General features: G+C 30.5%; 5 protein-coding genes across 9 annotated transcripts; 3 read left to right on the top strand and 2 right to left on the bottom strand.

The window, feature by feature from the left end:
- Nucleotides 1-31,930: 31,930 nt before the first annotated feature.
- LOC130498748 (probable purine permease 11) lies at nucleotides 31,931-33,734 on the bottom strand. 2 transcript variants are annotated; one of them, XM_056992311.1, is made up of 2 exons: nucleotides 32,346-33,734; nucleotides 31,931-32,223 (listed from the first exon to the last, which is right to left on the bottom strand). In XM_056992311.1, the coding sequence occupies exons 1-2, from the start codon at nucleotides 33,328-33,330 to the stop codon at nucleotides 32,213-32,215; spliced, it is 996 nt and encodes a 331-aa protein (XP_056848291.1). In that variant the 5' UTR covers nucleotides 33,331-33,734; the 3' UTR covers nucleotides 31,931-32,212. The 2 variants fall into 2 exon arrangements, with proteins under 2 accessions (XP_056848291.1, XP_056848290.1); XM_056992310.1 differs by having other exon boundaries at nucleotides 31,931-33,221; nucleotides 33,437-33,720.
- Nucleotides 33,735-34,670: 936 nt separating this feature from the next.
- Nucleotides 34,671-35,939, bottom strand: LOC130498319 (photosystem II 22 kDa protein, chloroplastic-like). Its single transcript, XM_056991573.1, has 4 exons — nucleotides 35,660-35,939; nucleotides 35,462-35,575; nucleotides 35,131-35,374; nucleotides 34,671-35,043 (listed from the first exon to the last, which is right to left on the bottom strand). The coding sequence occupies exons 1-4, from the start codon at nucleotides 35,849-35,851 to the stop codon at nucleotides 34,796-34,798; spliced, it is 798 nt and encodes a 265-aa protein (XP_056847553.1). The 5' UTR covers nucleotides 35,852-35,939; the 3' UTR covers nucleotides 34,671-34,795.
- A 4,217-nt stretch (nucleotides 35,940-40,156) lies between these two features.
- LOC108821189 (uncharacterized) lies at nucleotides 40,157-41,604 on the top strand. Its single transcript, XM_018594236.2, has 2 exons — nucleotides 40,157-40,772; nucleotides 41,161-41,604. Exons 1-2 carry the CDS (start codon nucleotides 40,197-40,199, stop codon nucleotides 41,488-41,490), a joined length of 906 nt encoding a protein of 301 aa, XP_018449738.2. The 5' UTR covers nucleotides 40,157-40,196; the 3' UTR covers nucleotides 41,491-41,604.
- An 8,397-nt stretch (nucleotides 41,605-50,001) lies between these two features.
- Nucleotides 50,002-55,999, top strand: LOC108819307 (aldehyde dehydrogenase family 3 member H1). 3 transcript variants are annotated; one of them, XM_056991603.1, is made up of 11 exons: nucleotides 50,002-50,067; nucleotides 50,220-50,444; nucleotides 51,080-51,148; nucleotides 51,248-51,344; nucleotides 51,444-51,650; nucleotides 51,759-51,874; nucleotides 51,985-52,089; nucleotides 52,162-52,334; nucleotides 52,400-52,490; nucleotides 52,582-52,731; nucleotides 52,823-53,199. In XM_056991603.1, exons 2-11 carry the CDS (start codon nucleotides 50,238-50,240, stop codon nucleotides 53,054-53,056), a joined length of 1,449 nt encoding a protein of 482 aa, XP_056847583.1. In that variant the 5' UTR covers nucleotides 50,002-50,067; nucleotides 50,220-50,237; the 3' UTR covers nucleotides 53,057-53,199. The 3 variants fall into 3 exon arrangements, with proteins under 3 accessions (XP_056847583.1, XP_056847584.1, XP_018447819.2); XM_056991604.1 differs by lacking the exons at nucleotides 50,002-50,067; nucleotides 52,582-52,731; nucleotides 52,823-53,199 and adding exons at nucleotides 55,381-55,530; nucleotides 55,623-55,999 and having other exon boundaries at nucleotides 50,116-50,444; XM_018592317.2 differs by lacking the exon at nucleotides 50,002-50,067 and having other exon boundaries at nucleotides 50,120-50,444.
- A 6,515-nt stretch (nucleotides 56,000-62,514) lies between these two features.
- Nucleotides 62,515-64,794, top strand: LOC108819278 (cyclin-A1-1). 2 transcript variants are annotated; one of them, XM_018592281.2, is made up of 10 exons: nucleotides 62,515-62,769; nucleotides 62,857-63,064; nucleotides 63,142-63,278; nucleotides 63,363-63,455; nucleotides 63,555-63,688; nucleotides 63,770-63,845; nucleotides 63,926-64,002; nucleotides 64,101-64,314; nucleotides 64,399-64,533; nucleotides 64,627-64,794. In XM_018592281.2, the coding sequence occupies exons 1-10, from the start codon at nucleotides 62,596-62,598 to the stop codon at nucleotides 64,690-64,692; spliced, it is 1,314 nt and encodes a 437-aa protein (XP_018447783.1). In that variant the 5' UTR covers nucleotides 62,515-62,595; the 3' UTR covers nucleotides 64,693-64,794. The 2 variants fall into 2 exon arrangements, with proteins under 2 accessions (XP_018447783.1, XP_018447784.1); XM_018592282.2 differs by having other exon boundaries at nucleotides 62,516-62,769; nucleotides 64,101-64,284.
- The last annotated feature ends 3,911 nt before the right edge of the window (nucleotides 64,795-68,705 follow it).

The raw sequence follows: 68,705 nt of genomic DNA, 5'->3' as shown, positions 1-68,705 counted from the left end.
TAACTAACAATGCTTCTACGTCTCCTTCTCCTACGCTCAGCAACGACCAGATCACTCAACTTCTCCAGCTTCTTCAGTCATCTCGGACATCAATCTCGTCTGAGAAGTTATCGGGTAAAACTACACTAAAAGATGTTATCATAGATACTGGTGCTTCGCAGCACATGACATGAGACCTCTCTATCCTCACTGATGTTGTCGATATACAACTTCCTCTGTCCGCTTTCCTAACGGACGTTACTCTAAGGCGACAAAGAAGGGCAAACTTGTTCTTAGTCGTGACTATTATCTGACTGATGTTCTATACATTGAGGATTTTAACTGCATGTTAATATCAGTTTCCTGTCTACTTCGACAAACTGGTTGTATAGCCATCTTTACTGATACCTTATGTGTTTTGCAGGACCGTTTTACGAAGACCCTGATTGGAACGGGTGAAGAGTGTGAGGGAGTTTATTATTTTACTGGAGTCACGGTTGCAAGTGTTCATCGGACTGAGTACAAGAAGTCCTCTACCTCTGAACTATGGCATAGGCGACTTGGACATCCTTCTTTTAGAGTTTTGTCTTCTTTACATGTTTTAGATAAACTGGATTTTGATTCTAAGCAAGCCTCGAATTGTGAGATTTGTTTTCGCGCTAAACAAACGCGTCAAGTTTTTAATAATAGTTCACACAAAGCTTTTGAACCATTCTCTCTGATTCACTGTGATGTATGGGGACCCTACAGAACTACATCTTCGTGTGGTGCTAGATACTTCTTAACTATTGTAGACGACTACTCGCGAGCAGTATGGACATATCTGATGTTAGAAAAATCAGAGGTCTCGCAATTACTAAAAGACTTCATGGCCTTATGTGATCGACAGTTTGGAAAGAAAGTAAGAATCGTACGTTCAGATAATGGGTCAGAATTCATGACTCTCACCTCCTATTTCAAACAACACGGCATTCTCCACCAAACATCTTGCGTCGATACACCCCAACAGAATGGACGGGTTGAACGTAAGCATCGGCACATCTTAAACGTTGCTCGTGCGTGTCTATTTCAAGCACGACTTCCGGTCACATTCTGGGGAGAGAGCATTCTCACAGCTGCTCATCTAATCAATCGCACACCATCACAAGTTCTAAAAGGGAAGACGCCATACGAACTCCTATTTGGCACTAAACCGGATTATGACAAACTGCGAGTCTTTGGGTGCCTTTGTTACTCTCATCGCAAGGCACGTGATAAAGATAAATTCGGTGATCGGAGCAGGAAGTGTATCTTTGTTGGATATCCTTATGTTAAGAAAGCATGGAATCTGTATGATCTTGATACTCACGAGTTCTTCAGCAGCAGAGATGTAGCGTTTTCTGAGTCAAAGTTCTCTGGTGTACAGACTGATGAATATGTTACACCACCTACTAATCACTATGATCCTACTATCGATGACTGATTACTACCAGAAGTGAACTCAAGGGGGAGTTTGCTGCCTCAACCACCATCTCCTAATACTACATCTACTGATTGTCCTTCTACATCTGCAACTCCTCCTGCCTCGATACTTCATGTTGCAGTTACAGAAACTACACCTTCGTCTCCTACGTCTCCATCTCAGTCAGTGTCTTTACCCACACCAGAACAACCATCATCTCCACCTGCATCGTCTCCTGGCTTACCAGAGATTCTTGGTCGTGGTCACAGACACAAAACTCCATCTATTCTGCTTAAGGATTACGTGACTCACTCTGCTCAGCATGATAATAAACTCTCTCACGCCCTCTCCTCGCCTGATCTTGGTCCTCCACAAACGGTCTCAAGTATGACTCCAAACCCAATCTCTAGTTATGTTACTGACCGGATTTTTTCAGTCAAACATCAGGCATTTATGGCTTCCATTATACACGATGACGTTCCTAAGAGCTATCGTGAGGCTGCTAAACTAAAGATATGGGGAGATGCTATGCAGAAGGAGGTTACTGCTTTTGAGGATACTGATACATGGACTGTAACTACTCTGCCCCCGAGAAAGAAAGCTCTCGGTAATCAATGGTTATACTCTAACAAGTACAATGCGGATGGCACGTTGGAGCGACCAAAAGCACGCCTAGTTGTGCTCGGTAATCATCAGACAAAAGGTGAAGATTTCACTGAGACGTTTGCACATGTCGCTAAACTTGCTTCTGTCCGTTTCATACTCAAGCTAGCAGCAATTAAAAATTGGTTTGTTCATCAGATGGATGTTACTAATGCATTTTTACATGGAGACCTGGATGAAGAAATATATATGAAGCTTCCACAAGGCTTTGTGTGTTCTGATCCTACAAAAGTTTGTCGTCTCAAGAAGTTCTTATATGGTTTGCGCCAAGCTCCACGCTGCTGGTATTCTAAGCTCATAAGGCGCTTCTTGACTTCGGTTTTTCTCATGATTACACTGACCAGTCCCTGTTCTCTAAAGTACGAGGTTCGATTTGTTTACACATACTAGTATATGTTGATGACTTTGTGATTGCGTCAAATGATGCTACGGTAATGCAAGAGTTTAAAGACTATCTCAAGCAATGCTTTCGAATGAAGGATCTCGGCACATTGAAATATTTCTTGGGTCTTGAAGTTGCTAGGAATCAGACAGGGTTCTATGTGTCAGCGTAAGTACGCTCTTGATATTATTGCAGAGACTGGCCTACTAGGTGCTAAACCGGCTCCGGCACCTATGGAATTAAATCACAAGCTCGCTTTAGCTAAAGGACCACTTGCTAATGTGCAACAATACAGATGTCTGGTAGGGCGTTTGATTTATCTAACTAATACAAGACCTGATCTTGGATATGCTATCCACACGTTGTCTCAGTTTCTACAGAAGCCGTTGTTACCACATTGGGAAGCAGCCTTGCGAGTGGTTCGATATCTCAAAGGCAATCCGGGTCAGGGGATATTTCTCAAAGCTGACGACAACCTGCAACTAAGTGTTTACTGCGACTCAGATTGGTCATCTTGTCCTATCTCTAGACGGTCTCTAAGTTCCTACATTACTTTCATTGGGTCGTCTCCGGTTGCTTGGCAAACCAAGAAGCAAGATACAGTTTCTCTATCATCAGTTGAGGCGGAATACCGTGCCATGTCTGTTGCTCTCAAGGATCTTAAGTGGATGAAGGGTCTCCTCGAGTCGTTTGGCATTGCCCATCCTACACCTATGAAGCTCTATTGTGACAGTAAATCAGCTCTGTATATTGCTGCGAATCCAGTCTTTCATGAACGCACCAAGCATAATGAGCGAGACTGTCATCACGTCCGTGACGCACTCAAGTCTAAGCTTATCACTACTGAACATGTTACTTCACAAAATCAACTTGCGGATATTCTTACTAAATCATTACCAGGTCCAGCATTTGAGAGGTTCTTGTCCAAGTTGGGTGTTCTCAATCTCACACTGCCAATTTGAGGGGGAGTATTGGGATAACTACAAGATATATTTGAGATAACTACAAGTTAATATAGATAATGATGTTTAGTTTCCTAGTCCATATCGTAACAGGAAACGTAGGAAACGTTGATGTATAAATACAGAGCTTTGGTTGTGATAATAAATAGGTTGTTCATTCTATTCAATACTAAAACTATTTTCACTAATCAAATTACCATATATAGATTAATAAGTAAATAATAAATTTTTAAAATATTAAAATAGCTAAAAAAATAATAACAAAAAATTTAACTTTAAACTTCAAATCATAAATTCTAAAGCCTAAATCAAAACGCAAACTCTAAATCCAAATTTTAAATCCTAAATTTTAAATCAAAACTCTAAATCCTAAACCCAAATCTATACCCTATACCTAAATTATATACCCTAAATCCTAAATCTAAAATCAAATCATAAACTCTAAACCCAAACCGTAAACCCTAAACCTAAATTCTAAACCTAAATCATAAACTTTAATCTCAAACTGTGAACCACAAATCCAAACTCTATACCATAAAATTTTGGGTTTAGAGTCTAGATTTAGGTCTAGAGTATATATTTGGGTTTAGGGTTTAGGACTTAGGGTATATAATTTAGATCTAGGGTATAGGTTTGGGTTTAGGGTTTAGAGTTTATGATTCAGGTTTAAAATTTGAGTTTAGGGTTTGCATTAGATTTAGGGTTTAGAATTTATGATTTAAAGTTTAAGGTTAAAATTTTTGTTATTATTTACTTTTAGCTATTTTAATATTTTAAAAGCTTATTATTTATTTATTTTGTGTCATTAATCTATATATGGTAATTTGATTAGAATAAGGAATAGGTGAATTCTTAAGGTCATATAGGAGGGAACCTATGTATTGTTATATCATAAATCACAACGGAACAACATCTAAGAAACAATAAATTTATTGCGAAATTGACCCATTTGAATTTGAAGGCCCAACATTTGTATTATTTTGATGTTTAAATGTTTTACCGCCAGTAAAAGAGTGACTAATTGTTGAAGACATGCGTATTCATTAGTTTCTAACTAGTGTTTCGTGGCCCAAATAAACCAATGGAATCCAAAACACTTCAAAAGAAGTACATTCGGTTTATGTTTTACGCTCTTGAATTGTAAATTTCAATCCCGAAAGCAAAGAGAACTAAACCCAATTTTAAAATAGTTCAAAGAAAAAATTAAGTAACATACTTTATTATGGGCATGTGACTCAGTCTTAATGCGTTGTCGCTCACTTTTTATTAACAACAGCAATTACTCTCTCTCTCTCTCCCTCTCAAGTTTTTTTTTTTTTGCGATTTCACTGTCTGAAGTTAAAACCAAAGCTTTCTCACATTTTCCCTATAATAATCTCCTACTACCTACACTTTGTCGCTCTTGATTCACACTACTTAAACCTTCTAGGTCCCATACCATACTCACAAAATGCAATTTTCAAGAATTTCAATACTTAGACAACTGAGTAAAAAAGAAGGTTGGCGGTCGGCTTCTAAAAGGTGGACATCTAGAGAAAGTTCAACGGCCTTCACCGACGTAACATCGAGTATATCGAGTATAAGGGTAATTTCTAGGAAAAATATCTTCATTTTAATAAATTGTTTTTTAAAATTTTTTGAAAAAGAAATCTTTTTTCTTTTGCTAAACACAAAGTACATCAAATTCTTAAAATATTGATTGGATGATTATTAAGTTTTAATAACAAAAGCAGATAATTTAATTAAAAGTGTAGTAATGCACATTTGGGTTTAAATTTTTGTTTTTATAGAATGAGATGTGTTGAGCTACTTGTAATGCATGCGTGAGTGTTGTAGAACATGTTAAGGATATTGATATATTCTCCATTTAAGTCTCGTATCTCAATCTCTGTAATATAGGAAACTCTTGTTAATAGCTTAACCTAGTAGTTCATGTGCTCTAGTATATATATTCTCTCCCTTGTAATGTTAATATCATCGAAATCACATTCCTTACATGGTATCAAGAGCCTAATCGGTTACCCTATTTTTTTTTCTCGGTCGCAGCCGCAATTAAACACTTCTCTCTTCTTCTTCTCCAAGCTTCCGCCATGGCTGCCATTGCAGAAACTGTTGACACCACCAAAAGCTTGCTCAACATCAACATGGTGAATATCACCAAACTCACGCCAACAAACTTCATGACTTGGAATCTCCAAGTACATGCTCTCCTCGATGGTTACGACCTCGCAGGACATCTTGACGGTTCCACACCGGCGCCAGAACAAACCATCACCGTCGCTGATGAACTCGCTGTTAATCCGAGTTCACAAAATGGCGTCGTCAAGACCACCTCATTTACAGCGCCCTGATTGGTACTCTGTCTCCATCAATCCAAGCGATGCTGACCAACACCAAGACATCTCACGATGTATGGAAGTCTCTCAGCACCACCTACGCTACTCCGACTCGCGGCCACATCCAACAGCTCCGTCTCCAACTAAAGCAGTACACAAAAGGAGACAAAACCATTGATGACTACATGCACGGCCTCACTACCCGGTTCGATCAACTGGCTCTCCTTGGCAAGCCTCTAGATCATGAGGATAAGATCGAGTTCATTGTTGATGGCCTACCAGAGGAGTACAAGACAGTCACTGATCAAGTTGAAGGTCACGAGATCTCGCCATCAATCATCGAGATTCATGAGAAGCTCATCAACAAGGAAGCTAAGCTGCTTGCTCTTACGGCCTCGGCTCCCTCTGCTGCTCCTGCCAGTGCTCACATGGCAGCCTCTCGCCAGAAGAACCAACAATTCAATCACACGAGGGGTAATCACCAGCACTGGAACAACTACAGGCCCAACCAGAGCCCGCCTGCGGCCTACAAACAAGAACCTCGTCCATCCAAGGGGTACCAAGGCAAATGTCAGATATGCAGTACCTTTGGACACAGTGCAAGGAGGTGTCCCCAACTCGCATAACAATCCCCGAACACCTCTATGTTCAAAGCGTGGCAACCTCGAGCAAACATGGCTCTCACATCGCCAAACCCGACGAACGCGTGGCTGATGGACTCCGGAGCTACGCATCACCTAACGAGCGATCTTCACAACATGACGGTTCATGCTCCGTATCAAGGTGATGATGCAGTTCTGATTCGCATGTCCTCGACACGTTCAAAAAATTCAAGGCGCTAGTGGAGAATCATTTCCACACAAAAATCGACACCTTGTACTCTGACAATGGCGGCGAGTTCGTTGGCTTGTGTAATCTCCTAGCTGAAGCTGGAATCTCTCACCTCACACACCACCACACACACCCGAACACAATGAAATCTCTGAACGAAAGCACCGACATGTCGATGAAACTGGTATGACGATGCTCACTCATGCTGCGATGCCAAAATCCTACTGGACATACGCCTTCGCTACGGCTACGTACCTCATAAACAGAATACCTACACCAGTCATCGACATGGAGACACCATTTCACAAACTCTTTGGAACACAGCCGAACTACACCAAGCTAAGAGTCTTCGGCTGTCTCTGCTTCCCCTGGCCCAGACCCTACAACAAACACAAACTCGAAGATCGCTCAACCCCATGTGTCCTTCTCGGATACTCCACAACTTAGAGCGATTACCTTTGCTTACAGCCAGCAACTGGAAGGATCTACGTCTCGCGTCATGTTCGGTTCGATGAGACAAAGTACCCTTTCAACGAACTTACGAAGCCTACCAAAACACCAACACCAGAACCGGAACCCCAGCCTACATCACCACCAGTAACCACTATACCTCTTCCTACCCCCCAACCTAATCCACCTCAACTTACCCAACCTGAACCACCGCTCGTACAGCCTCAAACGGGATCCTCTAGCTCAGATTCTCACTTGCAGGTACATGAGAGTTCAACAGACTTGGGGAGAAATACACCGACGAATGCTGGTTCCGCGGCCTCAGCGACAAACTCCGCCTCTGTGTCGCCGACTCCACCGAACCAACCAGTACAGCAAGAACAAACGACTTCGTCCTCCTCGTCGTCGGCGTCAGAACCTTTGCCACCAGCGAATGAACACCCGATGCGAACAAGGCGCAAGAATCAAATCATCAAACCCAATCTGAAGTACAACTACTCTGCTGCCTTATCTGCCTCTGTTCCAGAAGAACCGCGTACTCTAGCTCAAGCTCTCCGCGACAAGAGATGGAGTGGCTCCATGTCAACAGAAATCGATGCTTTTGTCCGAAATGGTACCTATGATCTCGTTCCGCGACAACCTCAATACAATGTTATAGACTGCAGATGGCTCCATAAAAACAAATTTTACTCCAATGGAACTCATCGCTGCTGCAAGTCGAGACTGGTCGCCAAAGGCTACAAACAACAACATGGACGAGACTATACAGAAACCTTCAGCCCAGTAATCAAAGCGACAACGCTGCGTCTTGTTCTTGACATCGCTGCAAGTAACTCATGGCCTATACAGCAACTGGACGTCAACAATGCCTTCTTGTAAGGCACTCTTAATGAAGAATTCTATATAGAACAACCACTAGGGTTCATTGATCAAGACAACCCAACGCACTTGTGCCGTCTCAAAAAGGTTGTCTACGGTCTCAAACAAGCTCCTAGAGCTTGGTATAATGAACTACAGGACTTCCTTCTCAGCCTGGGCTTCGCAAACTCCTTGGCGGACACTTCCTTGTTTGTACTGGTTTTGTCTTGCTTACTAATCTATGTTGATGACATCTTGGTGACAGGGAACTCTCGAGAAGGCATTAGAACCATTCTCACACTGTTGGCGGACAGGTTCTCAGTCAAGGATGCTGAAGATCTCAACTACTTCCTCGGCATTGAGGCACATCGCACAGACCACAGACTACACTTGTGCCAGCGCAAATACATCCTTGATCTGCTTCACAAGTACGACATGTCTAATGCGAAGCCAGTCACGACTCCTATGGCGTCCTCACCAAAGCTCTCACTGACCACCGGCACGTCTCTATTGGATCCTACAAAGTATCGCCAACTCATCGGAAGCTTACAATATCTTCAGTTCACACGCTTAGACATCGCATTTGCAGTAAATCGACTGTCTCAGTATATGCATCGTCCAACGGAGGACCACTGGCAAGCAGCGAAACGAGTGCTCCGATACCTTGCAGGTACTTCCACTCATGGCATCTACTACAGCGCCAAAAATAAGCTCCTTCTACAAGCATATTCCGATGCTGACTGGGCTGGAGACGTTGATGACTTCGTCTCAACAAACGCTTACATCGTATACCTGGGAAAACATCCCATTTCATGGAGCTCCAAGAAACAAAATGGAGTGGTGCGCTCGTCTACGGAAGCTGAGTATAGAGCCGTCGCCAACACTGCTTCTGAGCTAGCCTGGATATGCAATGTTCTCACGGATCTTGGTGTTGCAGTTCCCACGGCTCCGTTTGTTTTCTGCGACAACATTAGTGCCACTTTCCTTTGTCCCAATCCTGTATTCCACTCACGGATGAAGCACATTGCACTTGACTATCATTTCGTTCGAGGACAAGTACAACGAGGAACTTTGCGCGTCTCACACGTCAACACAAGAGATCAGCTGGCAGGCACCTTGACAAAGCCATTGCCTCGTGCTCGCTTCCTTGAACTCAGAGACAAGATTGGAGTTGCTTCAGCCCTCCATCTTGAGGGAGCGTGTTAAGGATATATTCTCCATTTAAATCTCGTATCTCAATCTCTGTAATATAAGAAACTCTTGTTAATAGCTTAATCTAATATCTCATGTGCTCTAGTATATATACTCTCTCCCTTGTAATGTTAATATCATCAAAATCACATTCCTTACGGAACATATCTCTGCAAAGTTACTTATTGATTCCACTGGCTCCGCACCTTTTTCTTATTTTTAAAAGAAAATAGATGGGAAAAGTATTTTCATCATTTCCGATTGTAAGCTTTTTTTTTCAGTTAAAGATCCAACTTATTTATCTAGTTCACTAGATTTTGACCCGCCCTTTAAAGGGTGGATATATTTATTGTTTTATATTTTGTAGAAATTTAATTTTTAGATTTATGTATTTTTATGTAATCTTTTTGTATTTAATATAAAATTTTGATAATTATATTACCTATACACTTGCACCATATGCATTTTAGATATATGATTAAAAACAAATGCAAATATATAAATTAAATTTATAAAGAAAAAACAAAAATATATCATTTTCAGAATCTAGTAATCTATTTAAAACCCATTAAACTAAATGAATTTATATGAATATTTACTTTTAGTAAAACCCTTTATAAAATAAACAATTATATATAATAGAATATACCTACTTGTTTTCAGCCGATTATCCCAATAAAACCGAAGTTTTATGTATTTAGTTTTACATTATTCAAATTTATATATTTGTATATTATTTTTAGTTATGGATTTTAATTTAACACTAGATTCTGACCCGCACGCCCGTGCGGGTATATTTCTAACAAAATATATATATTTTTTAGTGTCAATATTAGAGTTGGACAAATAACCCGAGTCCAAAAAATTAAACCGATCCCGATCCAAAAATAAGTACCAAACCTGAATCGAAATTGATTAAATATCCAAATTATTCAAAATTCTTATATTTAGAGAACTTAAACTGAATCCGATCCGAACCAAAGTATTTCGGATATCCGAATTTATTTGAAATAGATTTATATATTTATATATATATATATATATATATATATATATTATTTTAGATCTAATGTATATAAAAACATCCAGAATATGTATGATACTTTTAAGTTGGTTTAAATAATTAAGATATATAATATTCAAATGTAAATATCTAAAATAGTTAAAATATACTCAAAACACCAAAATATATACATAAAATAATTATTGATTCTCTATCCAAATATTTAAATCAAACCAATCTATATGTTAAGTTTAGGTATTCTGACATGTGTTATTCAAATTTATATGTAATATATAATTTTGTTCATAGATTTTGAGAAATTTAAAGTATATAATGAAATAATATAAATGGTTATCCAAACCCGAACGAATCCGCAAAATCCGAATCGAATCTGAACCAAAATTTTAAAATATCCGAGTGGGACTCAAATCTTTGACTCCGAAAACCCAAACCCAAATAGACTCAAATCGAACCCGAATGAGAACTTGAACGCCAACTTTATATGTATTTTTCTTGTATATATATATTCAAAACATTTTTAATAATGAGTATTTGAAAATATTTTAGTAGAAATAATTTTTTGAATATATGTATATTTTGAATGAATTTTTGATATAAATCAATTTTAAATTATTAGTTTGATTTGATATATATATATATATATGTATAACGTTTAAATTTTGTTGTATGATTATTTTATATAAATGATATTTTTAGATAATTAGATTGACTCATTTTTGTATATTTTAAAGTTGGCACAAATATATAATTTCTCATAATATAATAGATTTTCAATTTTTCTTAATAACATAAATTCATTTTTTTTTCTTAATATACTGTTATTTATATTTCCAAACAACATTATGTCTCTTTTCATACTATTATTCATGTTTCAAATATATTTTTTTAAAACTGTTATTCATGTTTCTAAACAAACATTTTTTAAACTGTTATCCAAATTTTCAAACAAACATCTTTTTAAATTGTTTTTCATGTTTCCAAGTAAACATAATTTGTATTTCAGTTTTAATAATATAGGTTATTGACATATGTTTGTTTTGGCATTTAGGTTATTCATATGTTAATTTGGCAATGGATTATACAAACTCTTGTTCCAATTTCGTTTTAAAGATTTTATGTGTATATTAAGTTGGGTGGTTATGCGAAATATGAATATGAATCTAATTTTTTTGGTTAGAGATTAGGGATGAATAGATATGGTTACACATAAGACAATTAGGTTTAGCTATAGATAAATCCTCCTAAACCATAACATAGCCCATAAAATGTTGAAAAATATAACGTAATGGGCCTTGTTATTAATGTTTGCGTGAAATGCGAAATGTTAGTTTGAATAATTAAGCAAAACTTTGTGTTTAATTGCTAATGGCATTCTGTTGTAAATAATAAGAAAAAATAAGGGTTATTTCTCATTTGTACTTCACTTTTAATAGGATAGATACAAAAAATTTGAACCTAATCGGATCAAAAAGATATGACTCAAAAGTTACCAAAAAAAATTATAATACTCGAACAGAGTCTAATTTCAAAACTCAAGGATATAATATCTGAAAAATGATCCATACTTGAAATCGAATATTACTAATAATAATATGTAAATAACTCTTTTATGTGGTTTTAATTTTAGACATTACTAATAAATAATGAAAAAATAACTACATGTGTTCCCAAAAAAAATAACTATATAACATAGCTTTCAAAAATATTGTATTCTAAATTTATTAAATAGATACCTAAATTTGTTACTAACAAATAATGAAAAGTATAAGTATGTAGTTAGTATATTGTTACTAATTGACTTATAGATACCTAAATTTTGTATGCATTTTTCAAAAAATAAAATAAATTGTATGCGTTAGATTAGAATAGTGTCTGTGTCAATGAATTAATGTTGGCCTGAGTTTCACTGAGATAGCATGTTTCAAATAGGCGTTCGCTTTTTTCAAATGGGCTTTTGCTTCAAGTTAAAAAAAAAGTAATGCGGACAATTTGAAAAGTCACTTGTTTATTATTAGACAAAACGACTGTGTATTTATGCCAGTGGCAATAACTCGTAAATATTAAGGAAAATTTAGGGTTAAATACAAAATGTACTTCAATTTTAATAGATTAGATGATTTAAGTGAATACTCTAATTTGAACTAAATCCATAATTATCCTAACTGAATTCAAACTATTATTTATGAATATCCAAATAGGATTTAAATCTCTCATCTCAAAAACAAAAATCCGAATAATCTGAAATGAATCCGAGCGCTTAACCCAACATGTAGTCTATAATTTAAATAGAGTAATATAGGCTTATACCATCCAATTAATTGGATATTGTTAATTATTTTAAATTTATACTATTTAACTAAGCATTGATCACTTAACATTAAACGGCTATATAAGAAATAATAGTGGGGTATAACCATGTTCGGGATTGCGCTAGATATGACTACGCAATCACTTAACATTAAACGGTTTTATATAAAAAAGAGATAGTTTTGAAATTAAATCAGGGATTAGTTTTGAGTATTTTTTTTCTGATCAATATATCTGTATAAATCATTTAGTTACACAATTTTCAGAAGTGTTACGTAGCCTAGTGGAAACACCACGAGCACCAGTCCCTATATCCCGTGATCGATCAACGCCTAGCGCGTTTTTTTTTTTCTTTTCTCATTAATGGCATAAACGTAATTTTCTTTTCTTCTTCTCTACTCGAATTAGGTTTTGCAGAACAGTCTTACAGCCGCCATTGTTCTTCTTATCTAATCCGCCATTGATTCTTTTGTCTAAATCTTGCATATTTGACATATAATACCAGATTTTAACCTTTAAAAACCAAAAAAAAAAAAAATTGATGATTCTTATTTAGATAAACAGCCGTGGCTAACCATGAACGTATAAATTGATTGTCTGGGTGTTACTTTTTATATATCCTTTTCTTGTAAGTAACTTTGAATCTCTTATATGGTTTAAACACATGTAATTGTAGATTCATCGATGTTTGAAAATTATTAAAGGTTTCTGTAACAGCCATTAAAATCTGGGAATTATGTGTTTTCAATGTATTGGAAGATAGAGATTATAGAAGTAACTGCTCGTGTGAACTGATCCGTAGGAATAAATATAACTGATTGTATTATTGAATTTGGTTATAAAAAAATTGGTTTATTTATTAAAGTAGGTTATGTGGATGAATAATTATTAGACCAAACATATATCAATTGGTCATACTGCAAAATTAATAGAATAGATATCTAATGGTTAATAATGTTGGGATTGTGAAAGCCTATGTCCAACTCTATTTATCCGATTAGTACGATATTGTCCACTTTGGGCCTTAATGGCAAGCCCGCATGGATTTACTTTTGGTTTCCATCCCAAAAGGCCTCGTACTAATTAGAGTTGAACATCTCCTTATATATTAGATTTTCTTTTGTCTAATATCCAATGTATGACTTTGTTTGACATCTCACATTTTCCCCCTCAAACTAAGAACCACAACTCATCTCTTGTGTGTTTCCTAATCACAGAGCTTTTCTTAAAGAATGCTTCTCCCACAACATCACATGTTCCATGATCTTCTAACGTTTCTGCAACAGACCTTCTCTTTCTTCTTCTACCCATTCTTACTTAAAGGGTATTTTGGTCTTATTGCATCTCTTCGTCAAACCGCTCTGATACCAATTGGTGGGATTGTGAAAGCCTATGTCCAACTCTATTTATCCGATTAGTACGATATTGTCCCCTTTGGGCCTTAATGGCAAGCCCGCATGGATTTTACTTTTGGTTTCCATCCCAAAAGGCCTCGTACTAATTAGAGTTGAACATCTCCTTATATTAGACTTTCTTTTGTCTAATATCCAATGTGGGACTTTGTTTGACATCTCACGAATAAATGGTTATTATTAGTTTAAGTATAGATTGGTATAGTTGGTACTGGATAAACATAAACAGTTGTTACTTAAAAAGTATACGTACCCATTTAAAATATTTTAAATTGCATTTCAAAAGGAATTCTTCGAAAACATCAAACATGTAGTCATGTAGTTTTTCGTAACTTTTTATACTAAGAGCATTGTCGAGATATTTTCTAATATTATAATACGCCTTGCCTTAATCGTAATTATTCACCTAAAGATTCCTTGATATTTTTCTAGTTCTTTGGAGAACTTAAGAAGTGCTAGTATTAATCTCTGTTTTTGCATCAAGAAATGTAAAATAGTGGATTTGAGTCATTTGACAAAGATTCAATGATAATCATCTTTAAAAGGTGGAAGTGGAGGCGTTGGTGGTTCAAGGACCAAAGTTAGCAACTGTACTCAGCCAAGTGAAGAAACTTGAAGTCACTGTTCTTGTTTTGGGTCAGAAAAAATCTGCACCATTCATCTCCTGGTGCGTCATCTCAACCGTCAGATCTCTTTTCCTCACATCATGATAGTTTCGTTCTAATAATTACTTTCATTTTCTTGTCATTTTGTACGTACCTTATGTGGACCCAGTAGATCAGAGGAGCTCGTGAATCGATGCATCAACGGTGCAGATTGTTTGACGATTGGTGTGAGAAACAAAGCAACGGTGTTAGTGGCTATTTGATCAACACAGGATGGCAGAAGAATTTCTGGCTTTTGGCCTAATCACAGTCTCTAATCTTAGCAGCCATAGATTGGATCATTATCTTTAGTCTTACTGTGTATCTCTTTGCAGTCCCATGTGTTAACGTAAAGCTGTGTCTTGTAAGAAATTAAACAAAATATTTGTATCCCATTTGATCCATTCAATTTTATTTAGAACACTGATCCAATCTTAAATGTTTTACAATTTTCTTAACCATGCACGATGTGCACTAATAAAAATTTTAAATTTAAAATAATAATTTTATTTTAGATTTTATTATTTTTATTAATATTTTAATTGATCATAAAACTAAAACAAAATAAGATTTTTTTTTAAAAGTATATTAAGAATAGATATGTATTTTTTCCCGTCTGATAAAATTTCATTCCAAGAAAAATACATATTCTTACACAAATTGGCGGATAACAAGACATCCCCAGAAACAAGAACCTAAACAACAGGCAGCTAAAATCCACAATGGGATGACTTATAGATACAAAGCATAAGATCAAAACCGCAACAAAATCCAGAAATACAATGAACTACCACACAAGAGCTTGAACCAAATCAACTCAGCAGACTGGAGAAATAAACACAGGTCACTGATCGGAGTTTACCGCTGCTGCACATAGCTTGCCACAAGGTAACCGCTTCCTCTAACACCCACACCATGACTTATCGATGCTGCATATGCGAGCCAAACGATAACGTCCAAGAACCAAGAACATGGGACTTCATAACCCGCAAGAGGGACCACTACTCGATCCACCCTTCGTATAAGGATATGACGCAATTAAACATCCACTTACTCCAACATAGAAGCCCCACCACACCAACACGAAGCCTTACCAACCAAAACTCTCCGGAAACATACATGGACGAAAAAACGGACGGCAAGCGATCATTGTAACCAATACCTCTAGAATAAAGACTGCTAAATCAAATTTCAAACTCCAAGCATAGAGACATAGAAACCTTTAATTGAGCGGAACCATAGGACAAACAACTACAACATTCACTAAATAAGGTTCCATTTCCTAACCAAACTATTGGTCACTTCAGGCCAACAGCGAAAAGGAATGGTAGATCTGAGATCTGAAAATCGATCTATACCCATCTCAAAAAACCGACTCCTCCTTGAACCACTTCTTCGCAAACCTCGAGGCTCCAGACGCAGCTGAGACGTAACCGGTGATGAGCCCTTCGAAAACAGAGTCTCCACCAGTTAGACCCTCTATACCAGAGTCTGCGATATGTCGGGAAGGAAGCGAGTGGCCGTGAAGAAGCAAAAGGGAAGCTAGAGGAAAGAAGAACGGACGCTTCCGGCAACGGTTGCGCTCACGCGCTCGCCGGAGCCGGAGCAATACAGAGCCTGAAAGTCGCCTTCGAGGGGATAAGGTGGCGAGAAAAAAATCCACTCTCACTAGATATATGCAATGTATATATGTATATTTAAAATTATAATTTTACATATACTTTTATCTATTTATTTTGGATAAAATATATAAGTCAACTTGTATAAAATTAATAAAAAGCTGATATAAAATTTTTATAATTATCAAAAAGTAAAACTAAATCATATTTATAGAAATTTTTAAATATATAAAATAAATTAATAATATTAGGATTTAAAATTATAAAAATTCATTAAAATTTTTAAAAGATTTTGAAAATCTTTTTAGTAATCCCCTAGACTATATTTGAGAAGTGATTTTGCCACATGTCATTTCTATAATCACTTTCAGAAAAATAATATGACATGGCTACTAAAATTGATGACATGGTTTATAGATTAATATGACATGGACAATTACATTTAATGTTAATTTATATATTTGGTAAACTTTTTAAAATATGATAACAATTCATATATTACATTTATTGTTGATTTATATTTTGGAATTATTTTTAGAATATGGTAATAACACATAAATCACCATTAAAATAAATATATTCAGCTTTGGGCATCTAAATTTCGAAATATCATTTAATTATTTATTTTAAAATTATAAAATTTTCAAAAAAATGTATACAATTTTTTACAAAATTATAAAATTAAATCGTAAATCATTAGTTTCTTATATATATCTACAAATTTTATAAGTATTGTTTAATTTATACTAGATTTTGACCCGCCCTTTGAAGGGCGGGTATATTTTTTGTTTTTAGTTATTTTTTAAAATTCAATTTTATATTTGTGTTTTTTATAATTATATTTGTGTATGCATTTAAAAAAAAATTATTAGTAAGATATTTTGATAAATGAATTGAACTTATGATGTTACATAACTATAGATTTATATCCAGTGTTTTGAAACTCGATCCAGACCCGCGGTTGAACTGGTAAACCGGTGTTCCGGTTTGAGTTTTCAGAAAAGTCAATAACTAATAATCCGGTAAACCCCATGAAAACCCGCTAAAACCTAGAATTTGACAACCAGTTGAACCATTAGTTGAATCAATATATAAATTTTGATATTTTTTATTTATTTTTAGCTATATTATTAGAATTGTTTTGTATTCTAATTAGAAAGCTAGATTTTTAATTTTTATAGTAAAAAAAATATGATATAATTTTGTGGTTTATGGATCTATTAACGAAACTAATTGTTTTGATTTAGTTTAGTGTATTTTTGTTATCGATGATTTATTATAATTTTATGATGATCCATGTTATTTAAATATGTTGTAAAACATAATAAAAGAAAATCCACAAAAAACCTGCATAATTGGTTGGTACGAAAAAATAATTTATATTATTTCATGGTAAATAAACTTAAGAAATATATTTCCATCGGGGGGTTTAATATATATTTCTGTTTGAATAGAATATATATTCAGAAACATTTAAAATTTATTACGATATTATTTTTAAGTTTCAGATAAATGTAGTTATATATTAAGTTAAGAAAGAGGTTTATTAATATATATTGTTGTGGCCTGCTAGAAGCTTGGTCCATTTTACACATTTTTATTCGACAGATAAAATTATGGAGTGTGTATTGTTTCTTTTCTTTTTTTGAGTGGCACTCTTGTAATTGTTTCCATCTTCCCCAAAAATATTTTAGATTTCTCTGCAACATTTCAATGGCCACCGTATTTTCCTAACTGATCAATTTTTACATTTTGCTTGTTTTTTATACCTTAAACTTGTAATCCATTGCAAAACATCTGATTTAAACTTTTCAAAATTCAAAAAGTCAGTTTTTTCGTCAATACCCAAAAAGTCAGTTACTTTAAATTTTCTGATTTCTTGTCCGATTATGACAAATCAATACAGTAAACCACCATAGAATGTATAATCACCAGATAATCCATCACCATGGACGCGTTTTTGATCAGGTCTAAAAGCTAAATCAATGAATTGAACTTTGTTGTTGATGAAGAAATATAACTGATATTGTAGACAACAAACGTGGTTAGTCATTTAATATAAACAGTTACAAAATAGTTAGTTTTTTTAAAAAATAATTTATGGACCAAACTGCTATCAATTGGTCATACATGAGAATTAATAGAATAGATTTAATATGTTTTTTAAAAAATATTAAATGTCTCGAATTGTATAACTATACACTTGTGCTATATGTATTTCAAAAATTATTTTAAAACTTTATTCCTAATTTATTCAACATTTTATATTTTCTTAATAATTACCTAACATAATTAATTAAAAATATTCATACAAAAAACGATTCATAATCGACATAAAAATCAAAGTCTCATACTCTATTAGACATGTTATTTAAATTTAAATAGTTCTTAAAGTGTTATATCTGAAAACCAATATCAAATTCAACCCGCCCCAAACCGCCCCGAAGACCGAACAAAATCTTTTATAAATATGAAAAATTAATTTTTAATATATTATGTTAATATATATTGTAACTATATTAATTTCATTTAATACACTTAATTTTTAAAAACTGTTTTATAAATTTAATTCAATTATTATGCCAAATTATTGTGTAATTATTAATTATTAAGCAAGCTTATTCTTTACATCAATCAATATTCTTTTATAATCAAAAAGCGTCTTTTTTTCTTAGAAAAGTTTAATATTATTTTATTTTTATTATATATCACAACTCTAACTTTTTATGTGAAATGAAATATAGATAATATAAATTTAAAAAATTACTAAACTTTTAAACATTACTTTCTTAGTATTGATATATTTATAATCTATTTTATTAAATTAGAAAATGACCTATTGATATGGGTTTAGTCCACCTATTTTAATAAAATTAAAAAATTTTACTAATCATTTAAGGAAAATATTTTACACAAATATAATTACAAAGAAAAACATAAATATGAATCAAAATATACAAATATAAAAAATAAATTTCTAAAAATATGTAAAACAAAAAGTGTATCTCCTCTTGAAAAGTGGGTCAGAATCTAAATTGTATTATATTATTCTATAGAGTCAAACAAATATATTCGTCCTTTAAATTAAATTACTTACATGGTTAATCATGGTCAATCTAATAACTCAATCACCGAAAAGTAATCAAATTCAACGTCTAGACCGTGTTTAAAAAACATTAATTAAACCTTAGTTCATTCCTATTAATTTGTATAGTGAAAATAATATTTATTAAAATAACATTAATTAAACCATAGTTCATTCCTATTAATGATATAACTTTTATCTATTAGACTTCCTAAGGTAGTTGACAGTTTGTAATATGGAAAGTAGTCAATCACTAATATTTTGAAATTAATGGGTGACTTTATAAAATGTACGTGTATTTTAGAAGTAGTTATACAATTATTTTATTAGTAAGAATATTTATTGGAACTGAATTTATCTTGATGGATCAGAAAAATAAAAAAAAATATTCACCTAATATCTATACCCGTGTATTACGCTAGGTATTACGTAAGGATCTGATAGTTTTGGACAAATGTGGAAGTTAAAAAACTGTTTTATTATAGAAGTTACATAATATATCTATATAATTATTCAGATGCACTATATTTTTAATTGGACATGACTTTTATCAATTGGTCATACTTCAACTTTAATAGTATTGATTTTTGAAAATTATGCAACTTTTACATATTTATTTAATATATTTAATTAAAATAAATAGATAAAAAATCTATCTAATATTAGAATTTTAAATATATACATGCATATTCTTAAGTATAATTTAAAATAAACAAAATTGTTTTTATCTTTATTTTTATGTTTAGTTAAATCAAATTTATACTAAAATATTGATAAGAAAAGTAAAATTTACAATATTAATAAAAAAATTAAATATAATTTATATTTATCTGTTAAAACATATTTTAAAAAAAATTTACTGCACATGGTGGAGGAAGACACCTAGTAAATTGTATAATTATTTAAAATATAGAAATATATTATTTCAAAAATTTACAAATATTATTATATTTTTATTGTTATAGTATTTAATGTCATATTTTAATAAGTTTAATTTAATGATAGTGTATAATTTATTACCATATTCTATAGTTTACCAAAAATATAAATAAGCATTAAATATAATTATTTATGTCACATTTAACCATAAGTCATGTCACTATTGTATCATGTCATGTTATTTTTTTTTTGAAATTGAATGTGGTGATGACATGTATCAAATCATATCACAAATAATGTCTAAGAAGATAAAAATACATTTTTTGTATGTTTTCTTAATATCATATTAGAGCTTGACCCACACGGCCGTGCGGATGTTAACTTTTTACTATTTCTTTTAGAAATTGATATTCTGTTTTTTATGATTATTAATATATATTTTATATGTGTCATAATATAATTAACTATATAAGTATTTGAATATGTTTAGGTTTCTATACATCAAAATCGAATTGGAATCAAATAGGATAATATGATTAATTTTGCTTTTAGAATATTCTCTTCATATACCATATTTTGGTAAATCCACAAATAATAATTTGAATGGTTAGTTAAATGAAATATATCTTATATTGGTTCGGTCTAGACATAAAATTTACGTTTTGTATATTATATATTTGGTATTGGTAAATGCAAATTTAAATTGTATAAAATGTAAATTTTGATTTATACGTAACCGGTTCAGGTTACTAACTTATGAGGCAATTCCTCTCATGCCCCTATTTCTCACTCCTCAATCTCTATTAGACAGTTTTCTTCTTTTAATTTTATGTGTCTAACGAAAAATCATAAAATTAAATCGGAAACGTGAATATTTTTTGTTTGATTTATAGAATTTGATACAAATATTTCAAAAATCAATAAAACTGTTTTTCATAGTTTCACGAAAATCATCAAAATATGATTAAAAACGATTTTAAAATATATTTTTTTCAAATTTGAAAGGTATAGAAGTTAAATACTTATCCATGGGTTCACTAATCCATAGGGGGTTAGGGTATAGTTTTGAAAAAGGGGAAGCTTTGATTAGGGATTTTGTGTTTTGATCAAAAATAAAATTATGAAAAAGAGGTATAGAAGACTAAGGGAACCCATAGGAGATTGTGTAGGAAAATAGGGGTACGGGAAAAGTTGACTCCTAACTTATAGATTGTCACTTGTATATATTATTTGTATAAATGAAGAAGATAAAAGTGGTTTGATCCAAAAAAGATCAAAGGTATATTCTGATAGTTTGTATTCACAGAAGAAGTGATAAAGTAGAAGTCATGTTATGATGATGCGCAGGCCCGTCCCGACCATAAGGCAGGTGAAACAGTAGTTTTAGGCCACATCTAAATGTTTATTTTTTTAGGTCACACTATAGTTTTGATTATCGCAATTAATTCAATATGATTGGTAATAGATCAATGTCTAAAACACATAAATAATTACATTTCTGGGATTTTTTTTGTTTTCTTTTAGGTGTTGAACAAATCTGTTTTTATTTTTGTATTAATGTTTCTGGTACTGCTTTGTGGAAATTTATTTATTTTTAATCTTTTCATATCTTTGTGTGCTAGAACTATATTTAATTTTTTTTGCTTTATATGAAGCATTTTCATCTAACTTAATTAATTAAATATACTTATATTTATCTCTTTTTGACACCATACTTTTATTTATATGTTAAACATATTATTATAGTTACATGTATATATATGGGTTTGTGGTTTCTTTTTTTCCTATCATTATCATGTAACTGAAAACCTACAGAAAAAAATATAATCTTTGATTAGAATAAAAGTAAACTAGATTTTGACCCGCCCTTGAAAGGGCGGAGTTTTTTTGTTGTTTTTTCAGTATAAAGATTAACTATTATTCGTTTTAATTATATAAACCGTAACATGATCAAATTTCAATTATGCAGGTTTGTAATAGTGTGTACAGTATGGAGAAATTTAAAATGCGTCATACAACCGTTTTGTGTTTGTAATAAGTTAAACAATGTTTTATCCGAAATTCTTACTTGGGCTATTATATAATTTTAAAGATTTATAATTATATAAAATATTGCTAAAAAGCGCAGGTTGTTTTCACTTATTAACCGAAAATTAATTTACAAATTACTATTATTTTGTTTCAAATCATAACAATTGAATTTTTATATTTTTATTATTTGTTTTTTCTCTTCAAAATAAAAATAAATAAAACAAATATTTGGTCAAGAGTGATTCGAATGAATTTATAATTTTTTATTAAAGAACATATAATTTAAATGTTTTTTTTGAAAATAATATTGAGTTTTAAGAAGTGTTTTCATATTCGACCTAGATCTGTTGAACTGGAAGACCCATACCATGTATATAATCTAGTTCGGATTTAATGAAAAAATCGTTAATTAAAAATCCGATAAAACCCGGTAAAACCCAAAAATTCATTATTAACCTGTGATCTAATACCAATGATCAAATAAAACATAAAATATCTTATAGTATTTTTTTTATTAAATTAATCATATACTTTTTAATAATACATAAATTTGTGGTCTTTAAACTTTGATGATATTTTTATTATGTCATCCAAATAAAAAAGATAATATAAAAACTTATTAATATGACAATATTAGTTTATTTTTGTTATTAATGACCTATTATAAGTTTGTATTTTTCTATTTTTTATTTTAGATTTAAAATTAAATTTATGATACATAGATTTAAGAAAATAACATTATAGTGTCATTATGTTTTTTTATTCATTTAGTTTCAGAATATATATGTCTAATATTTGAACATAAAATATTTATATTAAATAAAAGTAACATATTTTATAAATATGTGTAAGCCCATTATTTGTTGATCCAGTAAAATATATTTTTGCAGGCCCAAAACTAAAAGACTCAAATGCCATTAATGAATTTTATTAATCCTTTGTAAAAATAAAGGTATTTTTGGAAAACTTAAAACATTCATTAAAGATATAATTTAGGAATGATCCTGTTTTAATGGTATTGATAAAAAATATTAAATTGACCAAATATTAAGGCATCTATTTTAAAACTGTTTTAGGCCACTAAATAATTAGGGACGGCACTGGATGATGGTACTGAAAATTGGAGAATTTTCTTTCCACTTCTTGAAGGAGAGAATGCCCTGGTTTGTAATGGCAAAGCCATTATTTCCATTGTATGTACAAACCCTTATGACCAACTAAACATGTTTAAATTTAATTAAATACAGTTCATATGATTATTCTACACACGTAGTTATAGGTTTTAATAGAGAAGATGACAATTTGATTTTGACTTTCTTGTTACCATATTTTTAGGTAAAATTAGATTTAGAAAATTTTATTAATATACAGAAAAATCAAAAAAATATAAAAGGTAAATTAATTATTCATATAAATATAAATTTAATAGAACTAAACATCTTTGTACATAGATGAACACGTACTAAGTACTTGTGGCACGTGCCACATACTAAGGTAGATAATTGTACCCACCTTGCTATAGAAAGCAGACTATGTAGCTTAGTTGGTCATGCAGGCTAGAAGGTGCCCCACGGAGCTCAGGTTCGAATCTAGGTGTTGCATTCATTTTTTTCTTTTCTGTGGTTTTAATTTTTCTTCAAACTCTTCACCAATTTTTCATCAAATATTTTCTTTTGATTTTGCGACCAAAACTATTTTTAATAACTATTTTTTTTAATAGAAAAAAAAATAATTTTACCACAAATTTGATGTCACTTTTCAAATTTATAATTAAAAATGATTAATTTTCATAAATATTTTAAATTTGTGAAGAAAATTGACTAGACTAACTCTCTTAAATTAGAGAAATTCTCTTAGATAGTTCTTTTTAATTTATTTTCACAAAAATAGTTCTCAAAGATAAAAATGACCAAATTTTTTTATTAAAGGGTAAAAAGTGTATTTATATACTTTGGATTAAATAATCTAGACTTAGGGTTTAGAGTTAATGAATGCGTTTTAGGGATGAAGTTTCAAATTTAAGAAAACAAAAAATAAATATTAAAAAATTTCAAAACAAAAAAGATTATTTTAGTCATTTTATTTTCTGAGAACTATTTTTGTGACAAAAACTTAAAATTAGCTATTTGAGAGAATTGCCCAAATCTAAATGTATCCCTTAAATATTAAATTCTAAACAATAATTCATAAACCCAAATGTTAAAGTTATTGAATTTTATTTTGAGAAATGGTACACAAGTTATAGTATTTCAATCACTTTTTAATATTATTATTTTTTCAAAATAAAAAAAACTCATAATTTATTAATATTTAACTTTGACAATTATTTTTACTTAAGTATTTTGGATAGTTAAGGCAAAAACGAAAACTAAAAGAAATAATTTTTTGTAATGAAAATTACTACGTTCATATATAGTTTTTATTATATTATTGAAAATGAATATTTAAAATTGTCAAATTATCCCTTTTATATTTATTCAATTTGAGAAGAATTAATGACTAATGTATTTTTGTCATTAATTTTGTATTTTTAAAAATATAGTTTAATTTGATTTATTAAATTATATTTAATACAAAATAAATTATATATTGTGCCCCATATTAATTTATTTTCTGGGTCCGCCCCTGTGAATGAATATATGTGTATATATATATATATATATATATATATTATAAGTTTCTATTAGTTAAGATTTGGTAACATAAGTTCAATTAATTTGGTATTTTTATAGTTAGATTTTGGAATTTTGAATACTTAAAAAGTTATAAATTGATATATAAGTGTGAAATTTTGTATAGATTAAGCTTTTTATTAGTTGACTATATGTTTAATAAAAATTATAGTTATATCGTTCAATTAACTAATTTTCCAGTTTAGATGTAAGAGATTTCATAAAGAAGTCTACAAAGAAGCTATGCACTAACAATTTCTCTTAAAAAGTTTTTTGGAATGTAAGGTAAATTCAAGATTATGAGATTTTATGAAGAAGTTTGATAAAAATAATTTCAAACATCTAATCTTACAAATTCTAACACATATTTCTGCATCATATTTTTATATAAAACTTCTGTAACTAAACAACTTATACAAAATATACTTTTTGTCAAATACAAAAAGATACTATATTAAGAAACTTTAATATATCAGAAACTTTAATATATCATTCTCAAAACTTTTATGAGAGGATTCTTCGCAAATATTATATTTCTCATTAGTTACAATCATTTAAAACATGAATATTAGTAGTATGTTTATTATAAACATCAAATTATGGCCAGCTTTCGTATACCTAAAACGGTCGTAAAAAAGCTCACGAGTGCAGTGTCAAAGTTCTGGTGGAGTCCAGGGGGATCAACTCGAGGTATGCACTGGCAATCATGGGACAAAGTTTGTTTACCTAAGGAAGAGGGAGGTTTGGGTTTTAAAGACTTTACAGACTTTAATATAGCTATGCTAGGAAAGCAATTTTGGAGATTAATTGAGAAACCTCAGTCTCTATTCTCCCGGGTTTTTAAAGGACGATATTTTAGGAACGCATCACCTTTGGAACCCGTACGATCGTACTCGTCGTCTTATGAATGGAGAAGTATTGTTTCTGCTAGATCTCTGGTTAGCAAAAGACTAATCAAAAGGGTGGGATCAGGATAAACCATCTCAGTATGGAATGATCCTTGACTCCCATCCATCCGCCCGAGACCAGCAAATAAAAATAATCACAATCTTTACCCGGATCTTATGGTTAATTCACTCATCAATGAAAATTCGAGAACATAGAATATTCAAGCACTTGAGAGTTTGGTTGACCCTGAGGATGTGGGCATTATTCAAAGTATCCCATTAAGCAGATCGCTGGCATTTTACAAATAATGGGAAATACACAGTTAAAACGGGTTATCAGATTGAAAGAGTGTACCCAGATAGGGAACAAGTTTTACCCCAGCTTGGACCATCTATCACCCCTTTGAAGACTTTCTGTTGGAAAATAAAATACCCACCCAAAATGAGACACTTTCTATGGCAAATGTTGTTTGGATGTCTAGCGGTAATGAATAACCTGAAGGCAAGAGGAATAAAAGGAGATACTATTTGTACTAGATGTGGTGACCATGAAGAGACAATCAATCATGTCTTTTTTGAATGCCCACCAGCAGCACAAATTTGGGCCCTCTCGAGGATCCCATCGAACCCACAGAATTTTCCCAGCAATTCATTATTCGCGAATATGGATTATTTAGTCTGGCGGGTTCCACCAGTAATTGATGACCATCACTTTGCATGGATATTATGGTATATTTGGAAGGCACGAAATAATAAGGTTTTCAGTAATTTGGATATTGATCCACATGATACTCTTAAGATAGCCGAAACTGAGGCACGACTCTGGGCAGAAGCGCAAACGTCCAGCGTTCATAGAGTAGAATCGACTACTGCATTAGTGGTACCACCAGTACCAGCTATTACAGGTCGATGGTGTTTCTCGGATGGATCATGGAAGGACAAGGATAAGTTTTCGGGTCAGGGATGGTACAGTACACTGTCAGGATTTGCGGGGTTGTTGGGAGCGAGAAATACGAGGGCGAGTCTATCTCCACTACACGTGGAGATTGAGGCCCTAATTTGGTCAATGGAGTGTATGAGGAATTTAAAACAGCATAATGTTACTTTTGCAATGGATTGTTCGCAGTTGGTGAAGATGGTTTCAGAACCAAAAGAATGGACAGCCTTTGCAAATTATTTAGAAGAAATAAGGAGTCTAAGGAGTAGTTTTACTACTACGAAGATTATCCATGTACCAAGGATGAATAACAAGAAGGCGGACAGTCTAGCACGCAGTGCAAGAAAGCAATCGTCTTACGTCGTTCACATGGATGCGGATCCTCCGGTTTGGTTCACAGAGTCAATATGAGTCTGTAACGCTGCTGACAAAAAAAGACATCAAATTATCAAAATTTATCTATGACCTTCACAATTAAAAATATATACATAAATAAATTAAATTATAAAAAATAAATCTTAAATCTTAAGCATTTATTTTAAATTTAGAAAAAATGTAACTTTACTAAATAACAAAAAAAAATCTTCATAAGTATTTTAGAAGAACTTCTCAAAACGTTTGCTCTTATGAACGACAACTAGAACAGCACAAATATTGTCAATTCCATTATTATAAAACATTAAGTTTTATAACTCATTCTTTTAATAACTACAACCAGAAATAAACAATAATGTTGTTAATTTCATTATTATAGAACATTAAGCTATATAATTCATTCAGAAGCTACACAATTGAAAAATACACATAAATGAACAAGGAAATTGAAAATTTATTTTGAATTTGGAAAAAAAAGTGTAATCAAATTAGTGTTCTCAAAACTGTTGAGAATTTTCAAAAAATATGCACCGAAAGATTTCAAAGAAAAATGCAGACTTATTGAATAGTCTTCTTCTTAGATTATTTTTGCATTGCAAATTAACGAAATAATAGAGAAATATTTTCCATAAATTATTGGATTAATTTTTTATTTGAAAAAATCATGTTTCTCATAACTGATTTCTTTAGATATCTTCTCGGATAAAATGTTAATTTTAATTAACTAAAATCTTGAAAAAAACCTAATTTTATTATTGAATAATTCTTGAAAAATATGTTATGAGAAAACTTTAGAAGAAGTATTCTTACTATCATATGAAATTTTCAATGTGTCGTAAAAGGTATTATTTAGGATAGTTTTGAAATTGATCATGTTTGACTTTATACAAGTAGATTTATAGAGAAGTTTTCCAATTAAAAGATTTTTGGACAAGTCTCGTAATCAGAGATTTGACATAATCTCATAACAAAAACCGAGTAAATTTCATACGAAGTCTTTTCACCATAAAACTTATCCCAAAGTATACTATATTAACTAACTTTTAATTAAGTGTTTTATTATTGATGTGAGTTGCAAAACTAACATGAGTAGATTTCTTATGATATATTAGATACTTCTTGTGATATATCAAAAACTTCTTGCAACATATAAGGAGATTTTCCCATAAGTCTACTATGAAATGTCAAATTCTTGAGAAGTTTTTAAAAAAAAAATTATTGGATTTTTGTTGTATTTGAAAAAAAAAACGAGTTTGTCATAGCAGAGTTCCATAAGCCTACTGTGATAATAAGGTTAAATTTGCAGTTGACCAAAATATTGAATTTTAAAAACTATTTCACATAAGACTTTTCTATGAAGTTTTATTACTATCATATGAAGTATCCGAAGTTTCACAAACAAGAAGTCTTCTTAGATTAGTTTTGTACTTGAAATATTTAATGTCATACAAGTAGACTTCTGGAAAAAAAATCTCTTTATTAGACGAATTTCCTATAAATATGCTTTTGAAACCACTAGTTTGACCAAAACCTCAGAACAAAAAACGAGCATAATTCATAGGAAATCTTCTCATTATAAATATGTCTCCCCAAGTATGCTAATAAATCAATTATTATTAATTGTGTATAATTTTTGTCAGTTGCAAAACTAACATTAACATAATTTTTGTGATATATCAAAAAATATCTTTTGACATGTATGAAGATTTTCTAGAAGTATGCTATGAAAAGTCAAATTCCTATATAAGTTTGGTCAAATGCTAAAAATATTTTCGCTTTTATAGAGACTTCCCGAAAAATCGACTTGATGCATTCTGCTTACAAAGAAAAGTAAGTAGATTTGTTAGAAGGCTGCTAAGAAAACTCACAAAATGTTCAATTTCAAAACTAGTATGGTGGTTGGTGGAGCTTCTATACGAAAATTTTGAATATATTACTTAGATTTGGTGAGAATATGTGCCTAAATTTTAACCATATGCCTAACTTTTAACCATGAGTTACCCGTAAATTTTTGTGGGGCGATTCAACTATTTTCTCTTTTTGGATCGGATTTTTGAATTACAATAAAAAAGTCAATCCCCAACAGGGTGGGTTTGATCTGTTTTCCATCACTAATGAAAATAACAATTTCATAAATAGATTATGATGACGAAGATGTATGAGTAAAAACACACATATTTTAAAAAAATAATGGTATTTTGTAAATTATTTAAAATTTGTGGTATATATGATAAAAATAAACAATATAAGTTTATTTTGTGCTTAACCAATTTGCGTGGTGCTTTTGGATTAATATGAAGATTATCTCATTTGAGATTCATCTATTCTAAAAGCAAATATGAAGCTTTTATATAAAAAAAATTTTAGTTATCTATACGCAAAATAGATGTGTTAGTTTATTTTAAATCTCTATTGATATAATTTTTTTTTATGTTGTTTTGTTGGTTCTCATTGTTTAGAACTCTTTGCCCTGAAACAATCATTTATGTCTATAAGGTTATAGGTTGTGGTTTTGGGAAGCATGGAGTCTCTATATAGTTATTATTACGGGATAGTTTTTTTACGCAAATTTATTATGATATTAAAAATTATGAGAAAATCATGGAATGGTCTAGAAATTCTTTAATTCTTCTCTATATAAATAGGTTTTCCATGATAAATCAATTAGAAATTTCAATAACTCAATTTATATTTAAATGATTGAATCGACAGCTTGACAGTTTACGTTTGGCTGGACCTTCTTCTTACTGATATATTCTTGTGTGCTGATGCAATTTGGATACCAAACCAGTATATTTAAATTTGATCGTACAAAATATCTGATTTTTTAAAACAATATGACACAAGAATAGAAGCTTGTCCTAACGAGTAACAATTTTATCTATCCTATTAAAAATGAAGTACAAATGAAAACTAACCCCTACTTCTTCTCGTTATTTACCACATACTGCCACAGATTTTAATTCAAGAAATTATCTACATTAATCACCTCACTTCACGCCGAGCCCATTTTGAAATCATTTAACGCAGAGCCCACGAAGTCTTTTACAACATTTTAATGGGTATATATTTTGATTGAAGTAATAATCCTATGTCTTGATTGAAGTAAAAATGATTTGTCCTCTAAAGAGCCCACTGCACAAACTACACAACAATTATAAACATTAATATATTTACTCATGCCATTTTAGAAACAAAACAGTCATCTATCCTATTAAAAGTGAAGTACAAATGGAAACTAACCCCTACTTCTTCTTATTATTTACCACATACTGCCACTGATTTTAATTCAAGAAATTATTTACATTAATCACCTCACTTCACGCCGAGCCCATTTTAAAATCATTTAACGCAGAGCCCACGAAGTCTTTTACAACATTTTAATGGGTATTTATTTTGATTGAAGTAATAATCCTATGTCTTGATTGAAGTAAAAATGATTTGTCCTCTAAAGAGCCCACTGCACAAACTACACAACAATTATAAACATTAATATATTTACTCATGCCATTTTAGAAACAAAACAGTCACAAGATTATTACTCATGAATACAAATCCCAAGTAAAGTCTTATTTCTATTTTCTAGATGAATATGTCAATTTTGGGCATATCGGTTTAGTTTCGGATTTGATTTGGGTTCGGTTTGGTTTGGTTAATTTAGATTATATAAAACTCAACCTAATTAAAACCAATGTAGCTTTGGTTTGGATTCGGTTTGGATTTTGTTTGGTTCGGTTTGGTTTAGATTTAGTTTGGTTCGGTTTAGATTTAGTTCGGTTTACTTTATTATGGTTTAGTTTGGTTCGGTGTAGTTTGGGCATGTGAACTATAAAAGATAGCGTGGGAATATAAACATTTTTAGCTAAAAATCTAATATTAAAAGTCAGAAAACAATGTATCCAAAAACTCAAAATACCAAACAATAACTTTGTTACATAATTTTACTTTTAGACAATGGATATTGGAAAAAAACGAGACGAGACGGCTACAATTTAGATGCTTATAGTTTTTAGGTTTTGTTTTGAGTACAATCTTTAGGTATTAAAATTAGAGAATATATATAATAGTATTATTTGAATCATATTTGAATTTTTTCAAAATAAATTTCAAAAATATATGGAAGTTAAAAAAATGGAAAACAAAACTTAAACTAAAATTTACAATAAATTAATATATATATATTATAGATAAAAATTTATTGGGTTATCGGTTTGGTTCAGTTTGGTTCGGTTTAAATCCCAACCAAACTAAGCCATTCGGTTGGAAATAACATGAACCAATTGGATTATATAAAGATCACGGTTTGGTTTGGGTCGGTTTAACTTTGGTTGGGTCGGTTCGGTTCGGTTTGTGTTTTTTGCTCACCCCTATTTTTGTTACAATTCCCGGAAAAAACGGTTACACAATGGACTTTCACAATATGGGCCTTCAAATATTAGTCTTATGGATATTTATCAATTAACTTGATACAAACCAAACCCATCTCTATTTTAATATTAATAAAATTATGAAAAAAATTAACTATATTATATACTGTTTTTATATGTTAAATTTTTCATATAAAATTTTATAAATCATTGTATTTTCTATGAACATGTATACGTAATTTAAAATTTTAAAAATGGCATCCTTAGTCATAGCTATTTATTTATTTGTATTTTATATCTATAAAGAAATTGTTTTCATTGTATAGAACTTTCTAATTACAAGAATATGTTGAGTTTGTTAAGTTGTTTTAATCTTCGTCATAAAATACATGGTTTAACGTAAAAAGAAAATTATAATAAGCAGACACTGTAATACGATCAATTATTTAAATACATCATTTACAATTAGTAAAAAAGAAAAACAAAACACAAAATTTTTGGAGAATGTAAGTTTAACTATATGATTAAAAACACAGAAAAATCATTACATCTTCTAATTCCACACACTACCACAAACAAACTATATGATTAAAAAAAATATTCAACTAAATATCTAATGTAATTCATCATTTACCCTTTTAATATTAGCAGACAATATAAAAAAAATTAATATCACAATTACAAAACCTAAAAGAATAATATCATAACATTTCAAATCGAAAACGAACACCCGCGCGGGCACGCGGGTCAAGGTCTAGTTGTTGCTTAATCTAAACCACAAAAGTATTGCAACCTAAAGCAAATGCACTGCCTGAATTAACAAGGCGGATCAACCCGACTGGCAAGCGCTTGTTCTCGAGCTCGTCTTACTTTCAAGTCATCAAGATGATTCTGGTAAACATAAGAAGCAAAACCCCAAAGAGCGATCAGCATCGCCATAACCTTAACGCCACTCATCTTATCACGGAACACAGCCAAAGCAGCAAGTGGAGTCACAGCTAGAGAAAGCGTACCAATAACGTTTGAGAATAGGGAGGACACCAGAAATATCAAACCCACCACTCCTACAGAACACACTTGCCACGTAACCGCTGTCCCGAGCAGAGTCAGTACATAAGAGGCTTGACCTTTATGATACCCATCCATTTCTCCATGCAGCGTTCTCCATTCCCCGCTCGCGAATAGCCCGATAACAGAGACACAAGTCGCCACTAAAGAAGTGTAGATTTGCATCTCGAGAACTACTGAGAACGTCTCTCTCTTCAGAATCTTCTCGAATGAGAACTGCATAAGGGAGAGGAGTAGAGAGTAGAGAGCTGATGCGGCGAGTGTACACACAAACCCAACAATATACTTCGACCTGGGGACACCAGAAGGAGCGTCTGAATCATCGTTGAGGGCAATCAAAGCAGCAGAGAAAGAGAGAAGAACCACCGAGTTGAGAATCAAAGCAGTGAACTTCTGAGCATTGATGAAATAAGAGAAGACCGCATTAAACGCTAACTGAGTACCGCAAATGAGCGAATAAGTGGACGCGGAGAGGTAGAGAAGTCCGACAGAGTACAACATGTTGTCTCCAGCGACGATGACACCGAGAGGAGCGTAAATCAAGACCATGGTTTTGAGCGAACAAGAAGAAGAAGGAAGAAGCAAATACGGGACATAGAGGAGTGGAAAAGCAGCGGTTTGAACAAGAGTGGCCATCCATTTGCTGTTTCCACCTTCGTTGTAGTAAAACCTACCGAGAATGACTGAAGCAGCTTGGCCACCGATAAGGAAGAAGATGTTGATGGATACAAGAACCCACCATTGCCAGCTTTTGAGCTTCAAGAGTGGAGATGGAATACCTACCACACTCTCCTCCTTCACAAAGTTCGGTTCTTGATTATCTGTAAACCCACATAAATTAACAAGAACCAGACACACTGACACAACACACATAAAGAACAAAACTTTTAAACTACTTAAAATATATATAGTCCACAAATGATTCACCATAAACGCCCATAACTTCACAATTTCAAAATTTTCGTCAAATAAAAACTCTGAAGCATAATTCGAGACAGAACACAAACAATTTAAAATCTGGGTATTTTAGACATACCTGACATGGAATTTCGTCTGAAAGCAGCGACGAAGCAGAGAGATTGATGAAAACGCTGCTTAGTTGGTGAGAAGAAGCGAAGATTCGACACACTTTTTGGCGTCTTGACTTGTTATTAGCCGATCATTTTTAAACCGGAGGGGGACGGCAGGCAGATTCGACCAGTGCACTTGATGCTTGGTTAGTTACGTTGTTTCCTAGAGAGCATATATACTAGGATTTTTACTAAAAATGATATTAACATTGATGTATAGTATATATTTTTAATATGAGTATTTATTAAATAAAATTTCATATTCTTATGATTTTATGATCAATTATATTGTTTGTAAGAAAAATTTAAATCATTGATAACAAATTTTCAGTATGGAACTTTTAATATTTTTTTAATTTATAATCATTTTTGCAAATTCAATGAAAATTTTAAACCTAAAATATTAAATTCTTATTATTTATCAATTCAAATTTTGAAATTTAAATATTTATGTATTTTGTATAATATATAGTTTATTTGACTATATATATATATATATATATATATATATATAATCTACTAATATCACCAGAAATCTTTTTTCCATTGTCAGAAATCAATTTTGCTCAAAATTAGAGTTTAAATTTGGAGATTTTGAATTTTTCAGGTTTAGTGGCGAGAATAATTGATATAAAACTAACTAGAATTGTTTACGATTTAACGGTTGATTTTTTGTTGTTAATTTGCCAAATCAACTATTAATTAAGGAAGAAAATTCTATAAATAATGGTTTGATATTAAACTTTTTGATTTCAAATAGTCAAAACTCAAAAGACTTAAATGACCATATTTCCGCTTATGAACACACCGTTGGGCTACACCATTTTATTTATTATGTTCGGTAAAACAATACTTAACTGTACTAACCACTAAAGTTACTACTCTTCTTCTTTTCCAGATTTCTCTATAAACTCGCTAGAACCAGATCTACAATTCTGAATCTGGAATGTAACACAAGATCTCTATGATTAAGGATGAATCATTGTGGAAATGCGAAAGAGTTTGGTTTTCACTTATATAAGAAGACGATCAATTCTTCTTAATATAATATTGCGTAGAAAATCAAATTAGCCTATGTCTCTGATTTTCAACCACGGTTTGATCGTAAGCTATAATTTTCTTTTCGAATCTCAAAGTTCTGTCAGTTAAATATTATGTTTAAATGGTATCAGTCACTTAGGTGTAAAGGAACTAGGGATATAATCAGAAAAAAGCAAGTTAAAACAAAAGGATTTAAGTATTACAATAGTTTAAATTGTCCATTTCCTTTTGTCTCAACATGATAATGGTCTCCCAAACTACTAACTCGAAAGTACATAAAGAGTTTAGCTTTCTTCACCATCATCAGTAATGAACTTTCCATTACCAGGATTAATGGCAGCAAAGAAGAAGAAAGCAACGTTCAAGAGGACGAGTGGTTCGATATCTTGAATTGGAATACCAGTCTCAATGTTGAGTTGAGCCAATGCTCCTTTCCCGGTAATAATCTCCCCAATCAGTGAAAATGCTATTCCCAACTGTGCCAACCTTCCTACGAACAACTCGTTCGCCTTCGTGAACCCAAACAATGGACCTTCACACAACCAAACAACAAACATTAATAGATTAGATACTACGGTTCAGTAATATCAAATTTGGCAGAGCAATACGGTTTCAGAACCTTGTTCTTTGAGACCGAGGGCAGAGCGAACGCCCTTGCCGGGAGGAATGACGGCTTTCTCGAGTCCGGTGGGAGGATCGTCGACGAATTTTCCTCTGTCTCCAAGAGCTCCAATGGCACCCAACAGAGTGAACAATATGAAGAAGAGAAGCAATGGCTCTGCTTCGTAAATCGGTATTCCTGTCTCCAAGTTCAGCTGTGCTAATATCCCTTTCCCAGTCAACGCCTCACCTAGCAACGATGCCTATTCATAAAACCCAAATTTCATATCAAATATTCTTCTTCCTTGTAACAAAAGTTTGTGTGTAACAGAAAAATAGAGGGGACTTACGGCGAAACCGATCATAGCAACACGACCCACAAAGAGCTCGTTCTGCTTCGTGAATCCTATCCCACCAGACGTTCCGAAGATACCGTCTTCAACCTTTGGCTTCACTTTCTCAACCTAGAATATATAAAACAATCTTACCATTACCATCATGACATGAGATGTGTTTCTTGTTGAACAAGTAAAAGGGTCTCTGAATACCTTTTTGGGAGCAGCTTTGGTTTTGGGTTTGAAGATAGCGAGAGGAGCCAGCGATGGTCTTCGAGATGGTAGAGTAACCGGTGAGTTTCCGGAGAGGAAGAGATGGTGAACTTTGGGCTGAGCCAGAGGGTTCTTGTTCCTCAAGAAATGGTTAGCAGAGATGCCGGAAGTAAGCAGCATGGTTTGAGCCATTTTTTGTGTGTGTTGCAACAAGCTGCTTGTTGCGTCTGAGGATGAGAGAAAAGATCAGTCAAGTGTTGTGGTGTGGAAGTAAAGAGATTAGGAGATATATCAAGGAAATCTGTTGACGGGCTTACAGTGCGTCCACGTCTCCCAATTGTCCTTCCTTTAGTCTCTCTCTCTGGAGATAATGTTTTCTGTGGTGAGAAAATAAATAACTATTTATTTCTTACATTATATTTATTTTGCAAATTTTCTGAACGAATAATGTGCCGTTTGCAGAATAAAATACACAAACAATTTAAGGTGATGACCAAAAAGCAAGTTAAGGTCAAACAACCATTTATGACGAACTAAAAGATGTCCAGGGTTAAAATCTTAGAGCAACTTTGAAAGGTTCTCAACCAAAATATCTTCTTTTTTTTTTTGAACAACTCTCAACCAAAATATCTAAAAATACTTTTATGTGTATGTATATGTTATATAATTGTAGAGTTTTAAGATTTACGGGATATGTAACTCAAAAAATCTGAAATTACATATTTTGGGTTACGTTTCCCGTAAATCTTAGAGCTCCACAATTACATACACATATAATATATACATACACATAAAAATATTTTGAGATATTTTAGTTGAGAACTCTTCAATAGAATTGCTCTTGAATTTTGTTCAACTTTATTCTTTTCTTCATAGAATACTACTTTTTCCAAAAAAAATTCACTTAGTTTTTCAGGAAAATCGTATTTTCCAATTTCAACAGTTTTAGAAATTTTCAGGTTTGTTCTATTACTTGACTTATGACTTTCAGACCGGATTCAATCTCACGTTATTTAATTTAGAACATTCGCTCGCACAAAACTAACTCATACTGTATCATTTTCTTTGCTAGTCTAATATTAATCTATGGGAACTTAGGTATACGTCATGAACATATATTAACAAATTCGTTTAGTTTCTGAAAATTTTAAACATGATTTGGACTGTTCTAACAATTAGTGACAAACCTAAACCGACTCAAAATTTATGCTAAGGATTCGCGTCTAAAGATAAAATGGTGGCACTAAGAAGAGTGATTAGAACTGTGTATTTAGGATGAGTTAAACCCTTTTTCAAAGATGAAATGCATGTCCGGAGCTTTGTGGTTGAATGGTAAGAGGGTGGGCTTGGTACACGTTGTAGAGTGTGATTAGGACATTTTGTTCTAGACATCTGTATGTACATGAACCTTTGTTTTCGGTCCATTTAAATACTTTATTTTCGACCTATTTAAATATTTTGAAAAGACTATTCCATGGATTGCAATTATATTTAGAGATTAGTCTGAGACTTTATATATATTCGAGATACTCCAAATTTAATATAAAGGATGGAAAAAGGGTTAGTGAGAGATGAATATAGATTTTTTTGAATAACAATGGATTTTATGTCATTAAAAAATCATCAAACTAATAACACTTGATTTTATAAGAATATTAGAATTGATTAGGCAATAACTATAGACTTTCAAAAATTTGATAATCATTATAAATGTATTTTTCACTAACACCTCTAAAAAGAAGAAGATAAAATACTCAAATACTATATTTTTAACTAAAGAAATTACACGGAGTCTAAATAGTCTGGAGACAACCTGATTGAAAAGCCACATTCAATTCGACTCAAAACACTCGTGCATTATTAACATTCTAATAGACTGGTGAGAGCTAACATGCCACCTCGCACAACATTCCAAAGGGAAAATAAGTGGTGTAAATGACATTTGGTTAGATGTCTTGATGTAAGGTGTGATTGTAGTGTTGAACATGTCACCCTCACGACTTAACAAAATAAGCAGCCTTGTACAATATTTTGTATGGGCCTTAATTAATTTAGAGTGACTCTATTCCAGGTAAATTCATATCCATTGAATCTGAGTTTGGTGGGTTCTAACAAGATCAACGAGATCGATTGTGGGTTATTAAAAGACACTTTCTTGATCAAACAAGAGAAAGATCACAATGATGTTCTCTTAAAAATTGGGAAAGCCGTAGGTAAGAGTGAGTCAAATGACAAGTTCAGTCCGCTAGAGTAAAGTTAAACAGAGGAAACAACCTTAACTCGCACCGTCAATCTATGTGTATGTTTTTCAATGCTCTTTTTAGTGTCTGGCATCCTCCTTTTATACTCGATCTTCCTTTCCTTGTGCCTGCCCTTAAGTTGGTTTGAACTAATAAGCTGAAAGGGTCGTCCTTAACAGGCCGAGCATAACGGGCTGAGTACTACGAGCCGAGCTTAACAGGCTGAGCACAATGGACCGAGCTCTTGTATTCGACAGGTCCTGTTGATGAATTAAATCCCTCTCCCACAAGGGGAAGATGCGTTTCAAAAGCTATATTACGCTCATCATGTCTGAATGAAATAAAAAAAAAATAGTCTTTTTTTTTTCATTTCTGTTATCATCTTGGTTTCTTCACACAGGAGTTGGTGATTCCCATTATCTGTTTCGTTTAGATTCTGAATTTTGGTATGTTTTGAGTCATGAGAAAGAAGCCAAGAAAAAAGTTCTCATGAATTATTGAGTCCAGTGGAGTTCTTGATACTCTCACCAAAGGTGTAGCTTCTTTTTCGGTATACCACCATTGCTTAAACTTTTGCGAAGGTTTTTTTTTTCTTTTCTTTTAAACATGATCTGTTCTGAATAATAATTTGATTTATACCAACACAATGGTGGTCTTCAATGTAGTTATTGTTGCTTTTTATGAGCTTAATGACAAGCCTCTTCCTTTAGAAGTTTTTGGATAGGAATTTTGTTTTTGACCATTATAAATAATTCCCTAAAAGTACCATAATATAGTTAGATAATCTTCAGTCCCATTTTTACGAACCAAGTGGTACATTTGTGAACCAATCCTACTATGAATTAGGTCTTCTTTTTTTGTCAGCAGCATTACAAATTCATATTTATGAATTAGGTCAACATGTATATTTATCATGTTCTTTAGAATGTTGTTAGAGAATTTTGGTTAGGTCTTGAAATATATGAAGATCACTGTTTTTAAGAAATTTTTGTAAAATCTTGCATTGCTACTATATCTTCCAACAAAGCTGCAATGGGATATTTACACTGTAAAAACATTACTCTTTGGAAAATGTGTTTATTAATGGTGAGCATATGATGATACACTGATACATGTATGATATTACAGAACCTATCTCTCTGGGAGGACCAACGGAGCTTGATGTGATCAAGACACTAGAGCTCAAAGTTTAGTGTTCAACTAATACAAGGTCTGATTGGTACTTACGTTGTTGAGGCTTTGTGGTTGTGTAAAGCCATAAAAACAAAAAAAATACCGATCAATTTTTTGAAGCTTTAGAAATCTGTAAAGCCTTAAAGATCACTTGTAGAAAAAAACTGTTTTTGTTCTTTTTTAACAGTCACTTTTTAAGAGTTTAAAGCATTTTTCTTCAGTTTTTTTTTTAAAACTTGGATGACTTATTTTTTGTATTTTTTTTTTCATTTTTGACCAAAATAAAAGAAAAATAAGTATAATGATTAAAAAATAATTATCATGAAGTAGTTAGATTTTTAACATCAAGAAAATGTCATAACTTACTATTGTTAGACATTAGTTTATTAAAGCTAGAAATTATTACAAAGATAGAAGAAAACATTTACGAATGATTCAAAACAAAAAAAAATAAAAAAATTAAATACTATTTAAAGAAGATTGATTATGTATTATTAGCATTAAAGAAATACATTTCATGACTTCTATTTTATATAAGATATCAATTTAATGTTTAACAAATTTGTAAAATATTTTACCGCAAAACTAGTTTTTGTATTTTAGGCTCTGGTTGAGCAAGAAGGCCCGTATACGTCTGCATGTGTAGACAGTTTACTTTCTTTTTGTTTCTTTTTTTGAGTTTCTTCATTTTGGTTATATTATTTTATGCTGAAGAACAGGAAGAAGAAAAATTCGCCTCTAGGGTTTATTTTATCCTTGTCATGATTAACAGAAGTTAGAAGGTAACAATAGAAAGCATATTCCCCCAAAACAACATATTCACTTCTACAGGTATATCTTATTTTCTAAACAGTTCTTAGCTTCTTTTTCGTTTTTACATTATATTTCTGTTGACATAATCAAATCTTCAACACATTTCATAGAAAACCACGCGATTGATATTTTCAAAAATAACCAGAGAAAAATATTTTAACGAGGATTCAGTTTCAGTATCTGATACGATCCGGTAAAATATACTTTGAAATCTATATGCACCGCAAAAATAGGTTAAAAGAAACGCCTTTCTATATAATCCCATTCCACAAGTTTCATTCACACTCAATTCATTTCGCACACAGTCAACAATGAAAAGCCTCATTATCGTCGTCGTAGCTCTCCTCTGTGTCATTGTTTCACCGTCCACAGCGATGGGAGGTTGGCCAAAACCTTCAGAAGTCTCTAATGAGGAGAAGCTGATGAATGCCGGCCAACCACAACCCCACTTATACGCTGGTAATTTCAATTTCGGAGATTCCAAAGTATGGAAATGTACCCATAACAACGGATCTGGAGCCGCCATTTCTATTAGTTACCCTTCACCTCCTCAACCACCCTCACGAAAGCCAACAACTCCGTCATCTCCCCCGGCTCCTAAGACGGCTCCGCCACCACTTAAACCCTCACCTCCACGTCCAACTCCAAAGAAGTCTCCTCCACCTCCTAACCCATCACCTCCGCCTCCTAAACCCTCACCTCCGCCTCCAGCTCCAAAAAAGTCTCCTCCGCCTTATAAACCATCCCCTCCACCGACTCCTAAAAAGTCTCCGCCATCACCTACACCATCACCTCCGCGTCCAGCTCTAAAAAAGTCTCCTCCACCTCCTAACCCATCATCTCTGACTCCAAATCAGTCTCCCCCACTTCCTAAAACCTCCACTCTGGTTAGTATAATATTGTTAACGTCAAATATATAATTTAGCAATAATTTTTGTTTGATATTTGCTCGTTTCAGTCTATATGACATTTAGGCATAATGCATAAATAAATTAATATAAGTTACAAAATATTTATCACAACCCTGTTTATATTAGTGAAAAGTGAAGGCAACAATAAAAGAGTTTTTCACTTATAATAAGCACAATTTAAGAACAACACCAAATATTATTTTTGCTTTGAATACTGAATATTGAAAACATCACTTCAAATTAAAACCTTTTTGGCCAAAAACCTTATAATATCTCTAACGATGATGAATGTTATATTTGTTTATGAGATAATAAACTAAAACCATTTGCATGAGATTTCTGCCTTTGATGTTTATATTTTTAGATCATTCCCTCTCCACCACCGCCACACGAATCAATCCCAGCACAATCCCCTCCAACAGAGCCAACAACGCCATCAACTCCATGGCCTCATTATCAGAATTGGAATCCGTGGGGACATTTCATTAACTGCATGGCCGAATTTGGGCCGTCTGCAGTATGTAAGCAACAGATAGAGCTAAGTTACTACACAGGGAGATTTCGTGTAACTGACCAATGCTGCAACATTTTCGTCAACATGAGAAATGAGTGTTCTGATGTCATTTTGGGCTTCTACGACGATCGCTACTTCCTTCCTCTACTTCGCTGCACTTGCCACGTCAAGATCTACTAACTCCTATTTGGGTCCCTCTTCCCATTAGGGCTTTTTTTTCTTATTTTAGGTTCTTTAGTCATGTACTTTTGGTTATTTTCAGAAAAAAATAATAAAAAGTTTCTTCCTTTTTTACATTTGGTACTACTATATATTGTCGCCATGCAGATAAGCAACAAAAAAGAAGAAGAACTGAAGAAGAGTACTTTAACTCATTCTTGAAATGATATTTCATTGAATGATAATAAAATTTATTTAGTGGATAAAATAAAATGGGTTACAATATTTTGGATGATTGTACCATATCATGTCGACTTATTTTTAATGCTGTGGGACACTTTTTTTTTTTTGAAAACACTTCTTTTTGCAACATATTTATTGTCTTATGGGGATATCTTACTCATGTCATTTCTTCTCGAGATGTTATCTTTCATTGATACATTTATCATCTGACTGATATATTAGAATCATTGTCCTTTTTATTTTGGCTTATGTTACATGGTGTGTCAATTTTTACAAATGACTCGCGATTGGTGATGCATGTAGGCTAAAACTGGGTGGACTTACTATGTTGCTGGTGGATTTTGAAATATTTGGATGTTTTGAGTTGCTGGAAGCCCCGATGTTCGTGTTAATGCTTGTGAAATAACAAAACTAAGGAATGACGAATATCTTCAGCCGCATATAAGCATATTTACATGACTCCCAGCTACTGCAACATGTTTACTGCATGATCATTAAACGGTGCATAGTGTTGATGTTAATATGGGTTGAATACTTGTTAGATTTATTGGCAATGATAGAGATGCATAATTAATTGTTTAAAATGAAAACGTAAAAATATAAATTTGTGGATATGCGGTGGTGGTTGTCTCTCCCTTTGCACTCTATATTAGGACTGTGTATTTTATCCGTTAAACTTGATTCAATTTATTATTTGTCTTGATTCGTTCCGAAATATTTGGATATTTGTAAGTCTCTAAAGCAAAGTAAATATTAAAAATCAATATCCATTTAAGCAAAGAAAATCACAAATACTAAAAAAATTAGAGGCGGATATCTGATCCGCTCGACTTATGTACATATAGATGTATATATATAACTAAATATAGAGTTTTAAATGTATAATCTTATATAATTATTATTTTAACATATAATTCTATTTATAAAATTACTTATAAATATAAAATCAATAAAATATAAAATATTCATTGAAAATTAAAAATTTTCTAAAAATATTTGTTTTTAAGAAAAAATATTAATTTTAAATATTCATAAAACACCTAGTTTCATTAATTTCTAGTTTATCTTTTATATTATGTATTTTTAAAGAAAAAAATAAAAAACAAGTATGTATAATGTTTTGTAGATTTACTTGTATTGGACAAAATGGATAAAATATTCACACATATCCATGAATACAGTAGGCCTTGGGTGGCAACAAATTTAATGAGAGAAGGTCCTCCAGAGAGCCCACAACCAAGTATTACAAAACTTCAAGCCTTTGCTTGGAAGATAAAAACTCATTCGAAGATTAAACACTTTATCTGGCAAGCCATATCTGGTCAACTAGCAGTGTGACAAGTAACTTAAAATCAACGCCATATGCGATGTGATAATCATTGCCCTCGTTGTAGGGCAGAAGATGAGACCATCAATCATGCACTATTTGAATTCCCTCCCGCACTTCAGACATGGGCACATGCAACGACTCCGACACTGCTAGTAATCTTTCCGACTGAGAGTCAGTTTACGAATATGGATTACCTATTCTGGAAAAAAAAATGATATAGAAGATCCTGAGCTGGATAAGGACCCATATCTGTGGATACTGTGGTACATTTGGAAGGGAATGAATGATAAACTCTTGGAGGGATTGACAGGGATCCTTTAGAAATTATAAGACATGCAGAATCTCAGTGCCATGCTTGGTATGCAGAAAATCGTAAAAATGATGATTCAGCAACAACACAAACTTCAATACGGACGAATACATAAATGTGTTTGACCGATGGTTCTTGGAAACATGACGCGAGGGAGTGTATGCTAAAATATTCAACATGCCAATCATTTGGAACAGACAGCAAGGAACTCATTTCGATGATCAAAAATCCAGAAGCATGGCCGAGCTTTTCTACAGAATTGCAGAAACTAATGAAGTTGAAGAGTAGATTTCAGGAGTTTACGATTTCTTTTATTCCTCGCACTGAAAATGTAATGTCTATTCACTAGCTAAGATAGCGAGATCCTTTCATAGGATTCTGTACTACATTGGTTGTTCTGTTTCGGTCTGGTTCCCCAGACCACCTCAAGTTTGAATAATAGAACAAAATTTTGAGAAAAAAGTCTACTTCAGCTATGCAAGGGCTGGTTATCTCTGACACTCTCAGCTTTCTTCTTGTCTTTCTCTCATCCGAGTGATACAAATATTTTCGAAAAAATAAAAATTTTAAAATACAAATTTTGAGAAATAAAATTTTGAAACATTTTTTTGATTTTTTTTTCAATTTTTTTGTTTTCAAATGTTTTTTAAGAATTACTTTATAAAAGTTCTACTGCATCTGAATTTTAAAAAGACATTCCTGAATGTGTAGGATATCTTACTGAATTTTAGTTTAAGAATACCTTCCTAATATGTATAATATCTTCCTAAAATTTAGAAAGATATTGATAAATATATATATAGTACTTTTATAAAATTTAGGAAAATTTCATAAATGTGTATTTAAAACACATTTCTTACACATTTAGGAAACCTTTTATAAATATATATTTATGAATATCTTACTAAATTTGAATTAAATTTTATTAAAAAGATATTTTAAATTACAGTTCTTTCAAATGATACTAATGGGTTTTCACCAAAAGAGCACACAAAGAAGAAAATGATCAATTTTTTTATTAAAAGGTAAAGACTCTGGTTTCTTACTTTATATATATATATTATATATAAATAATTATTTAGATAAATAATAATAAAACAATTAATTTTTTTTTTGCTAGTTTTGAATAATAAATTTATCAATTTTATTTTTTTCAAAATATTTTTTTCAAAGATTTAGTTTGAAATCTAAATATTATTTTAGAAAATTTTTAAAAGTTTATTTCTAATTTTAAATATTAATTAACTTAATTTTTAAAAAATCATGCCCCTCAAATCTAAATGATAGGTCTAGATAAGTTAACTTTTAGGGTATACTAGAACTTCACCCCTGCATCATGTGTTTGTTTTAACAAAATAAACATATAAAAATTTAACGACACAAGAATGAAATTGGTGTTTTTTCAGTTTGTAGTATATAACATTTATTATAGATTGACGCTTTTTAATTGTTTGTAATTTATTGTTTACTCATAATGTTGTTGGATACTAAACCAATCAAAATCATATGTTATATAACATATTAGTCAAGTAGTAATTTTTAATTAAATTATCCATTTTTGATGTATATATTTAAAAATTAAAACACCAATTAATATGTTTATGTATATCAATAAATCTATCTTTCCAACATAAATATTTATGTCAAATAAATTCAGTTATGTTTTACTAAATAGATAGATAATGTCTTTAAGTTGTTATAAGCCAAATAAATTTTTGTCTAAGTTATTTTTGAAGAAAATATTAAACTAAAATTTAATTAGTTTACTCTAATAATTCTAATATGTATATGTGTGAATAGTGTTAATCATTAAATTATTTAAAATATATTTAAAAAATAACTTATATGTTTAAATAAATATTTAGAGTTTATATTTTATATTTGAAATGTAATAACAAAATACATGGATATATAATATTTCAATTTTGTAAGTCACATTTTAAATAAATATGCTTTAATTATATTTTAAGAATTGATTAGAGAATATTTTGATTAGATAGATAATAAACTAACAAAATAAATGATTTATAGTTAATGAATCAATAATTATTAAATAAGTGGCACAAATTTATAATTATTATGATGAATAAAATGTTATTTTCAAGAGAAATTGCGCTAAATAGCTATCAAACAAATTATACTCCTAATTGAGAAACTAAAAAAAAACTAAAAGCTCTCTAATATTCCTATAATATATAATATATTACCTTTCTAAACGGGGCATTCTATTTTTACATTTTTTGGTCCTCGTGTATAGCTTTTTATCGATATTTTAATAAATTTCTCTTAGTATATTTGTCCTACTGTATTTGCACCGTAATTTTTGCTATTCCATTTAGGGGTGGGCACAAAGCGGATATTCAGAATTTTAAGGATATATGTGATCCGATCAGTCCCATACGAATAATCAATTTTTCGATCCGATCCGATCCGATCCGATCCGTGATGTTTCGGATATTTGGTGTTACGGATATCCGGAAAATTCAGTACATTTTACTGGATATCCGATTCGATCCATCGATCTGGTAAAAATAATAAAACATTTATTTTTCAAATAAATTATAAAAAAATAAAAAGAAAAATATTTCATTAAAAATTATTTTAAAACTAGATACTTTTAAAATCTAATGACCAAATAATTAATTTATTGGGTAAAATGATTATATATATAGGCATATGTTTATTACGGATCGGATATTTGTTTTAAAAAATGAATATTTATGATTTCCTCTCTATTTAACGGATATTTTCTTCGATTTTAAAATTATGGATATCCGGATTTTTTGGATTGAATTGAAACGAATAACAGATCGAATTAAATTTTACAGATATTTCATCCACCCTTAATTCCATTTTACTCCAACCAAGCCGAACCGGGGCGGGGGAACGATATAAACAACCTTTGACCGAGCAGGCAAGCAGGTAGCTCAACTTTACCCACCCATATGAATGTTCATTGGAGATAGTCTCGCCTAATTATCCAAGCTTTTCAAAGTTCTACCCTCTCTCACCAACAGTATTACACCGATCATAAGGAGACATAGCACGCGCTCATAATACACGTGCAAGGAACGCGATCACACGTGAGTTGCGAGGTTACTGATGCTCCGCGAGTAAGACCAACACGCCATCTTCTCTCTCCCATCATGCGTACACGCACAAACATTTTTTTTTTCTTTTGATAACCACAGTGTGGGTTTTTTCTATAACCACAGTGTGGTCCAAAATATTTTCTAATTAAATACTGGAAGACCCATGAAAATTCGGAGTTTCTTGCTAATAAAAACGTTTATGGATGGCCAAGTCGAATCCCATTTATCACTAGACCAAAACCAATTAGTTGCGTTATCTATATTTCTTTCCTTTGCAAAATGTATTCTCCGTTTTCATTTTTAAAATACTTTCAAACATCATATCCAAGGTATAAAGATAAATTTTGAGAGGATTTTTATATAAAGAAAATAATAAATCAGAAAAGTAAGACTCGTTTCTTTTTAGGGAAATTCTTGGCTTCACCGCTACAGTGAATTTTTAGGTTCACCCAACCAATAGAATTGCGTTATTTCATATTCAGTATCTTAAAAAAAAATATATATTGTCAAGTTTTATTATATTTTTAAAATAAAAAAGAAAAAGAAAATAGTAGTACTCGTAAAAAGTTTTATATTTAAAATATCGTCAGCAAAACATTAAAACCTAAACCCTAAATCATAAATCCTAAATTCAGGTAAACCTTTAGATAAATCCTAAATCTTTGGATTTAAGAAAAAAATATTTTTAACACAGTAAGCAAAACACTTAACCCTAAACCATATATACTAAAGTCTAAACCCTTGGATAAAGCCTAAACCCCTGGATAAATCCTAAATCCTAGGGTTTAGAATTTATCTAAGTGTTTTGGATTTACCAAGAGTTTAGGGTTTACCCAAGGGTTTAGGGTTTAGGATTTAGGGTTTAGGGTTTAGTGTTGTTTTGACGATATCAAAAATAGTTTTCAAAAAATCATTTTTTGTAACGACTATTATTTTTATTTATTTTTATTTTATTTATTTTGAAAACATAATATAACTTGACAATATTTTGTTTACTTTTTTAAAAGATATTAATTATGAAATACTTGATTCCTATTGGTTGGATGGAATGAACCTAAGAATACCTCAATCATATAAGTAAGATAATTGTCTGTTTAAAGTAAGATAATTATATATTTCTTAAAAAAATGTTCGCCAATTTTCTTCTTTTAATAAAATTTTCTTTACAAATATAGGATGATGATAAATATTGAAACGCAGTGCACAAAAAAGATACATATTGAAACGCATGCTTATCTTATTATATAAAGCTTGGTTCTTCAAAGTTACTAATTAATATGATTATGACATGTGTCAATAAATTTTTAAGATGGTGACATGTGTCAAAATATGATATAATTCTCTTTTGTTTATTATTTAATAGAGATTTTAAAAAAGGAAAATTATTATTACATAGTCTTTTAAAAGCCTAATATTATTTTCTAAATATACAAGAACAAACTGATTTTCTAAAGCCTAATATTATTTTCTAAAGCCTAATATTATTTTTTAAAAGCCTATGTAATAGTAATATTAGGCTTTTAATAATATTATTATTTTCTAAAAGCCTAATTAAAAGAAAATTGTAAAAATACTCTTATTATTTTCTTATAAGTAACTAACTTTCTTTTCTAATAGATAATTGTATATTAAAAATTATGACCAAAATAGCTACAAACATTTCACATCTATATTGAGGTTTAAGCTTCCACATATTATTTTTACAAAACACAATAGTATTTACATGAAAAGTATTACCTGAGTATTTTCTTTTAATTTTTTGATACAGCTCAACATTTTATTATCATTATTACATTTTATTATAACATAACTTTCAATTTTGATGTTGTTGTTTACATCATATATTAAACAGATATTTTCTATTAAAAGTAAAATAGTTGCATAAAAATCATAAGGAAAAACTAATAAAATAATAAGTTTTCCTTTTCTTTTAAACATTATAAATAAAAATGTAAAGGTAAAGTAATCTTATTTTTCTTATAATTAACTAATTTTTTTAAATAATTTTGTGTTAAAAAAATATAAAGCAAAATAATTTAAAACATTTCACCTGATATGATTGCGACATGTGTCAATTACTAAAAAATTAGATTTTGAATGTGTCAATCAAAACTGACATTATGTGAAAATAACATTTTTTTCATAAAATCTTAAATAAAAGAGATTTCTAAAAAAAAAAAAAATTCTTTTCTAATCTTAACCAATTTAGATCTTTTTTTTCTTTTTCTTTTAAATCCTAACCGGAGAGAATTGTAAAATAATAATAGTAATTTTTAATTTAAAATTTAATGATAAACATGATACTAACAATTATTTAATTAACAATACAAATTGAAAAAAAAACATTAGTGATATTGAAAAAAACGAATTTTGAAAATGCAATCTTTTAAAAATAATTAATATTAAATGGAAATAATTATTTGATAGAAATTTTGTTTTTATAAATCCTAGATGAAATATAATTGTAAAAGATTAAGTAGTATTAATTTCCTTTCCTAAAATCCTAAAAGCTGTAAAAGAATATTTGATAGTTTTTTTCCTTTTTTCTAAAATAAATCCTAAACAAAGGAAATTTGTATCATATTTCTAAGTCCTAACCAAAAGAGAATTGTAAAAAAGTTATTTTATAATATTTAAAGAAAGTATGTGATGATGAACATAATATTAAAAATTCTTTAATTAACGAAAGAAGTGTAAAAGTGGTATTGATACAAATTGTTAATAAAAGCAATTTTAGATTATTTATTAATAACTAGAAATAATTATTTAATAGCAGTTTTTTTCTGAAATTCTAAAGAGAATATAATTGTAATAGGTTATATGACAAATTTTCCTTTTCTAAAATCTAAAAATGTAAAAGAGTATTTAATTTTTTATTTAATTTTTTAATTGTAATTAAATAGGAGATTTATAAAATAATTTTTTTCCTTTTTTAAAATCCTAGCAAAATAAACTTTTTAAAACTTATTTAATAAAGTATTAAGTTAGTACATAAGAACATGTATAATAATTGTCCTTGACTCGATTGGTGTATTTGACTTTGATTTTTTTTTACCTTTCATTCAGTTTCTTATTTTGGGTTGTGTTGACTGTTGAGTTTAAACGTTTAGGTATAGTATATTCTTTAATCCTAATTGCAAATTTACAACATTGATCTATGAAAAATGATTATAAAATACAAATATTAACTTGAACTTATGTGTGAAAAAGGGTTTTTAATTATAAAATAAATCTCACACAACATATGCAGAAAAATCATAAAACTATAATAAAATAATTTTTTATTATGTTTTTATTAAACTAAAACATCAAACAAAACATCGAACAAAAACCATTGCAAAGCAACGGGCTCATATCTAGTATCTATATAAAGAAGAAAAAATCATCAAAAAGAGGATTGTATGTTTTTAGTAAGAAAGTTATATATTTATTGTTGTTCAAAAAGAAAGTTTTCTTTATCAATTTCTTATCTTAAAAACGTATATCATGCGTTTTTTCATTTTCAAAACAAAAATCCCTTATAAATAAGAGCTAAGAAAATATTGAAACGCATCTTTTGTATTAAAAAAAATCAAATCCTAATAGGAAGAGAATTGTCTCGTTTAGCAGGAGCAGACGTCAAGGTGTTGGCATTGTGTAAACCTATTTATTTCTTTTTATTTAACAAAATCAATTCAGATTATCTTGGGATCCCAACTCAATATTTGTTCTTACTCTCTCTCTCTCTCTCTCTCTCTCTCTCTCCCTCCCTTCCTCCCGTGGTTGCTTACGTAAGCGTGTACGACTCTCAGCAATGGCGAAGGTTTTCGAAGCAGCGGACGCGAGCAACCTGATGACGGAGCTTCGTCAGAGCTTCGATGCTGGAGTAACTCGCGGTTACGAGTGGAGAGTCTCTCAGCTTAAGAAGCTTCTCATAATCTGCGACAACCACGAGCCTGAGATCGTCTCCGCTCTCCACGACGATCTCGGCAAACCTGAGCTCGAGTCTTCCGTCTACGAGGTCAAACCACTTTTTTTTTTTTGGTAAAAATGTTAAAGAGGTCAAAACACTTTTACCATGTCTTCCATCAAAATTGAACTAGAGGTTTCATTCGATTAGCTTATTGTCTTACTTGTGGTCGTGGTCGGTGTCTTTAATGTGATATCACCTAGTTTTGTGACCATGATGTTATGGTTCGACACTTGTACAAACACTGCTTAGGTAAAGACTTTAAATGCAACTTATTTTTTTTCTCTTCATGTGTTATAAGGAATCAACTTAGACTGCAGGTAAACTTTATGTTTGCGAGACTTTGAAAGGAACCAATACTAAAAGATTAAAGTATTGGGTCCTGTTGAAAGCTACTGAGCTTTACTGACCTATGGACCGTAGGCAATTAATTTTATCAGCCAACTTGTATTTTATTGAGTTTTGTACCTTAACTTTGTGTGTGTCATAGTTAAATCCAATGAACTACTACAACACAGAGCTCTCGGAATTTGGCCTTTCTCATTTAATGTTCATTCCTGTAATCTGGTCATTAATCAAGTAATTAGCTTTTTGATTACATTTTGAGTTATATAAAACAATTAATGATGCAATTCAGTAGCTAATTATTCGATTATGATGGTCAATCAAATATTCGGAGTGTGCAGGTAGCTCTACTGAGAAACTCTATCAAGTTGGCTCTTAAGCAGCTAAAGAATTGGATGGCACCAGATAAGGTGTCCTTTTTAATAGAGTTTATATGCAAAGTTTGTTTTTAAATGTGTTAAAAGGCCATTAATCATTACTCACTGTTTTTTTTTTCTCTTTTCTTTCAGGCAAAGACTTCTCTAACAACGTTTCCTGCATCAGCACAGATTGTGTCCGAGCCTCTTGGAGTTGTGCTTGTAATCTCGGCTTGGAATTACCCTTTCCGTATGTTTAAGCAGTCTTTGATTGATTTGTATTCTCCCTCTATGTTAAGTATAATTTCTGACGCCATTTTAATTACTGTTTCTTGTTTTTTCTTGCAAGTGTTGTCTATTGATCCTGTTATTGGCGCAATTTCTGCTGGGAATGCTGTTGTCCTAAAGCCATCAGAATTGGCTCCAGCTTCGTCCTCACTGCTCTCAAAGTTATTGGAACAGTATCTAGACCCTTCTGCAGTGAGAGTTGTTGAAGGTGCTGTTACTGAAACAACTTTGCTGCTGGAACAGAAGTGGGACAAAATATTCTACACAGGTTCATATTAACTTCGGCTTAATCTGTTTCCTTTCATACTTGCGGATCAAGTGATTTATCATTTTATTTCATGAGGCTAAAATTTTTTAATCTTGCTTTGTTTGTTAGGTAGTTCAAGAATTGGGCGTATCATAATGACGGCAGCTGCGAAGCATCTCACACCTGTTGTCCTGGAGCTTGGAGGAAAATCTCCTGTTGTTATAGACTCAGACACCAATTTGAAAGTACTTAAGATTACTATTTTTATACCCTGGCTTCTTCATCCAGAGACATTGCAGTGTGTTTTCTTTCTTTGGAGGCTAATGCAAATTTTTCTTTTTTTTGTAATACCAAGATTACTGTCAAGCGGATAATTGCAGGTAAATGGGGTTGCAACAATGGACAGGCGTGCATTTCTCCAGACTACATCTTGACAGCAAAAGAATATGCTCCAAAAGTGGTAAGCATAAGAAGTTAAGATTAAATCCTTGCTTCACTTTTGTATTTGATCTTTCTCTTTTCTCTTTTCAAGATTAATGCAATGAAGCAAGAACTGGAGGCATTCTACGGGAAGAACCCTATGGAGTCCAAAGATATGTCACGTATTGTAAACTCTAATCATTTTGATCGCCTGTCCAAGATATTAGAGGAGAAGGAAGTTTCTGACAAAATCGTCTACGGGGGTCAAAAGGACAGAGACAACCTGTGAGTTCTTCTTTTATTATTCTCATCATTTTTCCCTTAGGCTAATCTTTTTCTACATCTTTAAGGAAAATTGCTCCAACCATCTTGCTCGACGTGCCACTGGATTCTCTGATCATGAGTGAAGAAATATTTGGCCCTCTCCTCCCAATCCTCACCGTAAGAACCACTGGTCATTCAGTTCTATACAGACTGTTTCATCGATTTGGCCCTTTCATGTCTGACATACCTACACTCTTGTCCTTCTCAGCTCAACAACTTAGAAGAGTGCTTTGACGTGATTCGTTCTCGACCTAAGCCACTTGCTGCATACTTGTTTACCCAAAACCAGAAGCTGAAAGAGAGATTCGCCATGACAGTCTCAGCTGGAGGCATTGTGGTCAACGACATAGCTGTTCATGTAAAATACACTAAGCCCTATCAGATCTATAAGCAGTTTTATCATTATAAATAAGCTCTATCATCATCTAATCATATCCTACATTTTGCAGCTTTCCCTACCCACATTACCATTTGGAGGAGTTGGTGAAAGTGGAATGGGTTCTTACCACGGTAAATTCTCATTTGATGCCTTTAGTCACAAGAAAGCTGTTCTCTATAAAAGCTTTATAGGAGATGCAGCAATCAGGTATCCACCGTACTCTAGAGGAAAGCTTAGATTGTTAAAGGCACTTGTCAACAACAATCTGGTGGAAGTATTCAAAGTCCTTTTAGGTTTATCTTAAAAGGTTGAAAGACAGGACTACACACATCCCTTTGTATCTTACATTCTTCGTTTTTTTTTAGATATGAACTTTGGTTCTTAAAGATATATGTTTTCGTGTTGATGAATATTGAAAGTCCATAAAAAGTGGTTTCTTCGTTTCAATTTGGTTTTCTACAAATACAGATTGACAAGAGTAAAGAGTCTATTTAGATGTTTTTATCTAACATGTTGTAAATCAAGAAAATTCTTCTTGAAGAATGGTCTAAATAAACTTAGTCCGAAACTAACCCTTAGTCTCCTCTCTTATCAGAGCCGATTCCAAAGCATTTAAGGCTATTGGACAAAATAATAATAATATAGCCTTTAGGCAATTTTTTTAAATAATTAAAATATTAGATGACTTTCTACGATATTGCAGAACAATATCATTTGAATATTATTTACTGTAATTAAAGTTTTGATATATTTGAAATTTATAATAATTTTGTTAATCAAATTTATTTTAAAAATCCATAGAGAACTCTTGATTATTTAATAATAGAAGAATCATCTTTAGAAATTATATTATATTAATCTTCTTAACACATATATCTAATAATTATGAAAAAGTAAACAGTTAAAATTTAAAATACCATATATATATACATATAAAAGTTTAATTTTGAAAAAAATTCCATTGGATATATAATATAAGTTTATTTTGGCATTTTACACAATTAATCAATAATATAAAATTAATTTCAAAACACTGAATTATAATAATCCATTATACAAGATATTGATATGTTTGTTTACTTTTATATTAAATATAATATATTAATTAATAAATTTAGAGTTCTAAAATTAAATTTATAAATGCAGATAATTTGAAGAAACATCAAGATATACATATATATATAAATATATATAAATATATATATATATACATATATATAAATAAATATATATATATATATATAGATGACTTTTTTTGTCTTATAGCTGCAGATTCATGTTCTGTTGATGATGAAAGTCATATAAACTGCAATTAAATATAATATATAAATATATTTTATTATGTAAAGTAAATTTTAAAAAATTCTTGTATAAATATTTTTAAAATTTTATGATGTCAAATATTTTAGATAACATAATACATAATAGTTTTAGAAAATGATGATTATCAACTTAATGATTTTTTTTTAATTTATGGGTTAATTATATATTAAAAACTAATATAATTATTTAATTAGGATAATAAAGATTTTAAACGCTCTAAATTTTAACGCGAGAGCGAAAAAAACACTTTGCAAATAATAATGTACATATTTTTGAATTCTTTGGCAATTTGTTTCAGAAATTATCCCAATGAGTGATTTTAATTGTCCTTAAAATTATCTTAAAAATAGATGATTCATTCTATCTTATATATATATATAGTGAACTTACAGAAATAAGGGCTCTGATACCATTAGGAGTCGGACTAAGAGAAAGCATATTTAAAATATCATATGAAATAAAACGTAGATTAAGACATATATGAGATATAATCTAAACAAAATTTTGAAATAACAAAACATAAACAGAAATATGACCGGTTAGACCAGCTATTTAAACACAAAACAAAAGATTAAAAAACATAAAATGAAACAAGAAATATTGAAATTTTATTTATTAAAACTTACTTAAAAGGAGATTGTAGCAATGTTCTCGATTACAAGGATGAGAGAGGATGAAAGAGAGGATATGAGTGAAAGAGAAGGAGAATGAGAGAATGAGAACCTGCTCTACAACTGAAGCAAAGACTCCTTTATATACAAGTTTACAAGGGTGCAGTTGTACATAAAAATTTAAATTAAAAATAAAAATGGCATATGTGGATAATATCACTAGCAAAAGCTAGCTCTATTAACTCCATAATTGCTTGCTGTCAGCTGGAAGTGGACTTTGGTCTTCATGGCTACAGGAGATAGCACTTATTGATGTTTTGGATTTTTCTCGAGTATTGCGACAAGAGATCGTAGAGAATATTCACAACAATGTAACCGTATCCGACAGATTCGTAACAAAGATGTTTTCTTGATTTTGAGGAGATTTCTATTTCTTGAGGAGAGAGATCAGAATCCATTGTTGCCGAATATTTCTTCATCGACATCCGACACTTGAGACCCTGAATCGCTTCCTGTAGTATGAGGGATTTGATCGGACATTGATGGTAGAAATTGTAAGGAGATCGCCTTAATTTCTTCTTCAGATTTTGCACCTGCTAACATGGCTAACATTTTGGATTTTTGAGCCAAGAAAATGGTTGTTTCTGGTGTTTGGTTTGGTGTTTGGTTAAGTATTTGGTTAATTTCCTAAGAGCTCAACAACTTAGAAGAGTGTTTTGACGTGATTCGTTCTCGACCTAAGCCACTTGCTGCATACTTGTTTACCCAAAACCAGAAGCTGAAAGAGAGATTCGCCATGACAGTCTCAGCTGGAGGCATTGTGGTCAACGACATAGCTGTTCATGTAAAATACACTAAGCCCTATCAGATCTATAAGCAGTTTTATCATTATAAATAAGCTCCTATCATCATCTAAACATATCCTACATTTTGCAGCTTTCACTACCCACATTACCATTTGGAGGAGTTGGTGAAAGTGGAATGGGTTCTTACCACGGTAAATTCTCATTTGATGCCTTTAGTCACAAGAAAGCTGTTCTCTATAAAAGCTTTATAGGAGATGCAGCAATCAGGTATCCACCGTACTCTAGAGGAAAGCTTAGATTGTTAAAGGCACTTGTCAACAGCAATCTGGTGGAAGTATTCAAAGTCCTTTTAGGTTTATCTTAAAAGGTTGAAAGACAGGACTACACACATCCCTTTGTATCTTACATTCTTCGTTTTTTTTAGATATGAACTTTGGTTCTTAAAAGATATATGTTTTCGTGTTGATGAATATTGAAAGTCTATAAAAAGTGGTTTCTTCGTTTCAATTTGGTTTTCTACAAATACAGATTGACAAGAGTAAAGGGTCTATTTAGATGTTTTTATCTAACATGTTGTAAATCAAGAAAATTCTTCTTGAAGAATGGTCTGAATAAACTTAGTCCGAAACTAACCCTTAGTCTCCTCTCTTATCAGAGCCGATTCCAAAGCATTTAAGGCTATTGGACAAAAAAATAATAATATAGCCTTTAGGCAATTTTTTTTAAATAATTAAAATATTAGATGACTTTTTACGATATTGCAGAACAATATCATTTGAATATTATTTACTGTAAGTAAATTTTTGATATATTTGAAATTTATAATAATTCTGTTAATCAAATTTATTTTAAAAATCCATAGAGAACTCTTGATTATTTAATAATAGAAGAATCATCTTTAAAAATTATATTATATTAATCTTCTTAACACATATATCTAATAATTATGAAAAAGTAAACAGTTAAAATTTAAAATACCATATATATATATATATATATATATACATATAAAAGTTTAATTTTGAAAAAAATTCCATTGGATATATACTATAAGTTTATTTTGGCATTTTACACAATTAATCAATAATATAAAATTAATTTCAAAACACTGAATTATAATAATCCATTATACAAGATATTGATATGTTTGTTTACTTTTATATTAAATATAATATATTAATTAATAAATTTAGAGTTCTAAAAATAAATTTATAAATGCAGATAATTTGAAGAAAATCAAGATATATATATATATATATAGATGACTTTTTTTTGTCTTATAGCTGCAGATTCATGTTCTGTTGATGATGAAAGTCATATAAACTGCAATTAAATATAATATATAAAATATATTTTATTATGTAAAGTAAATTTTAAAAAATTCTTGTATAAATATTTTTAAAATTTTATGATGTCAAATATTTTAGATAACATAATACATAATAGTTTTAGAAAATGATGATTATCAACTTAATGATTTTTTTTTAAAAATTTATGGGTTAATTATATATTAAAAACTAATATAATTATTTAATTAGGATAATAAAGATTTTAAACGCTCTAACTTTTAACGTGAGAGCGAAAAAAACACTTTGCAAATAATAATGTACATATTTTTGAATTCTTTGGCAATTTGTTTCAGAAATTTTCCCAATGAGTGATTTTAATTGTCCTTAAAATTATCTTAAAAATAGATGATTCATTCTATCTTATATATATATAGTGAACTTACAGAAATAAGGGCTCTGATACCATTAGGAGTCGGACTAAGAGAAAGCATATTTAAAATATCATATGAAATAAAACGTAGATTAAAACATATATGAGATATAATCTAAACAAAATTTTGAAATAACAAAACAGAAACAGAAATATGACCGGTTAGACCAGCTATTTAAACACAAAACAAAAGATTAAAAAACATAAAATGAAACAAGAAATATTGAAATTTTATTTATTAAAACTTACTTAAAAGGAGATTGTAGCAATGTTCTCCATTACAAGGATGAGAGAGGATCAAAGAGAGGATATGAGTGAAAGAGAAGGAAAATGAGAGAATGAAAATCTGCTCTACAACTGAAGCAAAAACTCCTTTATATACGAGTTTACAAGGGTGCAGTTGTACATAAAAATTTAAATTAAAAATAAAAATGGCATATATGGATAATATCACTAGCAAAAGCTAGCTCTATTAACTCCATAATTGCTTGCTGTCAGCTGGAAGTGGACTTTGGTCTTCATGGCTACAGGAGATAGCACTTATTGATGTTTTGGATTTTTCTCGAGTATTGCAACAAGAGACCGTAGAGAATATTCACAACAATGTAACCGTATCCGACAGATTCGTAACAAAGATGTTTTCTTGATTTTGAGGAGATTTCTATTTCTTGGGGAGAGAGATCAGAATCCATTGTTGCCGAATATTTCTTCATCGACATCCGGCACTTGAGACCCTGAATCGCTTCCTGTAGTATGAGGGATTTGATCGGACATTGATGGTAGAAATTGTAAGGAGATCGCCTTAATTTCTTCTTGAGATTTTGCACCTGCCAACATGGCTAACATTTTGGATTTTTGAGCCAAGAAAATGGTTATTTCTGGTGTTTGGTTTGGTGTTTGGTTAAGTATAGGGAGAGCTAATTCAAACGAAGCGGTTACAGTTGTGGCTGCGGGAATTTTCGGGTGTGGGTTGTTATGGTTTCAAGCGTTATTAACCGTTTTGTACGACTGACACAAGTTTTGAAATTGTTGCGTTTGTGGGATATTTGTGACTGGTTGATTATAAGATATTGCAGCGGTTTAATAATAAATTACCGAATTAACATATTACAAGATTATAAAAATATAAGAAACAGACTATTGTAATAAAATATAATAACTACTAATATAATATGATTAATAAAAATATTATGTTTACTTATTTAATTTTTTAAATTAGTCGAAAGTTATAATTATAATAAAATTTGTTTCAAAGTTATACTAATCTTTAAAAAAATATATTTTATTTCATTTTATATATGTAAGTATATTAATTTTTAAAAATTATAATGAATAGTTAGTTTAAAGTTTTTATAAAACAAATTATGATACTGTTTGTGAATTTAAATTATTATATAAAATATATATATATATATATATTTTTTTTTCTGTTATTTCCATTTTAAAAATTTAAAAATTTAAATATTAAATAATTTTATATTTATTTATCCATCCGTAACTGTTCGCCACTGCAAATGCTAGTTGGAAGCAACTTTTGATTTTAAAAAGTTCAGAACGGTTTGAAGCGATTTATAGTGGTTTATATGATTGTTTCGAAACACTGTCAACCGATACCAACCGCAAAAACTGTATTTGCGGGTGGTAGCAGAGAAACCAATTAGCCCCTTAGAGCATCTCCAAAAGAAATTCTATAACTTTAAATATAGAGTTTTTTTGCTCTCCAAAAAGAAACTTTAAAACTTCAAATTTAGAGTTTTGTGGAGTGAAACTTCATATTTGAAGTTTCACTATTCAAAACTTCAAATTTGAAGTTTCATCTTTTTATTTTCCATTTGATCCTTACAATTAATTACATATCACATTTATGATTCTTAAATATTATTTTTGTCTATCATTTTAATTCTTACAGTTTTATATCTCATAATTGTTTCAGATTTTTTTAAATAAATTCAAGTTTTACACATAAATTAAATAAAAAAATTAAAATAAAATGTATATTATTTTAAAACTGTAATTAGACAACAAAAATATTACAAAAGAAACTTATTTTTTTTTAAAGGATACATGAAGAAATAACACAATAAAAATTATTAAACTTCTTTTGTACCCTTTTAAACAAAATTATGTCTTCATGTACCCTTTTAAACAAAATTATTAAGTTTCTTTTGTAATATTCTTGTTGTCTAATTCTATTTTTAAAATAAAATTATAAATAAAACTGCATAATTAAATATTAAACAAACGGTTACATCAAAGCTTGAAAGCCCTCCTAGCGCCATGTAATTGTGTGGTATTTTGTTTGTAGTTTAATTTTATTATATGTATCTCTATTTATAATTTTATCTTTTAGTGTAAGATTTTATTAATTAATATTTCTGTAATATTTTTATGTGTATGTTAGTTATTTATAAAAGTTTTATAGATTTACATTAATTATGATAAATACAAGGACCCTAGAATAAAATACAAATAGATTTAAAATTAAATTTGAAGTTTTGCTTTTGGAGAATAACAACTTGAAACTTCAAATATAGAGTTTTTCCAAACTCTAAAATAGAGAGTCTTTTGGAGATGCTCTTAGTCCAACTACCATCACATCCGGACTTCGTCTAAGCCGCCAAACTGTTCTTTCAAACAACAAATCTAAACACACTTATGTTTTTTAGTGAAAGATCTAAACACACTTCCGACACCTAAACTGAGTTTGTTACAAGTTTCCAAGACGAGCGTTAGCTCTAATATTCACACATTTATTCAAATCTTTACTTACTCTTTTTTTTTTGTACTTATATACGTAGCCAAGCTACATAGTAAATTTTTAAATTTGGATGACTTGGATGAACCACTTCAAATTGTCATTATATTTAACGGTCAGTAGATTTAGACCCAAAAGTACTATTGGTCTTTGGAAAAATTCCATAAAAAAAATACTCTAACTAAATTTTGTTAAGCTTTTTAATACTCAAACTTTTTCACTACCCAGTTTAATATCCCAATTAATTATTTTGCTCATTTTAATACCCAAACTTTTAACACTGTGTCCACTTTAATACCTAAAGTTTATTTATTTTAATAAAAATACTAATAAGTTTCAAACACAACTTAAAAAAATCTCAAAAATCAAAGAAAAAAATATTAAAAATTCTAATTTTATTTTAAGATTTAGGAAAGAAGGTAGATAAACCATGGAATTTTTAAAAAATAAATGAATTTGAATGATAAAAATAAATTTCGTTTTTTATTTCAAAAAACAAACTAAATACAATATTTAAAACTTAGAAATTTTATTACAAAATTTAATATTTTACACTATTTAGTTACTTTTATTTCTCAAACACCCAAAAAATTAGAATTTTCTGAAATTTATTACAAAATTCAATATTTTTATGGAATTTTCCCTTGGTCTTGTACCAAAAAAAAATATTAGTGGTCTTTGTAAACCAGAAATATTACGTTTTTGAGAATATCCAAAAGGCTTTATGTACGAGTAGCAAGCATGACATCTAGGAGTGAAGCTACTTCTGGCATAGTTAAATATATGTGTTGATCATTTGGTATTGTTCCACGAACGAGAGTCTCTAAACGCCTCAAGCTTTGTTTTGTTTATTTTTCCCATAATCTTTTTAACGTTGGACCCTAACACATTGACTTTTCTTCTTAACCTTTTAGCACTGTATTATTATTTAATTTTAAAAAGATTTTGGTTATGTGTCTATAAATTTTAAAGTTCATCCTTTGGTACGAAGACCATCTCCAACCCACCTCTATTTTAATCTCTATTTTTTCTTCTAAAATAGAGAAACTCTATTATAGAGGTGAATTTGCTCCAATGTATGCCTCTATAATAAAGTTCCTCTATTTATAGAGGAAAATATAGAGATATGCTATTTTCATCTCTAAATATAGAGGTAAAAAATAGAATTCCTCTATATTTTCCTCTAAAATAGAGAAACTCTATTATAGAGGCATACATTGGAGCAAATCCACCTCTATAATAGAATTTCTCTATTTTAGAGGAAAAAATAGAGGTGTACATTGGAGATGCTCTAATTATACATGTATTGAAAATCAACATAATTTTATTTTAATTTTTTTTTGTCTCATTACGATTTAAATCTTTAATGTTAAGTTATATATAAATCTATATTATTATTTGCGAAGTGATTTTTTGCAACTTAACTCTCACATTAAAATTTATTTATTAGATTATATTAATGTTTATAAATTAATATTATAAAATTTAGTCATAAATAAAAATGAATTTTAAATTTGTTAAACCAGATAATTCACTAAAATTGATATAATAAAATGTATCCAAAATTAAATGTATTTTAAAAATAAAAAGATAACTCTTATATATTTTGTGTTGTTACCTGTGAATAATATTTTAATGTATTTTAAAATAAAAATTAAGATTTAAGATTTTTGGAGAACTTAAATAATAACTTATCTTGATACATTTTTATCAGTAATGTATGTATTAATAATTAATATAAAATAATTATGTCCACATATACAGATAAAACACCTAATTTATTATATAAAATGTAATATTTGTATTAAAAATTTAATATCTTAACTATATATATTGAAATAAAAGAATATATTTTTAGTTATAATATACTATATTCCGATACAGAAATGAATACACCACTGGATTGACACTCTGAAATTTTTATAATGATTTTGGTTAAAAAAAACACACTGAATTGACCTCCTGAAAGCTGAAACTTCAAATTGTTATCATTAGTTTTCTGATCCTTGTTACTCAACATTTACGAATATCAAAATCAAACACTATAGATATAAGTTATAGCATCTATTTATTCACGTTTTCGAATTTTGAATAAAAAGATATATGTAAATAAGGACAAACAAGATTCGAAATCATATTAATGTTTATGTTCGTGGTAAAAGAATTTGAAAAGGAAAATACAGCTCCTGATTTCAATGTATGATTTATTTCTTTTTATGTCTCCGAGTTGAAATTTTTTAAAAAAGAGAAGCCCAAAGACAAAAGTGACCGTTTGAAATTCGAATATATTTTCCTTTGAAATTCGAATTCAAAAACAAAAAAAACCCATCAGCGGTGACAACTTTAAAAAGTTGCGTACCACGAGGAAGCCAAACGCTGAGGTGGCAAAATATAATAAGTCATTGATGTAGATTATAAATCACAGACATTCGCATTTGAATTTGTCCACGCTCCTGAAAGAATCTCACCCGTCAAAACAATCAACGGACAGGATCGTTTCTTAAAATTCAAAAAACCCACTCCTTTTATTTAAACAATCACTTGGCTAACTCTCGACTTTAAAAAGTCTCTTTCTCTCAATCTATCTATCTATCTATCGACCATCGCCTTTAACACTCAATTTTCCAAAATGTCGAACATTCATCATCAGAATCGCCGGCCTTCGTTTTCGTCGTCGACAAAATCGTCCATAGCGAAGCGTTCGGAAAACATGACTTCGAAACCAGCGGTTATGACGAAGAAACGAGCCCCGCTTGGTAACATCACAAATCAAAAGAAGGGTTCACGATCTTCTTCTGATCTCGTGAGTAATCTCAATTTTGTTTTTTTGGTTTGAATTGTCAAAACACTGTATTGTAATTATTACCTGATCGAATCTTTTGATGTTTAGGCCGCCGCCAATAAGTCCAAGCTAGCAATTAGTGTAAAGCCAAGCGTAAGCAAAGGAACTTCTCCTAGCAAATCTGATGATGAGGAGACGATGTCTTCGTCCTACAAGAGCCCTCAAGTGGAGTACATCGAACAAGTCTCCTCCTCCTCCGCTGTTGTTTCCATCGAAAGGAAGGCGTTGAGTAATCTTTACATAACTCCCAGTTCAGGTACTGCTAAACTAACTAACTACTAATTGTTTATTTTGTTTTATCACTTATTAGTGTTTTTTTTTTTGGGATTGCAGTTAACTGTTGCAGAAGAGATGTGTTGTCTGATAAGGAGAATAGGGATAAGGTTGTAAACATAGACAACAATGACGCGGATCCGCAGCTCGTTGCAACGTTTGCTTGTGATATCTACAAGCATCTTCGTGCGGCAGAGGTGAATATCTTTTTTTTTTTTTTGAGTAACTTTTTATTATTATTATTTATGTTTTGAGTGTGTAAAAAAATCTATATGGTGTAGACAAAGAAGCGGCCTGCTACCGATTTCATGGAGAGAGTTCAGAAAGATGTTAACTCAACTATGCGCGGAATCTTAGTTGATTGGCTTGTTGAGGTGAATTATTATTATTATTATTATTATTATTATATTAGTTAAAAAAATCAAACTCAGAAATATTATATGTGAATGAGAAAAATATTGGGTTTCTGACAGGTATCAGAAGAGTATAGGCTTGTACCCGAGACGCTTTATTTGACAGTGAACTACATTGATAGATATCTATCTGGGAATGTGATTAGTAGACAGAAGCTTCAGTTGCTTGGTGTGGCGTGTATGATGATAGCAGCGTAAGAACGAAATTTTCCCCTTTTTTTTTTTTTTTTTTGTTTAGGTAAAATCTTATGATGCTAAATGCTTGAATGTTTCAGAAAATACGAGGAGATATGTGCACCCCAAGTTGAGGAGTTCTGCTACATCACTGATAATACATACCTCAAAGATGAGGTTTGTGTTTTTCATCAACAGGGAGGGCTTTTTGATAAATGATTACTGATTTTTGATTGCATCTGTGTTTCTTTTGACAGGTTCTTGACATGGAATCTGCTGTTCTGAATTACTTGAAGTTTGAAATGTCAGCGCCAACAACCAAATGCTTTTTAAGGTTACCAACATGCTTGCTTCTCTCCTCATTACAATATCCTATCTAACACAAAATTTTTTTACTAACTCTTTGAATCTTTAAACTTGTTTGATATTCAGACGCTTTGTTCGGGCTGCTCATGAGGTCCATGAGGCTCCACTGATGCACCTGGAATGTATGGCCAGCTACATTGCGGAATTATCCCTTTTGGAGTACACAATGCTTTCGCATCCTCCTTCACTGCTTGCTGCTTCAGCCATTTTCTTGGCCAAGTACATTCTAGACCCGACAAGGAGACCATGGGTATGTACTTGTACTTTGTTTAGACCATGGGTATGTACTTGTACTTTGTTTAGACATGAATATTTTTTGAAAGCTCTCGATGTAGTAAAATGTTTGTTTCTTATGGTGAATCAGAACTCGACATTGCAACATTATACGCAGTATAGAGCAATGGAATTGAGAGGATGTGTTAAGGATCTTCAACGATTGTCTAGTAACGCTCATGTCTCTACTCTTCCTGCTGTAAGAGAGAAGTACAGTCAACACAAAGTAAGTTTTGTTTTGTTTATTGTTTATATGAAGAAGAGCAATGATGACGATAATAGTTTAATTAATGTTAATGAAAATTATTGTTTTTTGCAGTACAAGTTTGTGGCAAAGAAGTTTTGTCCATCCATAATCCCTCCAGAGTTCTTCAACAACAGTTAGATCAATCCTCAATTAACTTTGTTCCAATGCTGCGTTGGATTGTCTGATTGTATATGATTATTCCTGCTGTTTCTGCAGTTTCTTAAAAAAAAATTAGCTATCTATGATTTCAATTAGTAGAGAGTTGGTATGATCAGACTTTTTGATTAGATTAGTTGACTTCTCATGAAGGAAAAGTCTTATAATCTGCTTAACCGATATGATTCGTTTACGAAATGCAATCATAATCATGGATTTCATTTTCTTAAATGATAAACTACCCATCTGTGGTTCAATTAAACATCCTCTACTCCATCTCTTTAGCTGAATGTTTTTGGGGCCTCTACTCTTAACTCATTATCTCTTATCAAAACTTTGATTTGTGTACATGTCGGCATATGAAGTTGCCAGTTCTGCTACTTTCTGGCAAAATGGTTGAGAAAAAATAGTACAAATATAAACGTTTTGAGCGAGTAATGTAGATTATGTTTAAACCACTGTTTCTTCCGTAATCATATTTTCAAAAAAAAAAACAAAGAAAAAAGAGGAGCGGGGTTAAGTTTGGGCAGAGTATAGTGGGTTCTGGGACAACATAATCATCGATTGCATTTTCTTAAATGATAAACTACCCATTTGTGGTTCAATTAAACATCCTCTAGTCCATCTTTATAACTGAACCACTGTTTCTTCTATAATCATATTTTCTCTCAAAGAGGAGCAGGGGTTGGGCAGAGTCTAGTGAGTTCTGAGTATTCACCCTCCAAATTGTAAGATGCCCATTTTAAAAGATTAGCATAAAATTTACGAAACAAACTGCTTGGATCTAGTGGACATGACTACGATTCGGATGGACTGGTCAGCATACACAACGGAAATCAAGGTATTCCATAGATTAAAAGAAGATTTCAAGAATGTGAACCTAATCATATTTTCACTAGTATTAGTTATTTTAAATGCATATCTAATATTATAATATTTTAATTTAGATTTTGATTATAATAATAATGTTGATGTGATTTAAATAATACTTAATAATTTTTGTTAGATATAAGAAAATAGGAAATATATATATAGAATTTGAATTAAGGTTAAGTAATTTTTCATTTATTAAAATATATAAATTTAAAGTATTAGATATATCTTCTACTTAATTTAGTTAGAGTATAATTAAACTCGGAGATATGATATTTTATTAGTTCACATGTATTTTTCTAAATTTTTGAAGTTTGTCACAGATTCATTGTTTCTATTTTATTGATAAATATTTGTTAGATAATATAATATTCACTGAAGAATGTATAATGAATATACTCCATATTTATTTTTTTTCTTCTCGCTGAGACTATATTTTAATGTCAATATTATTTGTAAATAATATTAGTAATTTTAACTAACTTATTTAGTGAACCTCTTTTAGATTGTTTTATGTTTTCATATATTTTTAACTGTAAATGTTTTTTTAGATTACTTTTATAAATTTTTCATACATATCGATCCTATAACTTTTAGTTATGAATTACATTAAATACTTATCAAAAGTCACCATGTACTTTGTTTTATTACTAATGAATTTATTCCAAAACATATTGCACACTATAAAAATCTTTAGGTTTATTTTGAAAAAAAAATATATTTGATTAGATTAATTAAGATTTTCATTATAATTTTCTAAAATATGTTGTTCTAGAAAATAATAAAGTAGTGTTATAAAAGTTTTAATCGTGGAAGAGTAAATAACTATATTAATTCATTTGACTGATAAATGGCAGTTGGAAAATATATTGATAAATAGGCTAGTTAACTATATGTTTCTTACATAAGTAAAATAATTTTATCATCATTTCTCTATAATAAAACTTTGTACACTTACTGTAAATCAAAGAATGAATTGGCTCAGTCAAAAAGGACCAAAATCAACCATTTAAAAAAAAAAAAAAAACTTGTGTAACTGAGTATAAACTTATATTTTTTTTTAAAACCGATACCTATATAACTAAGAAAATTTTAATTACTAAATTTCATTTTAAATATTTATTTATTTGATTAGGTTAACTATTTTGATTTTGACTATCTATTTTGATGTATATGCTATTTGTATGTCTTGCATAATTTATGACATAATTTTTATCAATATTTTTATGTTAATTTTGAAAGAATTAGCTTTTACATCAAGTTAGTTTTTAGTTTCCTTTCGTTTTTTATCTTAATTGATTATTTGTTTTTCTTGTTAAAATTTTTATATTCATTTTTTACAAGTTAATAATAATATTAATCTAAATTTAAAGATAATTTTAAAAATTTTAGTTTATACTTTTGTATTGATTTTTAATTTTACATACATGAATAATTGTTTTATAAAAAAAACTTGTATTGTTTTTAACAAAACATTTTCTTTAGTTAAAATTTTAGGTTTAATCAAAAAACATTTTTATACCAATTTAGTTATTTGTATAAAGAAAATTTTCTTTAACTTATTTATTTTCATTTTATTTTGATAAAAATAGTTTTCTGATTTTATATTTAAAAATATCAATTAATATGCTGATTTGGTATATTTTCAGTTATATTTTTAAATTGTATATGAAAAATAAAAATAAAAATAATCTCAATCTTGAAATCATATGTACTTTCAATTCATATTTTTTTTGTTAGCAACATAACAGACTCATGTTTTCTTTATTTTCTTTATATTTCATATTCATATTTTCTTTATTATTTGAAATTCTTGTATTTTTTAAGATTAATATTTGTTAATTAATTTACGATTATCTTTCAAAAATTTAGTTTATATAGTAAATAATATGTTGACATTCAATGATTTATATAGTTAAGTTATATATAGTATATGCTATTTGTGAATATTTTCAATAGCATATATCTTTAGGTTCAAAAATTCCATCAAGTTGTATATAGTATATGTTATTTGTTATTTTTAGTTAAACATTAAGTAACTTATATATAGTTTTTTTAACTTTTTAAGTTTAACATATTATATTGATTTATATTTTACTTTGAAATAAACAATTTTGGCAATATTGATAATTTTTAGAAAAATAAATGATTTGGCATATTTGTTGGTGCCTTAAAATAATATGCGGACATTCTCAATAATTTATAATATCAACTTATTTATAGTATATGTTATTTGTGAATATTGTCAATGGCATATAACCTAAAATTTGAAACCACATGTTTAAAATCTATATAGTTATAATTGTTTGAAAGTCTTGCATTTTTTTACATTTATGTTAAATTTGTAAATATTTCGAATATTAAGTTAATTTAATATAATGTTTTACTTTTGTTAGCCTACCTTATCTGATATTGATTTCTATTTTATGGTTTTAAAATATTTTAATTTTTATTTAATAATTATCTTTGCTAGTTATTTTTATGTTAATTTACAAAAATCAGTTTAACATTAAGTAAATTATATATAATGTTTTTATTTTTGTAAATTTAACTTTTTATATTGATTTATATTTTATTTTGAAATAATCATTTCCCTAATATTAAGTTTTTAGAAACTACAAACAAAATAATTGTTTGAATGTCTAGCATTTTTTTATATTTTATGTTAAATTCTCTTGAGCTATGATTGCTAGAAACATGCGACAACTGATCTAGTGAACTAGTGAAAAAATTGATCAGATCGATAACGCTTGCCTAAAGCAGTGACAATTGACGCTTATACCATAGCATCGATCGACACTCGATCCATGTTGACATGCAACATCTGAAACACTGGACTTAGTCAATAGATTAGTCTCACAGCGAGAGCTGGTTATCTTTTGCATTAGATATCGATTTCTAGGATCAACCTTTAGCATCTATATATTGAGTTCTGATAACCTCAATAAAACCCTAAGTCTAGCAACCTTCTTTCCACCACAGAAAAATCCTACAATTTACTACTTTATTCACAGTTTTATATATTTTGACCTAAATTTATCTGAAGCTAAAATTTATTGTGTGAAATACCGAGTCTCTGTGCATACAATCCTTAAAGTATTGCAATCGATCTTTTATTTGAG

Source organism: Raphanus sativus, chromosome 8, assembly GCF_000801105.2.
Source record: "Raphanus sativus cultivar WK10039 chromosome 8, ASM80110v3, whole genome shotgun sequence".
NCBI lineage: Eukaryota > Viridiplantae > Streptophyta > Magnoliopsida > Brassicales > Brassicaceae > Raphanus > Raphanus sativus.
Note: the sequence above shows the minus strand (reverse complement) of the source record. Positions and strands in the feature narration are given on the sequence as shown.

Bases quoted from the DNA above. Each gene is read 5' to 3' on its own strand.
- LOC130498319 (XM_056991573.1), bottom strand. From the start codon at position 35,851: ATGGCTCAAACCATGCTGCTTACTTCCGGCATCTCTGCTAACCATTTC. The intron at 35,576-35,659 runs GTATTCAGAGAC...TATATATTCTAG, and splicing joins CCAAAGCTGCTCCCAAAAAG to GTTGAGAAAGTGAAGCCAAA. The intron at 35,044-35,130 runs GTTCTGAAACCG...GGTTGTGTGAAG, and splicing joins CCTCGGTCTCAAAGAACAAG to GTCCATTGTTTGGGTTCACG.
- LOC108821189 (XM_018594236.2), top strand. From the start codon at position 40,197: ATGAAAAGCCTCATTATCGTCGTCGTAGCTCTCCTCTGTGTCATTGTT. The intron at 40,773-41,160 runs GTTAGTATAATA...TTATATTTTTAG, and splicing joins TTCCTAAAACCTCCACTCTG to ATCATTCCCTCTCCACCACC.
- LOC108819307 (XM_056991604.1), top strand. From the start codon at position 50,238: ATGGCGAAGGTTTTCGAAGCAGCGGACGCGAGCAACCTGATGACGGAG. The intron at 51,875-51,984 runs GTACTTAAGATT...TGTAATACCAAG, and splicing joins ACTCAGACACCAATTTGAAA to ATTACTGTCAAGCGGATAAT. The intron at 55,531-55,622 runs GTAAAATACACT...TACATTTTGCAG, and splicing joins TCAACGACATAGCTGTTCAT to CTTTCACTACCCACATTACC.
- LOC108819278 (XM_018592281.2), top strand. From the start codon at position 62,596: ATGTCGAACATTCATCATCAGAATCGCCGGCCTTCGTTTTCGTCGTCG. The intron at 63,279-63,362 runs GTGAATATCTTT...TATATGGTGTAG, and splicing joins AGCATCTTCGTGCGGCAGAG to ACAAAGAAGCGGCCTGCTAC. The intron at 64,534-64,626 runs GTAAGTTTTGTT...TGTTTTTTGCAG, and splicing joins AGAAGTACAGTCAACACAAA to TACAAGTTTGTGGCAAAGAA.